Source organism: Chenopodium quinoa, unplaced genomic scaffold (assembly GCF_001683475.1).
Source record: "Chenopodium quinoa cultivar QQ74 unplaced genomic scaffold, ASM168347v1, whole genome shotgun sequence".
NCBI classification, from domain to species: Eukaryota; Viridiplantae; Streptophyta; class Magnoliopsida; order Caryophyllales; family Amaranthaceae; genus Chenopodium; species Chenopodium quinoa.
The window spans coordinates 3265027-3337115 of NW_018743122.1; positions in this window are offsets into that span (position 1 = coordinate 3265027).

Genomic DNA, 72089 nt, shown 5'->3' on the forward strand with positions numbered 1-72089 from the left:
AGCGGCCCTACCAAATGCTAAGGCAGCATTCGCAGTCGTTTGATTTAATCGAAAATGAAATCTAAAAGGCCAGAGTTTTCTAACTGTTCTAGCGCAGTCGGAAAAGGGTCATTGTTTCATAAGTAGAGGCTATTGAGGCATTAAGCCGGATGCGCCTATTTTTGCTCGGGGCAAGAAAGGCGGAAATTTTTTGCTAATCTATAACTTACGAGGCCTTTGGCCAGATACGCCTGTTTCTGCTCGAACGCAGGACAGGCGGATTATTACTTACGAAAAAAAAATGAGCTAAAATACTTAGCTGATTAAAAAAAGAGACCTGTGGGTTGGATGTGCCTTTTCTTTGCTCTTGGGGCAAGACATGCGGATTATTCTTCTTAAGTAAAATTAAGACTAAGTTAAAACTTAGCATCTTATCTCGACGAGGCCTATGGCCAGATGCGCCTGCTTTTAGCTATTGGGGCAAAACAGGCGAAGGTTTTCTTTTTAGCAAATTTGCTAAGTTAAGAATTTTGTATTTCGTTTGTGCTAATGGCCGAATGAAAACAATTATTCATTAGCTCCGGATGACCGTCTGTCGCGTGGTTTGGGGCAATCACCATAGTGATTGATTGACTTAGAAACCATGCATACTCTTCCAAGTATCAATAATTTCTAAGTCAATCAATCCAATCAACCGAAACCACTCGACAATCGTCCAGGGGTAAGAACATTCGCATGGTATACATGTTATAATACTTAGCCAAAAAACATGCAATGAAAAAAATTTAAAGAGCAACAATATGAATAACTTCAGCCAAACGGCCGAATGATTTCAAATTAAAAAGTCCAATCGCCACCAGACGACTGGGTAAGATTGTTTGCTGGCAAAGCCAGAGAAATTGTTAATTTACCCGACCCCTCGGTCGGTAAAGATACACATATACTCGGCACGCAGGCCGGAAAGATAAATATATGGCCATTCGGCCGCAGAAAGACAGGTAAAGCTTAAAGATCAGGGGAACTTCTCAGCATCGGCATCCGCGTTTTCCTCCGGCGCATGCTCTCTATTTTCCTCACCCTCCTCCTTATCATCCTCCTCCTCGTCCCCAGACGAGCCGCCAGACGAGCTAGACTCCCTCGAGGCACTCTTGGCAGCCACATCCTTCTCGGCCGCCTCTTGAGCCTCTCTAAGGAGACGGGCATTGAACTCGTCATTAGCCTTATCAAACTGGACCTTCCAGGTTTGATAATCGGCAGACGGCATAGCAGCCGCCCAGGCCGCACGCATGATGACTTCGTTGTCGTCCATCATTTGTTTGACCAAGGCTTGCTTATCCTCCTCCATCAATGACCTATACTTGGTTCGGAGTTGTTTCTCCTGGTTGCTCAGCCGACCTCTGAGTCTCTTGACCGTCGCCTCTAGGATAGTCGCTTTGGACTCCGCCTCCTTGAGGTTGTCCAGCTGCTTGTTGAGGCCCTTGACCTGGTCCTGGAGCTCCTTCACCCGCTGCTTGGCCGCGTCCAAGTTCTGCTGAACTTGCAGGTTGGAAGACGCCTGGGAATATAACATATCAAGTGTCAGAATCTCATTGTGAGCAATCTCAAACTAAGCTTTGTCCAAAGTAGAGGCGGCACGAGCATTCGCTGCCTTTACCTCCCTAGTCTTCTCACTGAGGGGCCCTTTGAGACCACTAATGCGCAGCATAGCCTGCAAGCGCCCCGATCAAAGAAACATGTCAGTAACCATTCGACAAAATATGTACATTTTAAAAGTTGTAAGGAATTGTACCTCGCCAAGAAGCGCCAGAATGTTGTCCTGATCCAGGGTGCCGACTCCTCTAACGGACGCCTTGTCCTCAGGGTCAAGCGACCTGAGCATCCGCCTGGCCATCTGGAGGACAGTTGGCCTCGCTGGGGCATCTATCAAACAAATACATCTAAGTCAGAAACTGAGCATTGTGCCCTTTATAAAGTGTATTGTCGAATGGTCGGATGGCTTACCTCCCTCTCCCTCGGCAGCTTCGCTGCCGCCTGCTGTGCCGCCAGCAGTGGTGAGTGGCGTTTTGCCACTCTTCAACACTCGTTGAAGAGCGTTCGGCTTTGATGGTGTTTTGGTGGGGGAAGAGGCGCCTGTCCCCTTCTTGGCAGGTTTGCTGGTGACGTGTTTCCTCTGGCTCTGGGAGACGTCACCAGCCGCCTGCTTTCGTAGCTTGGGGTCCAGCTGAGAGGAGGGGGGGCTTTGATGATGCACTCTGAAAGAAAGTCCAAGTATGAGTTTCATAAACAAAGTATGAGAATAAAATTCACTAAGGGAAGCCTTTGCAGACTCAATACCTTAGGAGTGCCGCCTGGCGGCTGCTCATCCGTCTGCTTTATGTTTGCGCGGTAGAAGGCGGCGGAGAGGGCTGGTTTCTTGTGGGCCGGAAGCTTTGCCATTTCTTTATCTGCAACAAGAAACCAAGTGTTAGCAAAGAAACAAATAATCAAAAGTAAGCAAAGGTAATAAAATCATGCGGCCAGCTACCTCTCGGCATTTCAGTACTAAGCCCACAGGCGGCTAAGTACGTCCCGTCCAGGAGCCACTCGAATCGGGGAATATAACTCTGGGGGGTGACCTCCTTAACCCCTGTTTCTTTGTTTGTCCAGACGGCCATAGAAAAGAGGCCTCGGTCAAAGATCTCCTCTTGGGCCCGCCTGGGAGCAGGCGGATTAGCCTTTTTCCCAGCCAAGAGGAGAGGATATTGAGTCTAGCGGTTGTACCGCCTGTTCCTTTGAGCCTCTGGGGAAGAGACTATATAAAACTTGGTCCTCCAGTCCTTCCATTTGTTTTCTTTCCTTAGCGTCATCATGTATTTGGTATGGCTGGTCAGCGTAAACCAGCCGATACCACTTGGATTGGGCGTTTGGCTCAGATAGTGCATATGAGCGAACGCCTCAAAGCTGGGATCCACCTCCAGCATCTCGCAGGCGGCAACGTAGCCCAAGATATTTACCCAAGAGTTGGGGGCTAGTTGCTAGATACCCAGCTGGTATCCGTCCAAGATCCTCTCCACGACCGGATGGAGAGGAAAGCGATGTCCTGCTTGGATGGCCGCCTCGTAGCAGCCGAAACACTGGTCACCGTAAACAGCCATCTCAGGCCAGGTGACCGTGTCTTCATCATCCGACACAAACAGAAGAAACCCATGTCCCATGACATGAGTAGAAAGAAATTTGGGAAGATCATCCGCCATGATCTTCCGCTGCCTTCCGGGACGTGCAGATAATAAGGCGCACGTTCATGCCGCCTGGAAGCAGACGACTCTGCCCAACCCTCTCCCTTCTCAATGGAGAGGGACTCTCTGGCAGCCTTTAACTTGGACTGCGCCTCCTCCGAGTCAAGGGGGACGCAGTTGGAAGACGATGACACCGAGTCATCAGAACTCTCATCGGAGCTGGGGGACTGCCGCCTGTTGCCAGCAGTGTCCTCCCCCAACTCATCATCTGGCACCAATCCACTCGGCCAGGGTTCTCGAATTCCTCGTCGCACTCCTCCAAAAACAATTCATTTGGAGTGTTGACGGTGCCAGGCGGGTCTCTGCTAACCTCAGAGACAGGCACCCTAATGGAGCCATCTGAATTGACAGTCTCACTGTCCGAATGGTAAAAGCTACCATCCTCTCTATATCTCTTGGTCGTCTGCTTTGTTCTTGCCATCGTGTCCTGCAAATGCACAGACACTGTCGGATTTGGAGATGTACTTAAAGGAAAGTTCTCGAACGAGCATTCGACACTTTTAGTTCTAGATTCAGCCGTCCCCGGTGACCGGCTGATCGCTAACCTAGGCCGTGCCGTGTGCGTTTGGGAAACCATTACGATAAAAGAAAAATACAAAAAATAAGTGAAAAAGGGATCAGGCGGTTACCTTAGAAGAAGGTAACGAGAGACGTCGGTCTTGGGCACTTGATGAAGCAGGCGAACTAAAGGGGCCGGCTGTCGGATGTTCTTGAAAGTCAAAGTCTTTGAAAGTCAAAAGATTCAAGATTCCTTGAAGATTCACACAAATGTGAATCCAAAAGGAAGTCAAACCCTTCTATTTATAGAAAGGGTAAACCCTAATTTTTCCCCCCAAAATAGAATTTGAAAATCCGGCCAATTGGATGATGACACCTGTCACAGGTGTCATGTGCAATGCACGTGAACCCTGTGAGGGGCAAATGATTTGGGTATTTTTATACCCGCCAAGTGGCCCAATCAGAAGCCGCCACGTGTCATAGGTAAAGGTGCCACCTGGACCATTGAGATGACGACACGTGGTAGGCAGCCATCTCACCATTCTGGGGTAATTGATGATCCAGCATGGACCATTAAGAGGGTGACACGTGTTGCCCTAAGCAATGCCCAAATACCCTTTGGGCTCAGTGACACATGTCACTCAGGCATTATTTCTGGAATGGCGGCCTTCAAGGGCCCAAACCTTGAGGCGCCGCTTTTCGGCGTGACCTAATCCCTAGGTCACCAGATCCTAGGGAGGGCACACTTTTCCATGAGACCCTATAAATAGAGACAATTCTCTCATTTATGACAAGGAAGACACGCAATACGAGATAACACGTCACTTTCACATTTATTACAGATATGTCGTTTTCAAAGAACAGACAACACTTTACCTAAGCTTCGAATCCGAGCAGATAACTTTATTTCCGCACGTTTTACTCCGAATACTTACTAACTTAATCTTCGGAGGCGGACCACCGACCATCCAGCGGTCTGTTTGCTTTGCAGGTACAGGCGTCCTTTGCTAAATCCAGTCTCAGTGTTGTAACTCTCCCAAGGCACAAAAACCCCTGAAACAAAACACATTCAAACAGAGCTTTTTAAATTAAATGAAATTCAAATTCATTCAACAAAGCTAATTGTATCATATGAAAGTCAAACACATTCAAACAAATCTGTTTTAGGTGGCCAGCAGCCGCGACTGGGTGGCGCAGCTGCAGCGGCTGCCGACCAGGTGGCAGTCCAAGAGGGAGGGGAAGGGGAAGGCGGCGGTCTTGGTGGCTGAGGCAGCAGCTGTGCAAGCGTTGCACGCTGCTGCCGTGGCTGCTGCAAAGCAGCCAGCCACCGTGGCTAGCTCCGGCTAGCCAACCACGGTGGCCAGCAACCGTGCAGTCACGATTCTTTCAAAATTTTTTTTTTTATCTTATTTTAAAATTATTGCAAGATAATTGTGAATTATTTTGGGATAAAATCAGTTTTATTTTGGATAAGTTAAAATATTTTGAAAATATGATCTTTTAATTTAAAAGATAAAGTTGTTTTTATTTGGATAAAATCTTTTATTTTAGGATAAAATCAAATATTCAAAAGTTGTTATATTTGATATTATCCATATTTAAAGTTGTTAAATTGGTAATTATCCTAATTAAAGTGGTTAATTTTGGATAAGATTAACTAGGATATTCTGAGCATATTCCAAAAGGATAATAATTGATTTAAATAATGTGATTATCCCATAATTAGATTAGGATATGATTGATTTTAAAATTATTTGATTGGCTAGTAATTAGGATAGAATCTCCTAAATTTGTTAGGATAATCATGGAAGATTAAATATGATTTATCTTTCTAGATTAAAATATGATTTGATTCTATCTCATGACTAAATTAAATATATGATATTTTATAAACGGTCATGAATAATATATGATATTATCTAATTATGATTAAAATATAAGATATTTTAGGAAATGCGTTGACTTTATTATGAACATTCGATGTTGTAGTTTAGACAAGCATGTTGAGTGATTTATTATATGTCACTTTTATAATATATGATATAATGTTGCTATATATAGACTAGTATGGCCCGTAGATTCTTAAATACGATCTGCACATCGTGATGTATTTTTGTAATCTAAATACGGTATGCGTACCGTTAAGTATTTTTGTAACTTTTATTTAAAGTAAATAGAATAGTTATTTAAATAGTGTTAGTCCAAAGAAGCCCATGAAGTGAAGGCCCAAAGGAGCAAGGTGGATGGAGATCCATGACGATTCAAGTGGGAACTTTTTCATTTCTAGTTTTCTTAGGACTAAGGGGCCATACTATGTCATGATTTATTGCATTAGTAGACTATGCATGTTAGATTTTATTTATGTTGATGGATGATGCGATAGAGTTCACTAAATAATCACAACATAATAAATCTAGGTCCCAGTAATATTGAGATAGCTTTTCCAGTTAAAAACCCGATGAAACCTTTGATATTTTATGATGGGTCATGCCTCAGCTGGGTGTCATATTATATCTTAGGGGAGTAGGGGTAAATCACGTTTTACACTTTTAATTGGTTGTACTCAACAAGGTTACCTAAAGAGTTTAGAACCTTGAAGCTAAGGGTAATAATTAAGCATGTGATGATTAATTATTTAACCAAGAGTTACAAGAGTTGTAATCAGTAAAGAGTTTACTCACCTTGAAAATGTAATGGTTGATGGTAGGGCCTCAACCCGGTCAATTATTGCACAAATAAAGGATCTTGGAATCACTTAAAATTCAATTGGGATAAATTAATTATTGAATAAAGTGTTTTAAAGTTACCAAATGAATGCGTTTATGGTACTTTAATTTTAAATTAAACATAATTATTAAACTTTGCCTTATTTTGACATAGATGGGAAGCCGTAATCACAATGACAACAATGTTTACAACCTTTGACCATTCCTTGAGAAGGATAGGTTGACAGGGGAGGACTTTTCCACTTGGGAAAGAATGCTAAGACTTGTTCTGAAATCTGAGGGTAAAGAGGATATCATTGATACCCCATTACCAGGACCTCTGCCAGAAAATCCAACTGCGGTAGAGATCAAGAAGCACAAGGAAGCTCATGACAGAGCTATACCTATCACTTGCTTAATGATTGCTACTATGGAGCCTAGTCTTCAAAAGCGTTTTGAGGACCAGGATGCCTATTCAATCATGCAAGAACTCAAAGCTTTGTTTAAGAAACAAGCTAGAGTTGAAAGGTATGAGCTCCACCGTGAGATTCTGGATTGTAGGATGGAGAAGGGAGCCACAATTCATGATCATGTTTTCAAAATGATCGGGCTAATTCAAAGTATGGAGAAACTGGGGCACCCATATAGTGATGATTTGGCAACATACATCATTATCCATTCACTACCAGAAAGTTTCAACCAGTTTATCATGAATTTTAACATGACTGCCACTGCAAAGACTATGAATCAATTGCATGCAATGCTGGTTAGTGCTGAGAAACAAATCCCTAAGGAACCTAAGAAGGAAGTTCTTATGATTCAAAAGGGAAAGGGGTTCAAGAAGAAGGGGCAAAAGGCTAGTGCCAAGAGCAAGGGCATGCAAGTTGCCAAGGCTCCTGAGAAGCCTAAGACGACTCCAAAGCCCAAGGCTGCAAGTGAAAGTGAATGCTTTTACTGCAAGAAGAAGGGGCATTGGAAGCGAAATTGCCAGAAATACCATGACTTCCTCAAGAAGAATGGAGCATCAACCTCAGGTATAATGTTATAAACATTTTAAACATTCACTTAGGTATGAGATACCAAGTTGCAGTGCTTAACATAGTGATGTTGCGCAGGAACTGCAAACAAGTGAAGCTAGCTTGGAAATGGAGCTTGAAGGTGCATTAGAAGTATTTGAGTGGCCAGAGATAGCTTCATAGTTTTAAATTTTGATTAGTTTATCATGATTTTAGAACAATTTCCAGTTTTGATGAGACAATATTTCGGTTTTCTTGTTTTGAATACTGAATTTGGTTTACTTGGCTTGGACAAGTTTTGATCCATGACCAAGGTGATAAATTGTTTTCATTTTGCTAGATATGAGTTAATTTTGTTTTATGAAATTGATATAAGTAGATCACAAAATAAGATTTAGATGATTTAAAATACACTTACTTATAATAAGTAAGGATAGGTCACATTAACCATTTGCACATCTAAAGTTATGGATGGACTCTTATTCTTATATGATTATGAATCATTTGAGGATTAGAAGTCATGCTTGATAAGTTAAGATGACCAAGTTGCCTTTTAGCAGAAAGGGTAGAAGAAGCTAAAATGACCTTTTGGTACTCATACATATGATGTATGTGAATCAATAAGTTCAAAACTAGCAAAGGGATTTAAATATTTCATTGCTTTTACTAACGATTTAAGTAAATATATCGATAATTACTTAATGAAGTAAAGCTTGGAAACATTGAAATGTTCAATGTTCCAAAATGAAATGTAAAATCAGTTTGAGATAAACAATTTAACACCACAATATGATTGTTGTGATAAATATTTAGCTCAAAAAGGAATGATCATCTAAAGGGAATTGTTGAATTAATTCACAATCCAGAAACATTACAATTAAATTGTATGTTTATGAAGAAGGAATCAAACTTTGCTTGCCATTGTTCGATCCAAGATTTAATGATTTACCAATATCGTTTTGTGGATATGCATTAGAATAACAACAATTGCGAATATTATAAACAGGAAACTTAACCAAAGCAGTAGAAAAGATGTCATAAAAGTTATGATTTGGAAATGTTCCAAAAGTTATCTTTTCTAAACAGGATTAAGGGTTATGAAATCAATGTAAAATGTTTACAAAGATGACATAATACACCCTAAATCGGAAAAGTAGTTCTTCATGGGTTTTCTCATGGAAACTAAGAGGTATTATTCCTACAATCGCGTAGAAACAAAGTGTTTGTTGCTCGCGGTAGTGTCTTTATAGAAAGAATATCTTCCTACAAAGCCAAGTGGGAGTAAAGTTGATGAGATTCGAGACGAGCAACAAATGGATGTGGATAACACTACATCAGAGATGAAAGCATATGAAATCAACTAATTTGATAAACCATGTGTCGAAGCAAGCTAATTCCACTAGCGAGGCTTCTATCGTCCCACTAGAATGAAAGACTTCAAAGAGTTGAAGAGAATAATTCTATTGTCGCTCATACCTATCATAGGTGACTTGGGATAAAAACAAACAGTTTGTTGAAATTCAAAGAAAAGGTGGATTCTAAAATTTTCCTATTGGAATGGAGGGAACCCATGCCTACAAGAAAGCTTTGGATAGATGCCAACTCAGGAAATGGCTTAAAGCCATGAAATCTAGTATGGACTCCATGTTTGTAAAGATGTGTTAGTCCATAATACTCTTACAAATAGGGTCAAACCTATTAGTTGGGTAAGCCTATTCGGATTATTCTAGTAATGGATATCAAAATCACTTTCATGAAATGTTCTTTATGGCGAGAATGTATATGATACATCCTAAGAGTTTTGAAATCCAGAAATTCCTAGAAAGTTTTGCAAACTTCAGAAATTCATTTTATGGATTGAAGTAAGCATCAGGGAGTTGGAACATTCGTTTTGATTAGGCAATCAAACAGTTTGATTTCCTTAGTAGAACGAAAGAATTCTTGTAGAGACAAGAAATTTAGTGGGAGCAATTGGCCTTTTAGTCTAGTATGTAGTTGACATACAATTCATATGAAATGATATATCAATGCTTGAATAAGTCAAGCAGTGGTTAGAAAGATTGTTTCAATATGATAGACTTAGGAGATGTTGAATACATATTGGGAATTAAGATCCATGAAGTGAATCTTGAAGAATGATTAGAATGAATCGAGATACTTATGTTGATAAGGATCTTGATAAGTTCATGAAGCAAGACTCTAAGATAGGATATCTTCCCATGTTTCATGGTAATACACTCAGTAAGACTCAATGCCTTCAAAAGCTAGTAGAGTTGAGTTGTATGGATAGTGTACCTTATGCTTTTGCAAAAGGTTCATTATATGTGCCATGAAATGTACAAAGCAAGATGTTGCATATGAATTGTACATATGTAGCAGGTTTCAAGCAAATTCAGAATAAGCATACAGAGAATTACCAGGAACAAATCCTTGAGTACTTGAGAAGCACTAAAAAGGATTTTTCTAGCCATTGTATTTAAGCAGGTTGTCAAAAGGTTACACGAACGCAAGTTTCCAAACAGGCAAGATGATTCTAGATGGTGATCTAAATGCATGTTTGTGTCTGGATGGAAAAGGACATTGAGCTTGAAGAGTTCAAAGCAGAGCACTGTTGCATACTCAATGTCAGAATATGTGTATTAAACTATAGTCAGATAGTTACAGAGGAAGTTCGGATTAAAATGTCATGTGACTAACAGGTTACCTTTACCCAAAACAAAGGAGCCAGAGTCACATCACAAATCCAAACTTATAGATATGAGATATCACCTCAATTATGAGATCATTGACCAGCGGAAGGTCGTGTTCTGCAAAGTTTTATTATGAGTGAGAAATCACTAAACCCCTTCCATGGACTAAGGTATTAGAGTCATATTAAAGTCCTAGGATTGAAGCAAGTTGTGTAATTTAAGTTGTATATGTTTTGAGAAAACATATTACATGAGAAATGCATTAATTTCCAGAATTATGTTTAAAATAGAAATTATTATTTCTCTTATTTAATTATGGTTTTGGAAATTAAATAAAATGTCTAAAATAATTATGAATTGATGGGCTCATCAGGTTGATGACCTGGTGAATTGAAACCCCACAAGTGAACAAAATTCATATATTATTTAAAGTTCCTAGTTCGAGATCATTAAAGTGGACATAAATGATTTCAATAAATGAACTAGCATGTAAGATTGATTGGATAGCGCAGTTTCATGGGCTATAGGGGCATAGTGATGCTCGGTCAATCACTTGGATATGCATGAATGATGAATGATCGAACTATTGACCTACTTTGAAGTTCAATTATAGAGCTTCCGTATATATTAGTGGATTCCTTTGACATGAGTGGAACATTGATTTCATTCAATGGATGTTGTGACTGTGGTACACTCAAACGTCTAGCCGTAACTAGAGATTATAAAGGGTGTTTCCCGGTTATTTCAGAAGTTGAGTGGGAGTCATGTTACCACAAGATTGGATAGAGTCTACCTATTAAATTAGGAAATGTGTCATGGCCGCTTGAAGAGGGAGAATTCAGAAAATACGTGGCCGCGTTCAAATGTATTACACAGTAATCATTTGGTTTTGTAATTCTAACTCAGATTTCAAGAAACTATTTGTAGATTAATATGATCTCGACATGTGATGCAATCATATTATCAAATCGACACATATATTGACTTAAGGAATTTGAATATTGCACCCTTGTCTTAGACAAGTGGGAGATTGAAGGAGTTATGTCTTCGCCGTGTGCAATTACTAGTTATATAAATGGATCAAATTATGGAGATAATTAAGTTCGTACTTTTAGGTCGTCGTTTTGCCATAGCTAGAGGTACTAACGATCTGTGGACTAGTAAAATAGGCCAAAGCCCAATTAGATGGATCCTATAAGGTCACACAAAGGGGCTAGATCGATCATTAGAGGACGAGGCCCATCATGGGCCTCATCACTCTAGGTGGCCGGCCATATGGAGTGGACAAGGGAGTTTTGGGCTTCGTGCCCTAGTCTAATTATAATGAGATTATAAATAGACTAGGTGCCTAGGTTTGCAGCAGTAAAAGCAATTAACTGATCAGTGTGATCAAACCCTAATTAGCAAACATGAAACCCAACCCCTCTCAAAATCCTCTCTCACACGGCTCTCCTCCTCCTTATTGGCGCCGGTGGTGTGTCGTGGTGGTGGTGGTTCGTGCGGTGGTCGGTTGTCCGTAAAGGTGGTGATCGCGATTCTCCTCAATCACTCGACCAATCTAGTATTGGTGGACGGCTCGTTCGAATCTCGTGGATTAAGTAGAGGGGCAACGCTTGGGGCTCTATTCTCTCCTTGATTTTCCTGTCGAATAGCTTCGTGGAATTCACGCGTCAAAGGTATGATTATGTGTCTTGTGTGTTATGCATGTGATTCTTGGGATTGGTACTAGATTGAATATGATTCATGTTTATTTCTGTTGCGTAGTACCTATAAACTCCTACAGAGATGGAGGAGGACACTGCTGGCACCAGCCAGCAGGCCCCCAGCTCAGAGGAGAACTCTGATGATTTCTCTAAGTCATCATCTTTTGACATCGCCTCCGTTGATTCGAAGGAGGCATGGTCCAAACTTGCAAATGCCCAAGAATCCCTCTCAGTAGAAATAGGGGAGGGCTGGGCGGAGCTGTCTGCTTCGTGGCGACAGGAACGTGGCCCTTATTTTTTGCACGTCGCCAAGAGTAGGAGGAAAATAACGACAGCCGACCTCAGCAAATTTCTTTCAACCCATGTCATGGGACATGGTTATCTGCTGTCCGTGCCAGATGGTGAGGACACGATCACCTGGTCAGTGAAAGCCAGCTATGGTGATTAGTGGTTTGGATGCTACGAGGCGTCCATTCAGGCTGGCCTACGCTTTCCTCTCCATCCGGCCGTAGAGAGAATTTTGGACGGATACCAATTGGGTATCTGGCAACTAGCCCCCAATTCTTGGGTTAACATCTTGGGCTACGTTGTCGCCTGTGAGATGTTGGAGGTAGAGCCCAACTTCGAGGCATTCGCTCACATGCACTACTTGAGCAAGACTCCACATGCAAGCGGGGTCGGCTAGTTTACTTTGACCAACCAGAAAGGCTACATGATGACGTTGGGGAAGGAGAACAAATGGAAATATTGGAGGTCTAATTTTTATATTGTATCCTCCCCTGACTTCCAAAGAAACAGGCGGTACAACCAATGGAACAAGGAGCCGCCCCTTCTTGCTGGAAAGAAAACCTTGCCACTAATCCCAAGGAGAGCGCAGGAGGAGATTTTGGATCGGGGCCTGTTTTCGGTGACCGTCCGAACCAACAAGGATATGGGGGTTAAGGAGGTAACCCCCTAGAGCTACATTCCCTGATTTGAGTGGCTCTTGGACGGGACATATTTGGCCGCTTATGGCCTTAGCTTTGAGAAGCCGAGAGGTAGTAGGCCGCATGCATTTACATTGCTTAGCTGCTCATAATGATTATTATTTTTGTTTGAGTTTCTAACTTTTTTGCTTTATTGTGCAGACATAGCAATGTCGAAGGTTCCTTCTCACAAGAAGCCGACTGTTAACTTTGCAGCCTTTTACCATTCGAACGTCCTAGGCAAGCGGACGAATGAGGAGCAGCAGCCAAGAGGCACTCCCCAGGTGAATAATGTTTCTTTCATTTTAACTTGTCAAAATTTTGTTAAAGTCGCAACTAACATGTGAACTTTTTGCAGGGTGGCTCGGCCAAGCCTTCTCCCTCTTAACAGCCGGACCCTAAGTTGCGAAAGCAGTCGGGTGGAGACATCGGCAAAAACCGAAAGCATGTCGCCTTTAAGACAAAGAAGGGGACCGACGACTCCACCCCTATCAAGACTCCAACAAAGCTGGATACTCATCAAAGAGTGGCAAGCCACTCACTATTGCTATCGGCTCAGCAGCAGGCGGTAGTGATGCCGCAGGGGAGGAGGAAGGTAATATATTCGGCCATACTCCACTTATTTAATTAGATAACACTAATCACAAACACAACTGTCTTTTCAAATTTTTTACTTATCTTATTTTATTTGTTTTGACAAAGGTTCTAGTGAGGTCGATTGTCCTACAGATGGCCAAGCAGATTCTCAAGACGCTTGATCCTGATGACAAGGCGTCTATTAAAGGAGTTGGGACCCTCAATCGAGATGCTATAGTGGCGCTTCTTTGCGAGGTAAGACTTGCGTCTTTTGACTTGATTAATGATTTGGCCGAATGTTTTCTTCTTTCATCTTTTGTTTTGGCCGAATGCTAGCTACGCTGCGTGTGAGTGGTCTTAAAAAGCCACTCAACGACAAGACCAAAGAGGTAAAGGCTGCAAATGTTTGGGCCGCCTCTTCCTTAGACAAAGCTCAGTTTAAGATTGCCTAAAATGAGATTTTGACGCTTGATATGATGTATTCCTAGGCGTCGGCCAATCTGTAGGTCCAACAGAATTTGGATGCGGCGAAAAGGCAGATTAATGAGCTCCAAAATCAGGTTAAGGGCCTCAAGGAGAAGCTGGAGCCCCTTAAGGAAGCGCAAGACAAGGCTGACCACCTGGAGGGTTAGGTCAAAAAACTCAAGGGTCGGCAGCAAAACCAGAAAACTCTGCTCAAGGCCAAGTATAGGTCCTTGGTTGAGGAGGAGAAAACGGCCTTGGTTAAACAAATGATGGAGGATAATGAATCCATCATGCGTGCGGCCTAGGCAGCATTGTAGCCGTCCGCGGGCTATCAGATTTGGAAAGCCAAGTTTGATACGACGAATGATGAGTTTAATGCCCGACTTATGCGAGAATTAGAGGAGGCGACTGCCAATGTCGGCAATGAGAGGTCCAACTCCTCGGATGATTCATCCTCTGGGGACGAGGGGGATCATGAGGAGGAGGAAGAGAAAAATGAAGAGCAGTCGCCAAAGGACAAAGCGACTACTAATGATGAGAACCCCCAGATCTTTTAAGCTTTTAGGTATCACTTCTGCGGCCGAATGGCTAAGTATTTGCTTTTTCGGCCTGCGTGCTGAGTATTAATAACTTGAATGGCCGATTGAATTAGAAATTATTGATACTTTAAAGAGTATGTATGGTTTCTAAGTCAATCAATCACTATGGTGATTGCCCCAAACCAAGCGATAGACGTCCATGTAGAACAAACGGTTTTAATAACTTGAATGCATCTGGCCAAAGGCCTCATGAGATATAGTAAAGCCGCTAAGTTTTTTGACTTAGCTAATTTTTTGAGAAAATAATTGTCCGCCTGCCTTGCTCCAAAGCAAGAACAGGTAGTGGAATAGCCTCTAAAATGAAATAGTAGCCGCTCTCCGCTTGTACTAGAAAAGTCTGAAAAACTCAATGCTTTTTAGATTTTAAGTTAGATTAGATTAAACGACTGTGAGCGTTGCCTTAACGCATTCGGTAGGGCCGCTTGTTTTTTTTCATAGAGCAATGTGCCACCCAAATGGGAGATGCTTCTCTTCGATGAATTCGCCGGAATGGACGTCGCCGGTTGTCTGACTCATGTCGGAGCAAACAGTCATACTCATGTTGGAGAAGACGGTTGTTTAAATAGAGTATATCCGGCCATTGACTTCTTTTGAAAAATAGATAGCTACTAAGCCTTTATGACTTGTAATAATTGAATAATGTTAGGGACGACTACTTTAGTGCGGTCGACACTTTTGACCAGGTTTGGGAAATCTGTTGTTGGGGAAGACAATCCCTTTATAAGACACTTTAAACAAAGTATGAAGAAAGTAAAGTCGTCTCCATATTGTGTAGGCAGTGTTGTAATAAAATTTGAGCAGGGGTCCGTCTGCACATTGTGCAGGTGGCACCCTAATAAAATTTTGAGCTTGGCCCGTCTGCACATTGTACAGGCGGTGCTCTAATAAAATTTTGAGCTTGGTCCGTTTGCACATTGTGCAGGCAGCGCTCTAACAAAATATTTAAAAGACAAGTCTGGAAATGAAGGCAGATTTTCATTAATAAGCAAAAAAAATTACAAAATTTCTAAAGTAGTACTTTTTTAAGTTATCTACATTCCAAGTTCTAGGTAGTTGCCTGCCTTCTAGTGTTTCCAAGTGATAGGTTCCGCCTCTTACTTCTTCATAGCTTCAGTAGGGACCTTCCCAATTTGGGGCTAGCTTCCCTTGTTCATTCGCCCAACTAACTGCCTCCATTTTCCGTAGCACAAATTCCCCAACTTTCAAAGGGCGCTTGTGTACTCTTTTGTTGTAGGCTCGAGTCATTCTCAGGAAGTAGATCTCATGGCGCAAGGCGACATTGCCCCTACGCTTTAGGAGTGAGTCCAATGCCAGTTGCATGGCCTCCCAGTTTGCACCTTTGTCATACAACATGATTCGAAGAGTCGACTCATAATGTTCAATGGGCAAGACAACCTCTACCCAATACACCATGAGAAATGGGGTTTCTCCAGTTGCCCCTTTTGTAGTTGTTCAGATGGCCCATAGGACGTGTGGTAATTCATCTGCCCATAGACCACCAGCTCTTTCAATTTTCTTTTTATGCCATCTGAGATTAACTTGTTGAAGGCTTCGACCTGGCCGTTTACTTGGGGTCGGCCGATTGATGCAAAGTAGCTTGAGATCCCTTGATCTCCCAACCAAGACTTAAGTTGAGGCATCTAAAACTGAGGACCATTGTCGAAAACCATAGACATAGGCACCCTAAACCGGGTGATGATATTCTTCCAGATGAAGGAGATAACGTCCTTTGTCTTGATGTTTTTTATCGCCTCTACCTATACCCATTTAGTAAAATAAACCACATCCACTAGAATGTAGCACTTGCCGTATGGAGCAGCCGTATATGTTCCTAGAATGTGCGGTATTGGATTGTGAATTGTCGTTAAGTCAGTGACCGGATGATGGATTATCTTGTCAAAATTTTTACACTTGTCACAGTTCCATCTCCATAGTGTATGACTCAAGGGTTAGCCAGAAGTAGTTTCGCCTGGCTCTGACGACCAAGGATCTGCCTCCTATATAAGAGGCGCAGTATCCCGCATGTAGTTCTTTAACAACTTCTTTCCCCTTATCTGGGGTAACACACTTCAATAGAGGCTTCAAGAAAACTACTTTGAAGAGCTCTCCTTATCTCATCTCGAAGCTTGCAGCTCGCTTTTTCAGCAGGACCGCCTCCTAGGGTGAATTAGGGAGTGTGCCATCTATAAGGTATGCCCGGATACTATCCATCCCGGTAGAGCTTCGGTCAAGTACTCCAATGGGTTCTTCATTAGATATACTCCTTTTTCCATAACTTCCTAGAAGACTGACCGTGGCGTATCACAGGAGGCGAAGGATGCTTATTTTGTCAAAGCATCCGCGTGGTTGTTTTTAGATCTGGGAACTTTACTTAGATAAAAGTCTTCAAGTGTTCCAGCTTCATCTTTAACCGCCTACAAGTATTTGATCATGGACGAATGGGTGGCTTCATAGTCACCATGGTATTGGTTTACGACCAATTGGGAGTCAAAGCAGGCGTCAATCTTAGTTGCCCCTACCGCCTTGCACATGCAGATGCCGGCTAGCAGGGCTTCATACTCGGTCTCATTATTTGAGGCCTGGAGCTTGAATCGTAGCGCATATTCATATTTGTCCCCCTTAGGGGACTAACAAATTACGTCTGCACCAAAGGCGTTCATAGTGGAGATCCCGTCCACATACACTTTCCAAACTTGATTAATATTATCCGGCTCATCCGGCCGTGTCATTTCAACAATAAAGTTGACGAATGCCTGCCCTTTATTGCCTTCCTTGGTTCGAAAGTGATTTCCAGTCTCTGCAACTCAATATCCCATTTGAGCATTCGGATATAGGATTCTAGAGTCGTCATTGGCTGCTTGATCGGTTGGTCAGTGTAGACCACAATCGGATGTGCAAAGAAGTAAGGCTTTAACTTCTTGACAGCCATGTAAAGAGCGAGGCCAATTTTTTCGACTATGGGGTACCGAAGTTCTGCGTTTCTAAGAACATGGCTAATGAAGTATACCGGGAACTGGATGCCGTCTCTTTTAACTAAGAGAACAACACGAGGGCATGATCTGAGACAACCAGATATATATAGAGCGTCTCTTTGGGCAAAGGACTAACCAGCCTTGGTAAAGAGTGCAGATGTGCTTTTAGCTTTTGGAAGGCTACCTCAGCATCATCCCCCCATTCAACCTAGTCTTCTTCCTAATCGCCTGGAAGAAGTAGAGGCACTTGTCGCCTGACCGACTGAGGAATCTCCTAGAGCTGCTAGGTAATCTGTTAGCTTTTGAACTTCCTTGACATTGTGAGGCGACTGCATGTCGATTACCGCTTGTATTTTTTCAGGGTTGGCCTCTATCCCCCTTTGGTCAATCAGGAATCCAAGAAACTTCCCAAACACAACACCAAAGACACACTTTTTGGGATTAAGCATGACCTTGTGCCGCTTGAGTGTGGCGAATGTTTCTTAGAGATCAGCAAGGTGATCCGCCTGCTGCATGGATTTGACTATCATGTCATCAATATACGCCTCTACATTCCTCCCAATCTGATTAATGAAGACTGTATTAATCATTCGTTGGAAAGTAGCATGCGCATTCTTCAAGCCAAATGGCATCACGGTATAACAGAATAACTGTGACAAATGTTGTCTTTTCTTGATCTTTTTTCCACAGGGGAATCTTATGGAAGCCAGAATAAGAATCTATGAAGCTCATCAGGGCATGTCTGGCTGTAGAGTCGACCAGACTATCAATCTTCGGAAGTGGATAACTATCCTTTGGACATGCTTTGTTTAAGTGAGTGTAATCAACACACATGCTCTAGGTACCATTCGGCTTCTTTACCAGCACAACGTTTGCAACCAAGTCAGGGAAGTTACAAGGCCGAATGAACCCCAGTGTTTAACAACGTTTTTACTTCGGTGGCTGCCGCTTGACTTCTCTCTTTGCCTTGGTTTCTTTTATTTTTCCGAATGGGCTTCTGTTTAGGATCCATGACGAGTTTGTGGACAGCAAGATTCGGGTTGATGCCTGACATCTTTTCCAATTTAAAGGCAAAAATGTCTTTGAATTCTTTCAGCAGTTGGTGCAAGCTTGTACCCAGCTTAGCAAAAGCAGCCGTCCCCACCTTAACAGTTCGTTCTGGTCGACTATCGTCCAGAGGAATATCAATGTCCTCTTCAACCGGCTGGGGACGGAGGTCATCTGATCGCTCCCCGGTCAGTGATTGTTATTGCTTTTCTTTTTTTACCACCACCAGCTGATCAATTTTTCTTTTCATGACGGCTGGTGGGGACGGATGGTTATCCTTGATTGCATCAAGGTCTATTGGCTCTTTGCCCTAACCAGCTGTAGTTGTCGCAGGCTTGACATCCGAGAGATAGCACACTCGAGCCGTCTTCTAGTCCCCGTTCAAGGAGCTAACAGTTCCATCATCCTTCTTATACTTGGGGATTGTGTTGATTAATTGTTGAGATTAAAGTGATTAATGGAAAGCTGCATGTGTGTAATTCGATTAGGCCTTGAGAATTATGCTAGATCGCATTGTAGTTTCTAATGATACGGACCATTGATTTAGGAATTGCAATTTTCTATTGAGATTTATTAGTGATGCTCCTAGATAGAGTCCCTCGTAGTTGGCGCTAGTTTGACCTCTAGGAGATAGCTTGTTGACTCTTTTGATTGAGCTTGCCATTAGTCTTCACAACCATTGACTTGCATGTATTTCCGAGTTGCTACAATTGTCATGATTACTTGTTGATTCCGGTTCCTAGTGCTTTATTTGTTTGGTTTCTTTATTTTGGTAGTTGGTTAGTGTTCTCTCTTTATCTTTGTCTTTGACCTAGCATAGGCGCATAATTGAGAGCGCTTGAACATTATCGTTCTTTTGGGTTCAACCCTTGACTTTCCTCTATACTTGTATATAGGTGTGTTAAGTGTTTATAAATTTAGTTTGATCGAGGGAGGATTAGTTTCAACGACCTAGTTCCACCCCTTGTCAAAATGGCGTCGTTGCCGAGGAACGGTGTCTATTTTTGAGTGTTTTTTATTGCTTGAGTCTAGGTCTTTGTATATACTTTTCTTTTATTTGATTTTTTTTTGTTTTGTGAAAAAAATGGCATGTCTATCTTTTCCTCAATATAACAATGAGCCTTTTTGTGAATATTTATATAGACTAGCGGGATTTCTTGACTATCATTGTTGTAATCTTTGGGAGGCTTGTGAGATTTTTTATTTTGGTTTGAATGAACAAACTAGGAATGAAGTTGAATGCAAGCATAATGGTAGATTTAGTGCATTGTCAATTGATAATGCTTGGGATTTCTATGTTTGTTTTTCTAGTGATGTTTATATTAGGGGTAATCGTACTTCTAATTTTGATGTGCAATGTGTTAATTCTCTTAATGCTAGCATGATTTGCCATGATGTATCACATAATCCCATTAGTGAACCTAGAACAAATGCTTCCAATTCTATTTCCTCTTTTGTTCATAATAATGAGGTGCATGCTCAAGTTGACAAATCTCATATGTTTGATTATGCCCCCACTTCCCAATGTGATGTATATGCTCATGATTTCAATTTTGATTCTTCCAATCTTGGTTGTACTTCTTCTTCTCTTGTTGAGCCTCAATCTTCTACACCTTGTGAATCTCTTATTGCTACTTTGGAAACTCAAATTAGGCATATTGAGCTTAGTGATGATCTTGGGCCTAAAAAGGAGTGGATTCTTAATTCTTTGAAAAGTCAATTGGAGGTCATGAAAAAGAGTGTGGAGCATATTGAGGAGGGAAGAAAGAGAGGTAAAGAGCTAGAAAGCCAATTGTCATCCTTAATGCTTGTTCGTTAAAAATCTCTATCCAATGTGTGTGTTGAGGGTGATGATGATAATTTTGAGCAACCAAAAGAGTGTGGGGATCCCATTGGTGAGCATATGAGTGATGGTGAAGGAGTTAAGAATGAAGAGAGAGTTGAATTTGAAAATCCTAACCCTATTTCCCATCTTGATGAGCCTCAAGTGTATGTTTGTGAGCCTTCAATCTATGAATACATAGACTCTTTTGAGGTAATATCCCATTTGTTTTGTGAGAGTCATATGAAGATTTATAGATTCTTGGATGAGTTCATCGAGAAAGCTTATTGGGATTTAGATGAGTTTACGATGACTCTACCTCCACTCATGCACGGTTTTAAGGACTTAGGTTTTGAGATAGTTAAAGGAAAGGTTGTTTATTGTGGTGCAAAGGAGGATGAAGTTGATTCCCTTGGAGTTTTTGAGCTTGAGGGAGATGTAGATTGTGAGAGATCTTCATTTGAGAACTCTATGATTTATTTTCATTCTCTCATTGGAGATGTGAGACCTTGTGTTGAGGGAGTAGCTACCCCTTTGCCTATTTCTCATACCCCTTTTTCTCAAAGGTTTGACAACATCCTTTCTTGCCCTATTTTTCTCCCTTCCTATCTCAAAGAGCCTATTGAGGACCCCCTTGTCTACGATGATCATAATGCCCCTCATTCGTCTATTGTTGAGGAAAAGGGTGATATTGCCACCCAAAAATATTTTAGTGAGGAGGATTTGCCTTTTTCTTTTTCTTTTTCTTTCCATTCTTTTATTCCCCCTTCTTCTTCTTATTTTCTTGTTTTTTCCTTTTGATCCCTCTTCTTCTTTATTTTGACATCTCCTTCTCACTTGCGTGCAACAATCTTGTTGCACGTCCTTTTCCCGTCATTTGCCTACCTTCTCTCTTACAAAATGTGTAGTAGTGATTTGACAAGCTCTTGCGTGCGTTGAATTATTATTTTCTAGAGCGATCAAGATTGGACCTTAAGCAAGCCTTTCTCGGGAAGTAACCCGTGTTTTATTGCTTTCATTTTCTTTTCTTTTTAGAATAGATTTTCTCTCATGAAAATGTGTGTGTGCCTTTTGATAGGTACATGACTTGATATACTTCGGTGCTTCAATTAGGATCAAGAATCAACAAAGTTTGACTCCTATCTTTGCTAGCATATGGAAGGCAAGGTTCAATTCTTAAGGAAATTAGCTTTGAAAGGTTTAATTGGGTCATTTGCGGGTATTTACACCCACCTAATATCCGGTAATATCCATCCTTGCTCTTTCCCAAGTGGATGATGACTTGTTGGATAGATGTTGGTTTGTTGGATTGATCTCCTTGTTTTCCCCTCCCATGGTTTCTATGATTTATGTTTGAGTGTATTGTCTCATTCAAGCTTGGGGGAGGGTAATCTATCATGTTTGATGGGATTTTGATTCATGTATCTGTAGGCGTCGTTCGAAGTGCGCCTACGTTAAAAGCATGTGTGAATATGCTTGGCACTCTTAGGAAGTAGGAATTGACATATACGATTAGGGACAAGGAAAGTAGGGAGCCGCCAACAAGTTTTTAAGGAACTTGTAAACCGTTCACGGATCATTTAAGGAAACCACGAATAAGGGACAACGAAGGCAACAACGATTGACCCGTGAAGGTTACACCCCATTCATAATCCATGAGATTACTAACTCCATATGGTTCGGAATCACGAAAGGAGGATCGGGGATGATGGTACGAAGTGAGTCATGGAGTCACATTCGCCCGTATTGGCCTCTACTCGATTCTTATAGTGAAAAGTGATTCTTGCAATCTCAAAGGCATGCAAATAAAATATTCAATTTGCTCCAAACTATTATTATGCTAAATTGGTTGAATATTAATGCAACATATAATTCTAAAATATTGTGACCACTTGATTTAACAACAAGATTAAAAAGGAAACTAAGACGGTTGTCCAAATTATCTTATTAGGCATGATTTTCAATTACATATTCCCCTTAAACATGTAATAAAGTGATCAATAAAAAATAATAAAATAAACCTTAATATTGGAAGCAATTCAACAATAATAGCTTTAGTCAAATCAAATATAAATAAATCTAATCATGATACTAGCAGTATAAAAATAAAATAAGAGTAATTAAATTAATTAATTACTCACATTCCGCGCTTTCCTTTAAATTGCTACATCATGAATAAACTGTTAGTAACTTCAATAAAAATATAAAGAAAATGAAAATTAAATTAAATTAAATAAAAAGTAGAGTTTATTTGGTCCAAACCCTCAGTTATTTGTACCTTTCACACCTTGGTTTAAGTATAGAACTTTGGGTGTTGTATGGACTCCTTGGAGTGCTTAGGGGAAGTATTATGAGAGAATAGGGTGGCTAGTGTTTAGGCTAAAGAGAGAGAAGAGAATTATTTGATGATCAATCTTGTTGATGATTGAAAAAGGGGAGATATGACCTCTATTTATAGGGAAAAAAGAAGGGTCGAAAAATTAAGATAAGATCCGAATTAAATCGGAATAAAACTCGATAGACAGCAGTTTTTGCGATTTTTGTTTTTATCATATCTTTTGATCCAGAAATTGGAATAAGATGAATAAGATATTTTTGGAAAGCTGTTGAAGTCTACTTTATAACCCAATCAGAATCAGATTAAAATATTTTGTGCAACAAAAGATATGGCCGAAATAGTGAGACAGTGTCAGTTTTTGATAGAGTTTGACATTTTATTCATATCTTTTCCGTTATAGCTCGGAATTGATATTATAATATATCATTGGAAAGATAATTTCAAGGGATATACAACCATATAAAATTTGGATAAAAATTGTGAGGCACGAAAATATTATCTGTCTATCTTTGAATGTCTTTCAATTCGGATAGAATTAGGACTTTCAAAAAAAGGAGTTTTATTCAATTTCAAACTCTGTAATCTTAGCTTTTCAAAAAGGATAATTAGGATCTTTTAGAAACTTATAGAAGCTTCTAATTAATCCTAATTGGTTTAGGAATGGGATTAAATAATTTGGACCCTCCACATGATCATTGGGTCGTAGGTAAGGTGGGCTTAGGTTCGGTTTGGGCTCAGTTTAATATTTTGGCCATAACTTATTCGTTATAACTCGGATTTGGGGGTTTATAATATATCGTTGGAAAGATCTTATAAATCCCCATCCAAATATTCAATCAATGGACCCAGATTATGGACCAAAATAAACTGGAATAAACGTTTTTATATAAAGGACACGAAATGAATGATTTTAAAGGACACGAAATGAATTATTTTGGTTTTAAAGGCACGAAAAGAGGAAAATAAGTTATGGTTTGGGGAAATGGGATAGAAGTTGGGTTGGTTTATGAAATGGAAATATGGATTTAAGCACTCTAAGATTAAATACTCAACCCGACCAATAATGGTGGTGAAAGGTTGTTCATCATCGGGTTTGGTTTTGGGAAGACATTTTTAGGTGTTTATAGAAGCCCCCACTTTGACTGAGTTTGTAGAAACGTCAGTTTCGAAAACGATAGTCAAAGTAGTCGAAAGGGACGAAGAATGATTTAAGACGTTCTGCGATCCTAAATCACTCTGTATACGCCGATACTTGAAAAAATGTTAATTCCACAGATAAAAGAGTAAAGGGATAGAATGCTTATCTGACATCAGTGTATCGGTGACAAATGAGTTTGGTATTTTCCTATGCTTGAAGGAATCCACCGGATGTTGAAATGCTTTCCATGCTTGAGGAAAGCCGACAGATGAGTTTGGTAGCTTTCTAAGCCTGAAGAAACCTACCGGATGACACTTTACATGCTTGAAGAAAGTCGACATATGATTTTGCCGTTTTTCTATGCTTGAAGAAATCCACCGATAATGCTTTCCATGCTTGAGAAAGCCGACAAAGGAATTTGGCGGTTTTCTATTTTCTATGCTTGAAGAAATCAACCGGATAATACTTTCCATGCTTGAGGAAAGTCGACAGATGATGAGATTGCAAGTCTCTGTGTATCGAGAACCTTGTGTCATGAAATGATGGTGGTTCGATTGTCCCCGAACGTGGGTTGTAGATGGTCTGCTTGTCCCCGGACGTGGGCTATAGTTGGTTCGCTTGTCCCCGAACGTGGGTTGTAAATGGTTTGCTTGTCCCCGAACGTGGGCTGTAGATGGTCCGCTTGTCCCCGGACGTGGGCTGTAGATGGTCCGCTTGTCCCCGAACGTGGGCTGTAGATAAGACCTGCAAAATAAAATTTTCCAAGGGACTCGTATATACTGTGATTGACTTGACCAACTGACTTGACCAAGTTTGACTTAACATGACGCGACATGTGTATAACTTGTGATTGTGTGTGTCTTGAGTGAGTGTGTGCACTAACACAAGCAATTAAAAATGCAAAAGCAAAAGACTTGACCAATTTTGACTTGACATGACATGACATGTGTATGACTTGTGATTGTGTGTGTCTTGAGTGAGTGTGTGCACTGCACAAGCAATTAAAAATGCAAAAGCAAAAATTTTCCGTCATTTTTGTCATGAGTGGAGGGTACCGACTTTCTCCCGAGAAAGAAAGACGTGGAAAATGAAGTTTTGTTTTTGAACTTCCCCAAAATAAAAGTCATGATAAGAAAAGGGAAGAAGTTTTGAACTTCTTTGTTGAGCAAGACGAAATGAATCACATGGATTTTCTTCTTGTCATATTGAACTGCCCGTCTTGAGCATAATGTATGCATGATGTATGTTCTTAGGCTAGGAGGCTAAGGAAAATTACGTCATGTGACACGATAGATGAATGAACTTAGGTCATGGAGCTAAGCATCACATATGGTGTAAAGAAACGATCTTGAACGTTAATTAGGTTTGGAAGCTAAGCACGTATATAGATGAAGTGATTATGAACGTTTCTTAGGTCAAGGAGCTAAGAACGATATGCTTTGTATTATTACAAATCATTGATATAGAAATGTTACTCAGCACATAATGCGATGCATGAAACAATGAACATTGCTCAGGTCAAGAAGCTAAGCAAGTATACAACGTTTCTTCTAATGAATGTTATCTTGAAAGATGAAGAAGCATGCACGGTAGGGAAACAAGATTTCATGATAAAGGGCTCTTAAAGGGAAGGATGATTGATATGGATATGGATGTGTGAGTGAAGTGTGTGAATGTGATACTAAGGCTGGCTGTAAGGGTTATGGCGATGGAAATAGATGTGAGAAGAGTCAAAGATGATGACTCTTTAGGTTAGGTAGGCTAAATGATGTGGGCTCAAGCCCCCAAGTCTAGCTCTAAATGGGTAAGGGTAAGCATTGGATATTCTTTGACTCGATCATGCATGGATATGAATATGAATGTGGCCGCACCTCAATATGAGGTTGCCTATGTATCTGTTAGAAATCAGGCCGAACGTAGCTCTAACCGAACTTTGCACAAGTGTGTGTACACCTAAAAGAGGTCTTTCAAGGGTTATAATGTGGTTAAGCTGAAGGTTTAAAGAAGAAAGGGGTAAAAGGCCCAAGACCCGAGAGAAGCCCCCAAGATATGCAATTATGAATTAGACTTTTCAAGCTTTATTTTTCATAAATTTTTTTTGTTTTGAATTTCTTTTTTTTCTTTTTTTTTTCCATTCTTGTGAATCAATGTAGGAAATCTCAGATCATGCGGTCCATCACTCACTTAGCATTCATGTTTCTCAGGCACGGTACCAAGCACTCGATGAGAGACGCAATTCGAGACGTGTTCGTATCAAAGACATTGGAACACTTGCCCTTAGACATTGTTTTATTTTTGTTTTGCTGCTTTTTTTTTACTTGCTTTTTGAATGTTACACAAATTGCACATCTTCCAATTCCAGGGTTGAGTGAATGTGGGTTGAAAAAATGAAGGCCAAACGTTAGACGAGGCTCAAAGTGGTTGATGAAGAAATGGAATATATGCTTGAATGGTTAATGGGAAATGACAGGGTTGGAAAGGTGCCTCAAATCATTGGTGTACCTTGTGTTTAGTTCGGTAATTGATTTTTTTTTTTTTTTTTTTTTTTTTTTTTTTTTTTTTTTTGCGAATGACATGATCGAATGAAAAGGAAAGAAATGCTCATTGATGAAAAAGGTAAGAAATGTGACACATAGACACATGGATAAGGAGAACCTATGCTAGACTTTTTAGGGGGAAGGGTTTGAAACAAAAGAAGAATAAAAAATGAAATATTGGTGAGAAGCTTGCATCGTGCATTGTCTTCATGGCTATTTATGAGTTACTTCTAGCTGCCTGTTGAGGAAAATAGTTTCATGTTGTTGATGTTTTAATTGGAAGGAAAGAAGGAAGGAGTGACGCTCCCCTTATTCTTCCAACTATTGCCTAGTGATTTTAGACTCAAGTACTGTGTAAGGATAAACTCACTTAATGTATTCCTTCAATACTCGGATTGGAAAGGAAGAGTGTATGAAACTGATGGGAAATACTCAACTCATTCCTATTACGACGGAAAATGGTGCATGCATGGTCCTAATATACAATCATAAACAATATAGTGCATTACTCGAAGACAAAGTGTGTGCAATGACTCAATATGTGTGATTAGGTGAGTTTATTAAGACTCGTGGTATGATCGCATGGCTAGACATGAGGACGTTGTGAAAAACAAAGGACCCAATGACCAAATAGCACGGAAGACTAAAAGACAAACTAACTTGATTAATTTTGTCCAATTTTAATGTTTATGCTATTTACTAGGTGAAAACGGTCCATTGGCAATCATTAGTCATAAGTAAGATCAACCATAATCAAAGACAAAGAACACATGTTAAGGTTAGCACAAAAATTGATCACAAGAAACTAGGAAGAGGACTAGAATTCTAGAAGAGTTATGACTCATGGGTATAAAAAAAATAAATAAAAACAAAAATCTATAATCCTATGTTATAGAGTTGACACGGATTAAAGGAATTGGCTAAGACTAGCTTGACACGGTTTTTTTTTAAAAAAAATAAAAATAAAAAAAGGTAACGCTAAAAAGACACCTAAATTGGACAGGTTGTATTATATCGGTTATAACTTTTGATCTGTGACTCTGATTAGAACGAAACTAGATCCAAATGAAAGATAAAACTCGGGGCTACAGATCCAGAGTTTACACGACACGTAACTCTGTCTAGAACTCCAATTATGACCAAAACAAGTTGACTCTTGTGCAGTATACGAGAATAAAAATCCGGGTGACTAAAAAATTAAAAAAAAAAATCTATGGCTCGAATCTAATAATAATAATAATAAAAAAAAGGATTTGATAAGAGAAAAAAAAATAATTAAAAAAAGGTCAACAAAAAAAAGCATATCGTCACGCATGATGCAATAAAGTTCGCAACCTAGTCTTCAAAAAAAAAAAAAAAGTTCGCAACCTAAAGTCAAGTTCTATGTTCGACTATGGTCAAGCTTATTTGGGTGTCAAAGGGTACCATGGTTAAGAGTTTGGACGCGTTAGCAAGGCAGCCTCCCTTGAGGGTGTATGCCAACGGGCGGCTCCGCGAGTTCGTGATGAAATCGAACTCGACTCCATGATTTGGGTGGATTTAAAAACTCGGATGAACCCTTATTGCCATGAGCGTTTTTGGGTTGATAGAGCTTAAATCCCCCGGGCTAGCCACATACGTACAACACGTACTATTGTGGAAAAAAAAAGGTAACCTAAAAAGCATATGCATATGTGACAATGCCAATTAAATCGCAGGAATACAATTCAAGAATCTTTCAAGTCTCATCCACTCATCTCAATTAATTACCGATCATTCAAATCGATAAATAACCAAGAATCCTCCCCAGTGGAGTCGCCAAATATTAGGCGTCGTTTGAAGTGCGCCTACGTTAAAAGCATGTGTGAATATGCTTGGCTCTCTTAGGAAGTAGGAATTGACATATACGATTAGGGACAAGGAAAGTAGGGAGCCGCCAACAAGTTTTTAAGGAACTTGTAAACCGTTCACGGATCATTTAAGGCAACCACGAATAAGGGACAACAAAGGCAACAACGATTGACCCGTGAAGGTTACACCCCTTTCATAATCCATGAGATTACTAACTCCATATGGTTCGGAACCACGAAAGGAGGATCGGGGATGATGGTACGAAGTGAGTCATGGAGTCACATTCGCCCGTATTGGCCTCTACTCGATTCTTATAGTGAAAAGTGATTCCTGCAATCTCAAAGGCATGCAAATAAAATATTCAATTTGCTCCAAACTATTATTATTCTAAATTGGTTGAATATTAATGCAACATATAATTCTAAAATATTGTGACCACTTGATTTAACAACAAGATTAAAAAGGAAACTAAGACGATTGTCCAAATTATCTTATTAGGCATGATTTTCAATTACATATTCCCCTTAAACATGCAATATAGTGATCAATAAAAAATAATAAAATAAACATTAATATTGGAAGCAATTCAACAATAATAGCGTTAGTCAAATCAAATATAAATAAATCTAATCATGATACTAGCAGTATAAAAATAAAATAAGAGTAATTAAATTAATTAATTACTCACATTCCGCGCTTTCCTTTAAATTGCTACATCATGAATAAACTGTTAGTAACTTCAATAAAAATATAAAGCAAATGAAAATTAAATTAAATTAAATAAAAAGTAGAGTTTATTTGGTCCAAACTCTCAGTTATTTGTACCTTTCACACCTTGGTTTAAGTATAGAATTTGGGTGTTGTATGGACTCCTTGGAGTGCTTAGGGGAAGTATTATGAGAGAATAGGGTGGCTAGTGCTTAGGCTAAAGAGAGAGAAGAGAATTATTTGATGATCAATCTTGTTGATGATTGAAAAGGGGGAGATATGACCTCTATTTATAGAGAAAAAAGAAGGGTCGAAAAATTAAGATAAGATTCGAATTAAATTGGAATAAAACTCGATAGACAGCATTTTTTGCGATTTTTGTTTCTATCATATCTTTTGATCCAGAAATTGGAATAAGATAAATAAGATATTGTTGGAAAGCTATTGAAGTCTACCTTCTAACACATTTAGAATCAGATTAAAATATTTTGTACAAAAAAAGATATGGCCGAAATAGTGAGACAGTGTCAGTTTTGGATAGAGTTTGACATTTTATTCATATCTTTTCCGTTATAGCTCGGAATTGATAATATAATATATCATTGGAAAGATAATTTCAAGGGATATCCAACCATATAAAATTTGGATAAAAACTGTGAGGCACGAAAATATTATCTGTCTATCTTTGAATGTCTTTCAAATCGGATAGAATTAGGACTTTCAAAAAAAGGAGTTTTATTCAATTTCAAACTCTGTAATCTTATATTTTCAAAAAGGATAATTAGGATCTTTTAGAAACTTATAGAATCTTCTAATTAATCCTAATTGGTTTAGGAATAGGATTAAATAATTTGGACCCTCCACATGATCATTGGGTCGTAGGTAAGGTGGGCTTAGGTTCGGTTTGGGCTCAGTTTAATATTTTGGCCATAACTTATTCGTTATAACTCGGATTTGGGGGTTTATAATATATCGTTGGAAAGATCTTATAAATCCCCATCCAAATATTCAATCAATGGACCCAGATTATGGACCAAAATAAACTGGAATAAACGTTTTTATATAAAGGACACGAAATGAATGATTTTAAAGGACACGAAATGAATTATTTTGGTTTTAAAGGCACGAAAAGAGGAAAATAAGTTATGGTTTGGGGAAATGGGCTAGAAGTTGGGTTGGTTTATGAAATAGAAATATGGATTTAAGCACTCCAAGATTAAATACTCAACCCAACCAATAATGGCGGTGAAAGGTTGTTTATCATCGGGTTTGGTTTTGGGGAGACATTTTTAGGTGTTTACAGTATGCTATGTACCTTTGTATATGCTTTTCCATGTTCTATATCTTGAAAAACTCCAAAAAAAATTTTGTTTCTATCACGGCAAATTTGCAATGTGTCTTTGTTTTGTTCTTGCATTGGACATAATACTTTTGGACTTGTGTAGTTGAATGCTTTTCTTCTTAAATGGTAACGGTGTGCACGGTTTGAGAGTATTTTTGGTTGATTCTAGGATAGAGTATGCTAAGGTAGTCGTTTAGAACTTTTGTGACCTTGAAGCCGGATTCTATTTGTTTTTGAAAATTTACAATTGCTCCATTTTGGTGAATTTGAAGCTAATGGGGAGTTTTTGCTAATACCTTGTGAGGTTTCATGATTTTCAAGCCTTCTACATATCTTGCATGAGCGGCATGGATCCTTGACTATTGTGGACCTAATCTTGAATCTTGATTCATAATTCTCAAATACGAGACAAAACCATCTAGGGAGGACAAATGCATCTTTTCGGGGTGGTAAATATTTTTTTCTTTCTAGGTTTAATCTTCTTTATTGGCGTAGATCCGGATGATTTATGGAATAAACACCAAACATATCCCAAACTTCTCGCTCCCACCGGCCGGCTGATGGAAATAGACTGACTACCGGAGATATTCGTGTTACTTCGTCTGCACTGGTTTGTACGCGAATGCGCGAATTATACCGAGTACTCAGTAAGTTATAGACCACTTCAAATCTTTGTTTTCGAGAAGGATAATAAACTCCGCAAATATCTATCAAAACTTGAAACCTTGTATAGTTATGATGCTAAAATTTGGATTCCTCGCTTGAGCTGGAATCTTGTGAAGAAGGTCCCCTTCAAGCGCTATGACAACACAATCGATCATCGCATCACTTCCGTTAGTTCATTGGGTTTACATTTTCCTTCTTGCTAACCATTTGAGCCTTTTCCCTTCTTTTCAAGCCACATCTTTAGAACTTTGAGCCTTTTGTTTCTTTTTGTTCCATTTTTGGTTTTTGTGAAGCAAATGATCATGTTTTTGGAGTTTGTGGTATATAAGGCTGGATATTGGTTCTATTTGTTAGCAAGATTGTGTTTTGTGTATATTTTATGAATAATGGCAAATGTATGATAGAAAAAGCCGTCCAAAGAAAAAAAAAGACAAGGACATAATAAATGCAAAGTTGTAAAAGCCGTCCAAAGTTAAAAGAGGCGAGGACAATTGCTTTGAATATATATACTTTAAAAAAAAAGTGAAAAATGATAAAATTCAAAAATATTTTGATGTGATTCTTTTCCCCTTTTCAAGCATTGAGGACAATGCTTCCTTTAAGCTTGGGGGAGAAGCGTTTACGCTTTTTGTATATATGTTTCTTAGTATAGCTTTGAATATGCTTGGGGGTGTTAGTTTGTTTTTGTTTGGTGACTACTTGATTGTGATTCTAAGAAAGGGCCCGTTCTTTGCTTCACTATTAGGGATACCACCAAATTTTTAAATTTTAGCCTACCCTCAACCTTTGGCCTTTACTTTACAACCATTGGGAAAGTTCTGTTAATTTGGCACTCATTTACACACTTATTTTTCATAATCGCATACCAGATCCATCCAAACACACACAATGCCTCAAATATCACGAAACAAAAAAAAAAAATCACAAAACACAATTTTGATAATCAAATTAACAGACATTACTCAAAATGTAAATCCGGGAAAAAAAAACAAAAAAAATAATTCAAATGAAATATTAGAAGTTAGACAAAACATTGGACTGGAAATATTAGAAAGATCATATTATACAAAAAAAAAATCAAAATGAAAATTCTGGCAAAAAAACAAAAATTAAAACGAAAATTAAACCACAAAAAATAGAAAATGTAAATTAAAATCAAAATTCAATCAAATAAACCCTAGATCTAAACAAATAAAGTATTCAATTCAAAAAATCAAAGAAAATAACGATAATTGACATACAAGAGAAAACGAGAGCAGCGGCGGCACCAAGAAAGCCAAAGAAAGGAGCAGTTTTATTGCCATTGAAGACAACAATAAACATGGTTGATTGATTGAATTAATAGAGGAAGGTAATCGGATCTTAGAAATGGCTAGAAAACGATTAATAGGGTAAAAGGGTTTAAATGGTAACGATAGCTTGAGGAGAGAGAAAAGGAAAGGGGAGAGAGAATTTGTGGACAGCGGTGGTTGTAGATGTTGTTGCGGCTGCAGTGGTGGTTGCCTTCATCTTCAAGAGAGATGAGGCAAAAAGAGGAGAGTAAGAGAGAGAGAGAGAGAGAGAGTGAGTGAGTGTGTGTGTGTGTGAAAGAGAGGAGAGAGAACGAATAATTGAGAGGAGCAGAAAAATGAGAGAGAATAAAATAATAACAACAAAATAAAAAGAAGAGTAAAGGGCACCGATTCAATAAAAACTGGTGCCTTTTAAGAGGAAAGGGCACTGGGTTTTTTTTTTTTTTTTTTTTAAACCGATGTCCTTTTAAGCCCATTTTTTATTTTTTGGGTCTAGGCATGCATTTTAGGCACCATTTTTTGAAAATTGGTGCCTTTTTGTTTGTTCCCATTTGTGGTTTTCTATTAGTGTCTACATTGTTGCCACTACTATGGGGTTCTTTATGCCGTGTTACAACAAGTTTCGTAGCCCCCCTATGGCTAGTAGTCAAGTCCCGTGGGTATCCTACCCCAGCTGCACTACCACTTGCGACTGCTGCAGACCATGGGCACTGCTAACCAAGCAGATTGATCAGTCCCGCCACATCTATACTTGTGGGCGCTGCTACCCCATCGAGCTGATCAGTCCTGCTCACATCTGACCTCTCTTTCGCGCTCATATCCTCCACAATACCCATATCCACAATCTCACGCACCCGCTCATGCCCAAGATCAGGTTTACCCTTATGCCACATTTGAAATTCATCATTACTCCTGTCAAGATCAATTCTCACTTTGGAATAATTGAACCCCACACCTGAAGTTTCCAAAAATAGGTATAGTTGCTCACTAAATTTCACATCACGGGACACAAAATACTCCTGTGTTTCTAAGTCATATAGTTGCCATCCTTTCTTCCCAAATTGATAGCCAAATTAAACACATGTTTGACTTCGAGACTCAAATTTATCATCCTAACTTCGTTGATTATGAGCATAACAGAAACACCCAAAAACATGAATAGACTCATGAGACGGAGGTTTACCAAATAACATCTCATACGGGGTTTTATATTGAAGAAGAGGACTCAATGTTCAATTAATCAAATAACAAGCTATCAAAGCACACTCATCCCAAAATTTGATCGGTAATTTCCCTTGAAATGTCAATGCCCTTGCAACATTCAAAATGTGTTGATGTTTTCTTTCGACTCTTCCATTTTTTCGGGGGTTCTAACACATAATGACTAAAAAATAATTCCATTTTTCACATAATATTTTTAAGATGGTTAACTCGGTGCCATTATCACTTCAAACACCTTTATATCTTTATCAAATTGACGTTTAGTAAAGCAAAAAATTGAGAAAAGACAATTCAACTTCAGTTTTATTGCTAATCAAATAAATCCTAACACCTGTAGAATAATCATCTACTATTGTCAAAAAAAAATTCGCACCACGAGACAGGGCTACCTTGTAAGGACCCTACAAATTAATGTAAACCAATCAAACAAATTACTAGCTTTATTCTCACTAACTGGAAAACTATGTCTAGATTGTTTTGCACGAGGGCATACATCACACACATTATTATCTTCCTAATAGAGTTACTGATGAGTGACATTTATGTCACTCTTAGGGGTAGCATTTAGGTCTTTTTCCTCTTATTTTTCTTACTTTTTTCCACCTCATTTATCCTCTTATGGCTTCTTTATGTATTGATGAAAAGTAATGCTTATTTGCGCTTATTTTGATAATCTTTATGCATTATTTTATCATCCCCATGCTCTCGTGAACTTTGGTATCTTCTGCAGGTTCCATGACGGTCCTATGCACGGTGGGAGGCCCCTTGGCCAAGTATGGAAGCCATGGACAAAGGCAAGAGGAGCAAAAGGGAAGGAGAGGAAGCAAGAAAAGGAAGTGCAAGAGGAGGTGTGGCCGAACCTCTGAAAGGTCCGGTCGAACCTAGGTGTGGTCAAACTTTTGAAAAGTTTGACCGAACCTCCTGGGTGCAGTGAAGGCAGTGTCAAACCAGTTTTCAGCAATTTTGCAGGAGAGGTCGAACCTCAAAAGTTCGACCAAACAAGGATCAGGGAGGTTCGACCGAACCTACACAGAGTTCGACCGAACCTACCCTGAGTCCGACCGAACCTACCCAGAGTTCGGTCGGACCTTTTCCCGATCTCAGCCAATTTTGTACGGACTATTTAAGGTCCTTTTGAGATCGTTTTTCGGGGGGAGAGAAGAAAAACAGTAGAATAGTTTTCAGCAAAAAAGATACTCTCTCTTAGTTAGCAACTTCATTAAATTAGTTGATTTAGTTTTAGAAACTCTCAAATCTAATCATTGTAGAAGCAAATTTCAAGATTTATCTCAAGAATTTCAGCAATTATCCAACATTTTTGAAGCTTCAATAGTAACTTCTTTCATTTGTCCTTCATTATTTTCTGATTTTATTTTTTGTTTTGTAAGCCACTTGATTTTCTCTCAATCTTGATATATTGTTGTTGCATGTTAGCTTTGTCCATAGATAATCACTTGTTTTTCCAAATCTTAGAATCGCTTATAATCCAAACTTTGAATTTGCATGTACTCACAATGAATTGTGAGTAGTCCTCTTGGCTAGGGGTTGGGTGAAACTCAACCTATTGGTGATTATGTGAGTTTGGGAGTGATTTTGATGATGGATTGCGACTAAACTTGATTATATGGGATTGCTTGTTAGTTCTTCATGATAGGAGTAATTAACCTAGATTATTGAACTTGATGGCATGAAATGTTTGGTTCGACATGGAAATGTGAGTTGAATGTTTCATTACCTATTGCAATATGATTATGTATCTTTTGTTGCTAAGTTAATGAGGGATCTAAGCTTAGTAATCTGAGTTGTTTTCATATCGTTTGATGTTGATCTTACATGTGGTCTTTGCTATTCCATTACCCTCATTCCTCCCTATTTGCCTAATTGCTATTGGTTGAGTGAATCCCATTCCCCTAGTGTTTTAATCCCTTGAATTCAACCTTTAGTTGTAGTTTGTTAGTTAATCACCACTTATACCTTGATTTCGATTTAGCTTGAGCATTAAGATTATTTAGCATTTGATTCCCGTTCTCCGTGGACCGAACCTTTGCTTGCCATTGAACTTGTTTGAGTGAGGTGTTTGTTATAAATGTGTTTGAATGAGCCTAAATTGTGCGACCGATTTAGCGCTCGTCAGTTACTCACAAGCGGAAGTAACTTGAGAACTTTCTTTGACGGGTAACCCATATGTTGATGCCAAAAATTCTACCACACAATCCACTGCTAGCACCTTCACCTTCGGTACACCTCGGAAAAAAATAAAGTCCATCTTGTCGTTCACTCACGCCAATCACCGTCCTCGTTAACTGGTCTTGAATAACATAAATTTTGTTAGTAAATTGTATAGTACATCTCAATTCATTACTAAGTTGAGCGACGAAAATCAAATTGCAATTTAAATGCGAAACAAACAAAACATTATAAAGCACTAAGCCACCCTCAAGAGTGACCGAACCCAATTGATTCCCATTCACCGTTTGCCCATCTTGTAATCCTACTGGACAATTTTGTATTGTCTTGATATTTCTCATAATCGATATATTATTTGTAACATGATTAGCGGCTCTTGTATCCACAATCCATAATACACTTGCATTACCTTCTAACCGTGTCTTTGATTTATTGGTAAGCAAAACGATAATTGTTGTTCTTGATCCGATGTGACACCTGCAAGGCCTTAGGTGGAGGGTGTTTGAGTGGAAGAATCGCTATTGCCAATTGCATTCTGTCCTCCCCCTTAAAGTGCATTTGCTCGGTGAATGGTACTGGAACCGTTGGCTCGTCCTCCACTAGTGCCCTGACCACTCCTCCCCCCACGGCCACCTTTTCCTCCTCTGCCGGAACCCCTTCCTCCTCGCCTAGTTTCATCCCACTAGTCCGGAAAACTAATCAACTGGAAACACTTCTCCTTGTCATGACCCTCACAATTGCAGTGAGTACAAAACAGTTTCCCTCCATCATTCGTGTCTGTCTTCACTCGAGAATCCACCTTAACATTCTCCTTCATCTTTCTATCTCGAGACCGAAGTCTTTCAGTGTTAATCACTGTTCGATAAACACTATCCATAAGAGACAAGGGAGTTTGTGCTAACAACTGAGCTCAAATGGCTTCATATGGATCATCTAAACCAATCAAGAAATATTGTAAATAATCCTCATCCCGAATTTCCCCCACTTGCTTTGCTATATTGCACATACAAACCCCCACAAGAGCACTTTGAGACTCTACAATACTGAATTAACTCCTTCCAAATTTTGGACATTCGTCCAAAATATTCCATCACCGACTCCTGACAACGCTTGCTTACAATCATTCACAATGCCCGTTACAAATAGAAAAGTCAATTCGTCCAATTGTTTGTATCCAATAAAGAATTGAACGTTACGAATAAGCGTTCAAATTAAACCCTAACTTCCCCTTTCTCGCTCACTCTCTCTCCAGGATTTTCGAACTTATGAGTCACCATCAATAATTAATCACTTGTTTCAATCCAAAAATTATATTAAAAAAAGTTATATTTTACCAAAATAATTTCAATCCAAAAATAAGATATAAAAAATACATACTGGTACTATAAAACTATTAAATTAAACTAACTTAATGATTTTTTTACTTAATTAGTTTTGTGGGAAAATATTAAATTAGTTGCACAAATATAGTATAAATAAAAACAAGAATTATTAAAAAAAAAGTGGAATAACTTAAGAGACCAGTTATTTAATATAACAGGACTCTTTAATGAAATATGAAAGTAGCGCAAAACATTATTCATTATCAATGCCTGATTGTAGCAGCAACAAAGAGATCGCCTATTTTATATTTTAATAGGCGGTCTCTTAGATATTTATAACACAGACAGTGGTCTAAACTCAAATAGAAGCAACAAAGAGACCGCCTATCTGTAATAGGCGGTCTCTTTAATTTTTTTTTTTTTTTTTGTGTGCTGGTGAGTCACGTGACTCACTGTACACCTTAATAGACCCGCCCCTGATTACATAAGTGAATCCCTAGGTTGCCTTGGTAGCCCTATACTTGCCGCAAGTCGCAACTCAAAAATTTTTACAAGCACAAGTTACTCAGAATGTGGTTCAGTTGCATGACATCTTATGAGAGCCTTTATTAGTTTATTTATAATAGTAGCTTGAAAGAATGATTGTGTTTGACATTGATTGAGGACCACCTCTTGGAATTGCTTCATATAATTAGATGTGTGATATTTCTATTAGCACTTTTCACAGGAAAAGTAGGCTTATGGTCAAAAGCTTCCTAATCAAGGTTTAGGAAGTGAACTAGAAGTGTGTAACTTGTGTTTAAAAAATGCAGTGTCCAGTTGGCAATAGCCAACAGCCGATTCTGGGTAGAGCAGTAGCTGGAAAACTTTGATTAAGTAAGTTCGGAAGTAGTTATTTGGAAGGATTAGTACTTGAAAGTCATGGTACAACAAACTAGGATCAGATTTTGATACTTCAACTCGCTGTCTAGTTAAGGCATTGACCTCTGAACGTTGCGGAGCTTAAAAAATAATAATAATAAGATGACTCGTTGTGATTTTCTGTTGCAATTTTACAGGACATGCATGATGATATGCAGAGCATAACTGATTTTTTTTTTTTTTTCCAAAGTCTGAAGACAATACTAGCTTCATTGAAAATAGATAAACTTGCTCTGACAAACTTTCATTTGTCAGCTAGATGATATTTCCCATTTGGAAAACTGTTTTTAATGTAGATGATATTTCCCATTTGGAAAACTGTTATGTAGCAAATTAAATCAAAATAATAAACCCTTTTTCTTCAAATTTTGTAACACTAGCGTTGATAGCATTTAGTTTTATCTCTAGTAAGCTATCATGAGTTATCAGTTCAACTTGCACTGAAAAAACAGTTAATAATACTTGTCTTGTGTTTTTCTATCTGCTTCAGGGAAGGAGAACAACTCTGCTCGATTGAGTTCTCTTCCATTGAACTTGTCATCTAGATCACTACAAGTGGCAATCTGGCAAAGGATGATCTGGAGCCTAGCACCCCTACTGAAGTAACTGAACCTTGCAAGCCTGGAGCGCACTTCATCACGCTTGAGAAAGTTTATGCTGAATAGCAGACACTCTACGCGGCATAAGAGTAAAATCTAAACATATTACATACATAAATTTTAGTAATCATAGGTGACTGACTGGATGATTCGACTAATACTTGATGTTTTTGGGACACTTGAAGTGTGGGATAAATTTAAAAAAGTGACCAAAATCATCAATTTGCAAAGATCAAATAATTTCTAAAGGCAAAAGGGAGGACACCCAAACTGTCTGTGTTCAGGTTGTGTTAAACTCGGGGTAACAAAAACTAATAATACCATGTATGATTTAGCTTTCAAGATAAAAGAGTATAAAATTTATTTGATTTTTCTGTTAGTATTGTACATTTATATAATCTATTCTAGCGTATTGTGACTGAGAATTTGATCTGTTAGTCTTAGAGGAAGAAACTAAAACCAAGACTCTTCAACCTCCAGCACCACAGAGTCCACGACAAGCAGTGTAATGAGTGAAAAGCTTAAAAACCGGTCTCTTTATTGGATTTTGGCCCGTCAAACTCGTCAAGCAGATGGATCGTGAGCTATAGACCCGAAGAATGCCGAAACCTAGCAAATAGCCAATGCTATTGTAAGTGTTGTTCAAGGAACCAAGCATATTTTATTTTCAGTTACTTGTTTATACTTTTGCTGGCTGCTGCTGTTACTTTTGCTCCACCTTGATTGACTTTTTTTTTCCTTGCATAGACCCTTAAGGGTGGTTGGACCCCTTGACTTTGGACCCCTTGAGATTAGCCTATAAGTCATAAGATGAAATAGACAGTTGTTAGCCTTTAACATCTATTGATTTCACCACTTTTATTGAATTATGATTGTTTTTTGTATAAAATTGGTTAACATAGATTATATAATATTATAATTTTCCTGCAATATGTCATATTATTAAAGCAGTTAGGCAAAAAAATATGATCTGGTATACTTTGAGAAGCTAGGAAGCGAAAATGATAGAACTGATGTAATCATACTTAATGCTGCTTTAAGACAAACAAATCAGAAACTTTCTTCAATCACTTTTTCTAGTGTTTTGGATTTCATTCTTCCTGTATCCTGCTGATGGATAGTACTAAAAATGACGTTATCGCCTCACCTGATCAAGCTAGTGAGTTGGGTAGCTTGGTTCCTCCATTGGTTTATGAGATTTGTTGAAACACATTTTGAGGGTAGGCAAAAAGAGAGATATAATGTAGTGCATTTCTATTAGGGAAAGCATTAGCAAATAAGTAATTCATGAATTAATAGGATTGTGATGAGTAGGTAATAAGCTTGCATAAAACAAGAAATAAGTAAAAGAAATAGAACTGATTGGATTCATCAGTTTTGTTGGTCTTTTTGCAAAATTATAGGGCAACTTTCTAGACTTCAGTTTTAACAGAATGCAAGAGTAGCAAACAAGTCTTAGATGAAACCGTCTCAAAAGGAACTCCTAGTTTATCTCAAGGTTAATATAGATATATAAAATAGTTGCCATCCACTTCCATATCAGGAGGAGAAGGTCTTATATTTTGAGCCTCAACCTCTTCTCTGAGAAAATACCTTTCATCTTCTGATTTGAGTGTCCAATACTCTACCAAAAATCTGCTCATTCTTGTTGAGCTAATAATAACTGCAGAATACCAGGATCCTTCATAGCCTGGTTCATCGCTTTTAACCTCAACCATTGTACCTCTGCCAAAACTTCTATGAGCTTCGCTTTGAGCGTGTTTTTTTTAGTTGATGAATTTCTCAACTTTAATTCATATGACAAATGCTGCAAAGCAAGAGCTCAGGATTCAGCATACATAAAAAATTGGTATATGCAGACTTAAAACATCTAATACCTGTTCTGATCAGTTCTGATTCAGTGTTCTGATCAGTTCTGATTAGTGTCCTAATCAGTTCTGATCAGTGTTTGATCAATTCAGGTCTTGGACAATGGTAATTTCTTAGCATCAGCTTCAAATCCCTTATCAACCATAACATCCCGATAGTATAATATTAAAGGGAAAGAGAACTCTGAAAGTGAATAATTGAGTTACAAAAAAATTGAAAATAGAAACTATCAAAGTCACATTCTTAACCTAGTATTTATGCCTCTCACGGTATGAACTTAACCTAGTATGTCAAGTGAGTGTCCTTTCTTCTATATATGTTCGTTTACCAAAGTATCAAGTCTATATATCTTTATTTACCAAAGCTTTTTGTCTCTTTTTTTTTTAGTGGTACCCTTTATGGGATGTCTGGAAGTTAAATGGCCAATCATGGATATATTGCTCAATCATGTTATATATCTATTGTCCACTATTGTTTCTCTTTCATTTATCTGACAATGTGCATGTAATATAGTTGTAATTCTTTAATATGAAACATGGGAAAGAAAACTTATATTCTAATGATTGTTTTTATTTTGTAACCTCATTTATTTGTTTTTTTTTTTGAAGGATTTTTGTCCAAGAGAAGCCCCTTGTGATGTTGGCAAGTTGAATGAGGTTCGAGAACAATGGGCGCAATACTTTAGATCTAAATATTTATTGAATGCATAACTATTAGGTAGAACAATGTAATATATTATTAGTGTTGTATGTGTTGGATAAAATTAAGCAAGTTTTTATTTGTAATGTATTATTTATATCTTTATATTATTATGTCAATAATTTCCACGAATGTTTGTTCAGAATAATTGTTTATTTACAAGTATATATGTTCAGGACAAGTTTATTATCACAGGAGAATTATTATTTATTAATAATAAATATAAATAAATGTTGTCGAAATTTATAAAAAAAAAATAATATTTTAAACACTATTTGTAACTGGCGGAAGAATTGCCCGTTTATTTGTAACAGACATATTTGTTGACCGTTACAAATAAGTACATACATATATATAACAAGCCATCATTTGTAACAGGCCAAAAAATGGCCATTACGAATTATTCGTAACGGGCACTTGAAAATTCAGTTACGTTATTCGTAACGGGAACCTAAAATGACCGTTACAAATAATATGTTATTTGTAACGGACTTTTTAGGTGCCCGTTACGAATAATAGGTTATTCGTAACGGACTTTTCATGTGCCCGTTACGAATAACCCATTATTCGTAACAGACGGTGCCTGTTACAAATAATAAAGGCCATCCGTAACGGCCGCATACGTAAAGGTCGTTGGTCGTTACAGATGGGCACTTTTTGCCCGTTACGGATGACCTTTTTTCCCCTAGTGTTGGATCCTCCAAACCTTACCCTTTAACTAGAATTTTGCTAAGAATTTCCACGCCCAGCCTTGTAAATTGTCCTCTTTAAGCGTAGGCGATCAGATTTATCGACTCTAATGACTTTATCAATTATTGCACCTACTTTCTTCAAGAAAATCTTGTCAAAGTACTCAACAGCTAGATTAGGAATCCTAACCCAGACAGTTGAAACATTAATCTCCTCCAGGACGAAGTTTGGAGTCCACTTTCTTATAGTAAGGTACTTATCATCAATAAGCCATGGTCCCTGTGTAAGGACATAATTATAGTCATCAACATTATTAAAGAGAGCGATGAAGTATTTGCATCCAATATCCGTTAGGACTAATTCTCCCTTTAATTGCCATTTGCGTTTGAGACGCTTCATTAACCCCATGTAACCAAGGCTTCCATCAAACATCCGAATTATCATAGTGTGCCTCCAAGGTTTGCGCATTGCTATCTTCTCTACCTTGGTGAGTCGAATGATAGGGGGCTCATCATCATCCGATACATCCTCATCTTCAATAGTGATGTGATTCTCCATCTCAGGATGGGATGCCAATTGGGTATCCCTGATGTCTCTGAAAGACTTGGTTGTAACACCATGGATTTGGCGGGTCGTGGTATGTTTCCCCTCTGGGTTCAGGGATGGAATTTGCCCAATTTGACCATTAGGCAACCTCACATTTTCCATCACCGTTGTAGGAATATTGGGGTTCGATTTAGGATTTTCCTCTCTATTAAAGATTAGATGATTAATTTTCCTTTTAGGTTCCTTGTTCGACCTAGCTAATTGATCAATCATTTTAGGGGGGTTTGGGTGCTGGGGATTATCACTCATTCTACAGAGAAAAAACATAATTTTTTATTTTTATTATTTTATTGGGGTTTTCTAAACTATACCCCTAAGGTATTCGAGTTTCTAAGGTGTACCCATGCTTTTTCAAGTTTCTAAGTTGTGCCCCTCAACTCACTACCATTAATGAATGGTACCCTGCTTGGGACTTCCACGTCACCTAAAGTTAACTATAAATTTAATAGAAAGATGATTAAAGGTAAGGAAATGGTAGGAGAAAGAAATCTTAGCCACCGTAACCCTAATAATAAAAACTGAAGCCACGAAATCACACTCTCAAATAACTTTTAAACAACTAATAAGGGTACATTTTAGTATTGATAAGGAGTTGAAGGACACAACTTGGAAACTTGAAAAAGCATGGGTACACCTTAGAAACTCGAATACCTTAGGAGTATAGCTAAGAAAAACCCTTTTTTATTTTATATATACTAGGGTGGTTGCGAGCTCGTAGCGCACGTTGCTAGTTTGAATTTTAGTGTCTCATTCTTGCTAGTTTGAATTTTAGTGTCTCATTCTTGCTATTTTGAATTTCAAGTAGGTAATGAATTTGAAAAGAAATATATATTGGGTAACTGTAACATTAAATGATAATAATGTTTTTGGTAAGGTAAAAAAATGAAGTGTATTCTATTAAAAATGAAAACAAACACTCAATACAACTTAACTAATTATCAGAAGACAATTAGAAACACAAGTATGTAACTACTGATACATAAATAACAGCAACATAAGATCCTAATACTTAGAAAACAAAAATAGGTAAATACTAATACTTAGACCACAAGTGGCTGATAAACACGGGACCTTGCAGTTTCTAAACTCCATGTTTGTGGGTTCAACACTAGAAATCATGCCCCCACGGCTTGAATGCACAGCTTAAGAACTTTAGGAACTTGCACTTCTCCATGCTTGAGCTTCAAATGGAGAACATTAGACATCTTAATCAATGCCAAACTTGGGAAGAGGCCTCGAGAAACTTGGATAACAACCTTAACCTGTAAATTAAAGGAAAACAAGCGAATAAAAGAGAAAATAACGAAATAAACCAAGAAATGCATAAAGAAAGAAATCCAACTAAGAAAATGCAAACTAAAAGAAATAAAGAGTAAAATTAAGGAAAAGCTAAGTAAAAGAGCTATAGAATAACATGAAATTCATCCTAAAAAGAATCAAATGAGTGCCACAAATGACATTCATGAAATTCCCCCAAGTTAAACTTTTGCTCGTCCTCGAGCAAGACATATCAAGAAAGAATAAGGATGAAAGACTTATTCAAAAAGAAAAATAAAGACATAAGATAGGAATATACACTAAGACTCACTAACGTAGGAATCACGGTTGTTTTTAGCTACAACAAGCCCTTTAAACTCCAAAGTCGCCTATGAGGCAAACCACAAAAAGGAAAATAAAAGAAAGAAAAACAAAATTGAAACTTTTACGAATTGGACTTTACAAAATGACCACATTTCAAATGAATAAACATCTTTCTTAAGCAATAGGGGTATGCACGTTTCAAGATATCCGAGGTTGATTGAAACATAGAGTATGCTAAGCATATAGAACTAGTTATCACAATTCACCTTCATCCCATTCGATCTTACCGCGTTCTCCTTATAGTCTCAAATCTCTCTCTAATGAGCATCTCAATAGCTCCTCGAAGTAGCCGGAAAAGAACACATTTTTGGGATACACGATGTCTTGACTATGCATCCCTTCTCTTTAGGCTTTAACTCATAACGCCCTCCCTCTAAATTTGACTCAACCTCTAGGTAGAAAGGTCTTTCCCAATGGTTGTAACATAAGGGCAAGAAGGGTTAGGGGTAGGCTAAAATTTTAAAATTTAGCGGTATTCCTAATTAGTGAAGCAAAGGGTGATCAAACCTTCTCCTCATAACCAAGAAATCGCCAAACAAAAACAAACTAACACCCCCAAGTTTATTCAAAGCCATAACCATAATCATATATACAAAAAGCGTAAACGCTTCTCCCCTAAGCTTAAAGGAAGCATTGTCCTCAATGCTTGAAAAGGGGAAAAGAATCACATCAAAATATTTTTTATTTTTCTTATTTTCAATTCTTTTTTGTTATTTTTTATTTTTATTCTTTCAAAGCAAATGTCCATGCCTCTTTAACTTAGGACAGCTTTTACAATTTTGCATTTATTAAGTCCTTGCCTTTTTTACACTTAGGACGGCTTTTTCCATCAATCATTTGCCATTATTCACGAAATATTCATAAAACACAAGCTTGCTAACAAAATCAACCAATATCCATACTTATATACTACAAACTCCATAAACAAGGCCATTTGCTTCATAAAAACCAAAAATGGAACAAAAAGAAACAAAAGGCTCAAAGTTCTAAAGATGTGGCTTGAAAAGAAGGGAAAAGACTCAAATGGTTAGCAAAAAGGCAAATGTAAACCCAATGAACTAAAATAAAGAAGATTAAACCTAGAAAAAGAAAAATTACCACCCTGAAAAGATGCCTTTGTCATCCCTAGATGGTTCGGTCTCGTGTTTAAGAATCAAGATTCAAGATTCAAGATTAGGTCCGCAATAGTCAAGGATCCATGCCGCTCATGCAAAATATGTAGAATGCTTGAAAAATGATGAACCTCACATGGATGTAGCAAAAACTCACTATAGGTGTCAAATCGACCATAGGAAGCAACTACTAACATGCCACAAACAAGTAGAATCCGGTTTCATGATCCTCCTAGTTCTGAAACATGCTACCTTAACATACACCTATCCTAGAGCCAACAAAGCATATTCTCAAACCGTGCATACCCATACCATTTAGGAAGATATTCATTCAAAAGTAAAAATCGAGTGTACATAGTCTAATTCAAAGGAAAAACAAAAAGTGACAAATAAAGCCTCAAAACATACCAAAAACCAAAAACAAGAATAAAGAAAAATAAAAGATAAGAAAGGAGAAAAAGAAAAACATAGATAAAGGAAAAGAAGGAAAATAAAGAATGGAACGAATATGCAAGTTAAACATGTAATTCCCAATCAACAAACAAGTGATCAAATGACAACATCGCCAATGATCCCAAACACTCTAGGTGTTAAAAGCATCCATCCTCAAACCATTCAACTTTTCCTAAAACTAATCCTAAACTGTGCATCCAAGAAAATATAAGAGAATAAAGAAAAATAAGAAAGATCTCACCGGCTTCCGAGCAATGCTAAAATAATAAGGTGAAGAATCAACCACCTCATGAAGCTCCAAGAAACAAAGCATCATCATCAAAGCCATTAGAGAACAAAAATGGAAAAGAGAACTATAGACAAAGAAAACGATTAGTAACTTCAAAACAAAAGAAAAGAAAAGAAAACAAAAAGGAAAGAAACTAAAAAGCAAAAATAAGCGAAACTAAACTATTAAGAAAGCAAATATAAGAAAATAAGAACTAAAGAACCAACTAAACATCTAACTAATCAACAAAGTACTAAATTACAAAATTTGGATTCAAGGGTTTGGATTCATGGGATTTGGATTTTAAGGGTTTGGATTCTAGGGAGCAACTCACGCATCATCATCACAACAACAAGAAGATCAAGAATGAACAAACACCATCAAAGAGGAATCAAGAAAGAGATCATAGTACAAAGAGGCAAAAGAAACAAGGTGAGTTTCAACAACAAATTGGCCACCAAGACAAACCCTAAGAAAAGGAAAAGTTCCCCCAAGCTAATCTTAGATTCATCTCAACATCCCAACAATACAAAGCAAGCACACATAAGACAAGGGATGAAGGCACATGACACAAAAATGAGAAGACTAGCTACCACTACCACTCGGCCCGGGACCATCATTGTTATCCCATCATAGGAAAACCCGGATGGGGGACCATAAGGATCCCATCCCCCGGTGTAACCGGGTGGCCAACCATAATGCCCCTAAAGTTATATTGTTGCCAAGGGGCAAGGGGAGTGAATTGCTCGGGAAAGGCGAGCGGTAGTGGGTGCTCGGGGTGTACATAGGGGTAGTTAGGATCACCCCTAAAGTTGTTCCCATCGGGAACACGGTAATCATAGTTACCGTGCTTATCGGGGAATGAGCGAGTCTCGGTGTTGGACCCCGGGGGTCCTTGCCAATATGGGTACGTAGGTACCCTATCACCAACAAAAAATGGTATAGGACCATATTGGGGTGGAAAGTAAGGGTAGTTAACTGCTGGACTTATGTCTCCCCGGTTAACACCCGCATCATACAAATGTTGTTGTTGGAGAAACATACCTTGTTGCATCTCCGAAATCCCTCTCATATGAGAATAGAGGGCCTCAAAGTACTGATCATACATGCCCTCCAACCAGATTTGCATTCCCTTCATTTGAGCACTAAGGGCATCCAAGTCAGAGTTAGAAAATTGGTGATGTTGCTCTTGATGTTGTTGTTGTTGTTGATGATGTTGTTGCGGCTCTTCTTCCTCTTCTTCACCCATCTCCTCATCATCATCATCGTAGGGAGGGCGGTGACTTTTGGAGACATCCCAAATGTTTTCCACATTCTCGCGGTGGAGAGAAGTCAAGGAGGGGTTAGGGAGATAGCACCAATGTACGTTATCCCTTAGCCAATCAAACACCTCGTTGTCATCATTATTTGCTAAGAACTGGATTTGCTTCAATTACCGGACGTCGAGGTAGAGAGAATCAACATCCCCCACCGGAGTGCAAACGGAAAATAGTGCCCGAGCTCAAGGTTAGTCACTAGCCTTGTGACCATTCTCCCACAAGGGATCTCGCCGGAATCCCTATCTTGCAATCCTTAGCAATACTTGACAAAAGTGTACCCCAAATTTAGGCGACCTCGGTACTCCGCACGAGTAGCCACACAAAGAATCCAAAGCTCCAACTGACTCATCTTTCCCAATTCTTGCTTCGAAAACACTGAATACCCCAAAAGTCAATGGAGAACCCGGAGACATGGCCGGTTCACCTTACTAATCTTGGCATACCGGGTCACAAAGTCACCACACCAGAAATGTCATCCCACCATGAATTTTGATCATATTCATCATTGAAAAAGAGCTCGGGATAAAAAATATCTGAGTTTGGATCGAAGTCTAGAGTCGCATTGAACTGTTCAAGGGATTGATCAAATTGAATGTTGAAGAGCTGAAACCGAACACGGTAGTAACCACCCTCGGCCACCACAAGATCAACTGTGGCCAAGAACTCCAAATTCGATTAAACATAGGTACGGAAGCTCCGGCTCACGAAAGATCCCATACGAAGGTTGTTAAGCAATTCTCTTAAATCTTCATCAATTCCCAACTTAATCATGTTCGCTTGGAAGTAGTGTCGAGAAGGTTTAAGGGAACGGTTTTCTTTAAGTTTTGTTTATCAAGATTTTTAAATGGGGTCGGTAATTCGTAGTTTGAGAATAGGGGTAGGTTGACGAGGTTGTGAGGTAGAGGGGGAAGGAGCGGGTTCTTCAATAGTTACATTGGTTTTTCGTTTCTTGAGGAGGTTTTTGATGTGTTTAGACATGATGAATTCTCAAAGATAGTGACTCAACAATCCAATCACAATATACCACAATCACCACAAGAAAATCCAACCAACAATTTAGAATGCCTCAATCAAACTCCTTTACCAATACCTTCAAGCAACAATTCACTACCAAAATCGAGCAATCCCAAATTTACACAATCACCACCAATTCAAGTCAACAAATGCATTCCAACCTGTAGGGAATATTTCAAGCATTACCCCAAACTTGAACCCCACTATGATCATACACTTAAGTACGATGGCGTCCAAAGGGAAGGAAGCTAGAGCAAAAGAGTCGCCAACAAGTTTTAGGAACTTGTAAACCGTTCACAGGGTGAAGTTTACACCGCTTAACGATCCAGGAGATCGTTAACTCCAATAGGTCTGGAACCAAGATTTGAAGTTCAGGGATGTAGGTATAAATCCAACCTAAAAGATATTGAACCTGCCCTAATAATAGGCCTCTACTTTATCCTGATCGTATTCATGTGCGCTTTCTGACTAACATGCAATCATTAGGTTTAACCTAAACCTGTTTATATATGTTGGTTGAATATTAATGCACAAATAAAACTATTATTGACGATCACTTGAATTATAATCATATTAATCCTAAACAAGATTATTAATTATCTTATATAAGCGTGATTACAAGTACAAATTCCCTTTAATCATGCATAAAAGGTGTGATCAAGCAATAAAAATAAATATCAAGCAACATAATAACAATCATCATAATAATTATAATCATAATTGAAATAACAATCATAATAATTAAAATAATCATGTTAATGCATAATAATAGCAAGATCCTAGACATGATACTAACAAGATTAATAACAAAGCCTAGCATGTCACTAAACAATAAAAATCAAACCTTTAGCCCTAACATGATACTAACATGAATATTAGGAAAGAGTATAAAAGGCATCATAGATATCACAATTGTCATATTTGATATTAAAAATTTTAGTTGTTACCCTAAACATGATACTAGGAAGATCAAAACACCTAACATGACACTAGGAATCATAATAACAATCAAAACATGATTTCTATATCATAATAACAATGCAAACAATTAAAGCACTTACTTGGATGCATCGTATCTCTTTCTAATAACAAAATACATGCGTTAGTAACTTCAAGGAAAATAATAAAAACAATTAAATTAAATAATTGAAATAGAGATTTGAGACCAAACCCTCAGAAGATAAAACCTTTCAAGTCTAGGGCGAAGGCAACTTCGAACTTGGTTAGGTGTGTTTAGATCTTGTGAATGCGATATGGTGTATGAGAAAAAGCTAGTTTAGAATAAGAGAGAGAAAATATTAAGAATTTCTTGATGAGAGTTGGTGAGCAAAGAATTAGAGAGAATTATTCCTAAGAATTGATGATTCAAAACGGAGGTTTTAAGAGGCTATTTATAGAGAAAATCAGTCGGATATGATAAAAAACAAATCAGAGTTTCAAAAAGAATTAAACACGACTGCTGCATGACAGGAAAAAGTCGTATCCCCTAATCAAAAGTAATAACCTAAGTCCTCTAACTAAAGTAGATAGGGAAGCAGGGTCGAATCCACAGAGAAACAAGTCTTTCTACTTCTAATTAATTATTATAATCTAAATTATCGAGGTAACCAATATTGTTGTAAATAAAGTCTATACTACGAAGAATAAGGTCGGAGGAAATAAAATAGGGAGAAATTAATTATTAAAAGACCTAGGGCATAGGTTCACTAATAAACAATAATCCAGGGCAAATCATAATAAGCAATCATCAAGCATTGATTAATCAGATTATAAAGGGCTTTCGCTACGTATTATAATCACAGAGTTAATTTACCGGTATTAAATCTCATCTGTTGAATCTCGACTTAACCATTTATAAATTAGTCCGCCTATTGAAACTAAGCCTAAATCAATTCTCATCTGTCGAATCTCGAATTAATATTGCTAAACTCATACAATTAAATCTGGCCAAACCTAATTGCATAGCATTAAAAAAATCAATAGGAAATTAACCAAGCATTGATAATTAACAATCACAAATTTACCCCTTCATAATATTTATTAGATCCCCATAAACCCTAGAAATAAAACTACTCAAGCATCATCATAACTAAACTAATCAAATAAATAAAGCAAGACATAATCAAAGAAATAAATAAAATAACTGAAATTAAAAGAGAAGAAATTGTTACCAAAAGAAATCTGGATTAATGAAAGTAATTAAGAACAAAGTTGAGAGAGAATTTAAGAGAGAGAAAATATCCTCAGAAGAGAGAGAAAATCTAAAAGAAAAGGTCATCAGAATTTACGTACATAATTCGTACTTAAACATTCCTCAAAACAAAAATTAAAAGAAAACTAATCATCTACTAAGAAAAACACGCGCCCGATCGGGCGAGGGGCCGCTCGATCGGGCCCGCCTTTTTACTTTGCCCACTTCTGGTGTGCTGCGCCCGATCGAGCTTACGCTCACCCGATCGGGCGCGCCTCTTCTTTGAGAGTGCTTATGCGCGCATCCGCCCGATCGGGCGTATGCCTGCCCGAATCGGGCCCGACTTCTTCTTCGAGGCTTGGATTTCGATTGGGCTCGATTCCTCGGCCTAATCCGAATTTCCTCATCGGGTCTTGATTAATTGATCCAATATCCCCGGTATCACATACCGAGCCCTTAATCACCGACTCTCACTGATCCTGGGCTTCAAGAGTGGTCGTGTCCTTCTAGCTTCCGTAGTTGATCCATGAAAACCCGGGAAAATGCTCCAGAAGTGCAATTTCCTGTAAAACTCAACTAAAACTACGAAAACACTAGAAAACACAAATTAGTAATAAAAGTGGCCCTAAAGAGCCAAAAACACTACTAATTATGACCATGGGACGGGGGTAAAACACTATATAAATTGGACATATCAAACTCGCCCAAGCCAAACCTTTGCTTGTCCCTAAGCAAAGAGCTCATCAATGAACATATAAAACATGCCTCATCCCAATAAACAAAATCAAGCGCAAACGATTCAAGATAAATCTAATGAACATGCTTCAATGTCAATCAATCTCATTCATCTAATTATCCTTCATCCCCAACAATTTTCAAGTAAAGCAAATCACATGAGCATATAGAATTCAAGACTAGTGCTCAAACACTCAACTCTCATTTATGTGGCAAGTAAAAGATGTACTCGATCGCTCTCCAACCAACCCCTTTATTTGTGAACAATGCCCTCCCATCTCACACTCTCGTGTGTTTAAAACAATGAACGCTCAACCTACTAGTCGACTCAAAATATGTCAAGTCATAACTTGCATTGATAAACAACATTTTCACATCCATACAACTCTATGCACAAAGGTCGGAAGGTCTTTAAAGCTTGTAATGTAAGGCTAGGGTAAAGAGTAGGATAAATTTAGAAAAATGTGAGAGTAAAGCCATGCTTAAGGGAGTCATATCCTAATAAAACCCAAGGTCACAACAAGTGATGACCAAAACATCTCCAATCACAACTCAACTCCACAAAAGTTCACCAAACAATCATATATACAACACAATCCCAACACTTACATATTCACTCTCAAAATATGATAATATGGAATAGAGTGATTCAAAACAAACTTTGAACCACTTATTCTTTTTCTTTCTTTTTTTTTCAAACTTGAACTCTTTTTTTTTTCTTTTGAATTTTTTTTTTCTTCTTGAACAACCTTCAAATAGAACATTTAAACATATGAAACGACTTTTTTTTTTTCTTTGCTCTTCTTTTTTTCTTTTTACCTCATATTGGAAATTTTCAACTTTGTAACACAAAACATCAATATTTTCCAATTATAATATCAAAGAACAATCACTCTTCTATTATTCCCACATTATGCAAGTGATATGCACACCACAACTCCCTCACCTCACCAACTAATAGCTCCCCCAAGCCAAGCTTGGGACTAGTAACCAATGAGGCTCATATAGGCTTGTAATGTGGCTAAATAAACAATAAAAGGGCACAAGCAACAACATGGGTAACAAGAAGGGAACAAATGTATCTAATATCGTCTGAAGGCTTCCTAAGAGAACAAATGCCTTCGTCCTCCTCAATGTGCATAATATTGAGCTATATAAACATTACTAATAGTTGCAAACCAATACTCAAATTCATTGACATACCAGGAACTAACACACATTCCTAACCAAATCAACTAGTCAAGCACTATATTCACAAATAGTTGGCAAAATTGACGCATGTTTAGGAATCCAAACAATTAAACTTCAAATCATGATAAACAAATTCATAAAGCTCATTATCATATACCAAGAATCAAAACAATATTTTCTAAGTATGGGACACAGGGAAGCATGATTTACAATTCATTGGAACGTATTTTTGAATTTTTTTTTGTTTTTCAAATTTTTTTGTATTTTTTCATAAAGGAAAGCAATAAAAACTACACTAGGAAAGCAATAAATAGAGAAGAGAGAAAGAGAGTTACTATATATACAAGAAATCTCCCCTCAAGCCAAATCAAGCAATGCCCTCATTGACTTGGGAAGGTATCTAGGAGAAGCTACTCCTCATCATCATCCAACCTCTCGTACCCTCATCCATAGCTCGAGCCGGCACCACCCTGGCTCGTTCCAGCACCACCATAACCCGAACCACCTGCAAAGTAGTTAGGGTTCACATTTCCCCCCATACCCCCAAAAGGTGCATCACCCCCATATCCATGGACCGAAGAGTAGTCCACATAAGTACCAAATGCTCCGGGGGTGGAATACCCTCCTTGGGAGTATTGAAACCAGTCGGGAACTAATGCCTCGGGGGGAATAGCCCCTCGGCGTGCATAATCATCGTACATGGGGTATAGACCCCTCCCAAGGTTCCTCTCTATGTGACCTACCCGACTATCCAAGGTGCTTAACCTAGAATCTAGGTTTTGCACCATGCCCTCTACTCTCCCTTGACCCATCTCTATACGATCCAATTGGCTCCTAAAAGCCAAAAAGTCATAAGGGGCATTGGGGTCGACGTTATAATCGACCGAGGAAGTGGGTATGCCATAGGTGAAGGGTGGAGGTGGTGGGCAGTGTGGTGAATGCTGTTGGGGGGAATGGTCTTGGGGAGATTGGTGGGGTTGTGGTGAAGGGTGAGGTGCTTGAACCTCTCCTTGACCGTTAATCTCAAATGTGTAAGAAGGCTTCCCCTTCTCAAATTTGGTCAAGGCGGGGTTGGGTAAGGTAAAGACTTGGTCTCTCCTACCCAATTGTCGGTGGACTATCCACCAAGTGTCACCTCCCACGGGTTGCACCCAGTTTAGGCTCCCTAAATAGGCTAGGTCCATGAGGTTTGTTCCCGCTACTTTCCTATGCCCATCCGGGTTCCAACCTAGGTGTTTGATGGCAATATGGGTCACTAACCCCCCAAAATAGATAGGTGCCCTAGACCTACCCGCTTCGGCCGCATTGGCCGCCCTTTGAAGTGAATGGCAATCCTATGGGGTATGTTTAATTTTTCAGCATTAGGGATTACATAGGACGCCAACATTTCTAACTCATCCTTCCTCACATTTGCCGGTTCATGCCTCCCAAAAATAGTGAGGCCGGCAAACCTTTGCCAAAACTTTGGGACGGGATGTTGAATCCACGTCCCTTTGACGTGTTGGAGGTTAGCCAAACCCTCCCCAGTGAGTCTCTTGTAGACCACGACAATGTGGTCTTGGGAGGGTTCGATAGGTTTATCTGATTTCAATTCAAACAACTTCCTAAATTCTTTAAGAGTTAATCGCACATCGTTGTTCAATAATAAATTGCACATGAGTGATTATAGCATTCATTTTAATAACATTAAAACTAGAGATAAATTCTAATGTTAAATAATCATATGTATCATGGCACATTTGAAAGAAACCACTCATTCCTATACCCTTAAACAATTTTTCTACATATTTATCAAGACCTAATCTAGATAATGTAGGATGATGAACAAAGCGGGTTGAGATTACCTGTCTTTCGATGAGATTTAGCATCCTTGCCCGTTGTTCCTTTGAGGTGTGGCAACTAGTAAGCACACCGTGGACTTCCCATTCGGGAACACACCTACGAAACAATCCATCTGCACACTCACGAAACAAAAAAGGATCATCCCAAAAATAATGTTTAACATCAGAAAGGAATTTCTTTTTTTTTGTTGGTAGGATAAGTCAGGAGGTAGAGTACCACCCACTAAATAATTAGCAAAATCCGTATACCATGGGTGTTACTCTACAACTGCATAAAGGTTGTCATTAGGGAAAGAATCATCTATAGGTAGAGAATCCTTACCCTCATCATACCTGATACGTGACAAGTGGTCTGCCACTATGTTTTCTGCTCCCTTTTTATCTTTTATTTCAATGTTGAAATCTTGGAGCTAGAGAACCCATCAGAGTAGCCTTAGCTATGATTCTGCCTTAGCTATCAAGTACTTCAATGTTGCATGGTCAGTAAAAACAATGACTTTAGAACCAACAAGATATGATCTAAATTTTTCTAAAGCATAAATAACTGGAAAAAACTCCTTCTCCGTAGTGGCATAGTTGACTTAGGCTTCATCCAAAGTTTTGCTTGCATAATAAATAGCATACAAAACCTTGTTCTTTCTTTGTCCGAGCACGACTCCTAGCGCGAAGTCACTTGCATCACACATGATCTCGAACGGAAGATTCCAATCGGGAGCACATATGATGGGTGCCGATATCAAAGCCTGCTTAATCCCGTTGAAAGCCTCAAGACACTCGTCAGTAAAAATAAAAGGAGCATCCTTGAGCAAAAGCTGAGTCAGTGGTTTAGCAATTTTAGAAAAATCTTTGATAAAGCGGCTATAAAACCCCGCATGACCCAAGAAACTTCTAACTCCCTTAACATTAACTAGGGGAGGTAGTTGCTCAATCATTGAAATCTTAGCTTTGTCTACTTGTATGCCCTTATCAGATACAATGTGACCTAGAACTACTCCCTCTGTCACCATAAAGTGACATTTCTCCCAATTTAGAACTAAATTGCATTCTTCACATCGTTTCAAAATTTTAGCGAGATTAATTAGACATGAATCAAATGAAGAACCATACACACTAAAATCATCCATAAAGACTTCCATAATAGACTCTATGAAATCATAAAAGATGCTCATCATACAACGTTGAAAGGTAGCGGGTGCATTACATAAACCAAAAGACATTCTACGATATGCAAAAGTGCCATAAGGGCATGTAAAAGTTGTCTTTTCCTGATCTTCAGGGTGAATCGGAATTTGGAAAAATCCCGAATACCCATCCAAATAGCAAAATAATTTATGGTTAGTTAACCTCTCAAGCATTTGATCTATAAAGGGAAGAGGGAAGTGGTCCTTTTTAGTGGCGATATTTAATCTACAATAATCAATGCACATACGCCACCCTGTTACAGTTCTAATGGGAATTAATTCATTTTTTTCATTAGTTATCACAGTCATCCCACCTTTTTTAGGCACTACCTGCACAAGACTTACCCATTTGGAGTCAGAAATAGGATAGATAATACCTGCATCAAGTAGTTTCATAACCTCCTTCTTGACTACTTCCTGCATGTTGGGATTTAATTTTCGTTGGGGTTGAATGCAAGGCTTATAGTTGTCCTCTAGATGTATCCTGTGCATACAAAAATCAGGGCTAATACCCTTGAGATCATCAATACTGTATCTAATAGCTTTCTTATGGGTTTGAAAAACCCCTAGAAGTTGGGAAGTTTGTAGGTCATTAAGTGCAGTACTGATGATCACGGGGTATAGTTCCTGCTCATCTAGAAAAATATATTTTAAATGAGAAGGGAGAGGTTTTATTTCAGGTTTCTTGACCTCTGCAGGTTTCGATTCCTGAACTAAATTTACTACCTTCATTGTTTCCTTGGGGCTTAACTCTTTTAAGGAAAGAGCTTTTTCAATATCTTGTACCTCATTACCCCAAACGCTTGCATTGTCTTTAGATAAATTCCCGCAGATAACTTCCTCTAGGGGATCCCTCGCAAGAACCTGTGGCAAGCTATCATCACAAATATCATCCATTATATCAATTACATCAATATAACAACAATTTTATTTCCTCTAGCATAGGCCCTTTCAAAACTTTCCCTAGATTAAAAGTAACATTATCTTCACCAACAAAAAGGGTTAGTTTGCCATTTTTAACATCAATAATTGCTCCCGCAGTATGGAGAAAAGGCCTACCTAATATAATGGGAATTTGCGTATCCTCTGCCATGTTTAACACAACAAAATCAACAGGAATAAAAAATTTACCAACGCTGACAGGGACGTCCTCTAAAATACCTAAGGGGTATTTTACCGAACGATCTGCCATTTGCAAAGTTATATTAGTAACTTTTAATTCTCCCATATTAAGTTTAGCACAGACAGACGATGGCATGACACTGACACTAGCACCCAAATCACACAAAGCTTTATCAATAAAAACATTCCCTATATGACAAGGGATAGAAAAACTACCGGGATCCTTTAATTTAGGAGGAGATTTGTTTTGCAATAAAGCGCTACACTCCTCTATGAAAGCTACAGTTTCTACTTCATTAAAGGCCCTTTTCCTAGTCAGAATGTCTTTCATAAATTTAGCATAAGCAGGAACTTGAGTGATTAAATCAGTGAAAGGAATTGTTACCTGCAGGTTTTTCACAACCTCTAAGAACTTACCAAATTGTTTATCAAACTTACTCTTCAGTTGTCTATTAGGGAATGGAAGTTTGATAACCGGGCTCTGCACATCTCCTCCCTTATCCTGAGATTTACCCTGCACAGAAACATTAGTAGAGTTAGTATCTATTTGTAGCCCTGCAGGGTTAGCAAGATTGGCGTTTGGTATAGAGGAATCTAGATCAGGAACTAGTCTATCTTCCTTGGGCATAGGAGGTCCATCATAATGTGAACCACTCCTTAGAGTGATTGCATTGGCATGATCTGTAGGATGGATAGGTTGTGATGGTAGAGCTGCCTGCTGGCGGGATTGTAGGGTAGATGAAAGTTGTGCAATTTGATTATCCATGATTTTATTATGGGCTAAAATAGAATCAATTTGTGCATCCCTACTCTCCATATGCTTTTGCATATTGGCAAGCATTGCTCTAATTTTTGTCATGGCAGGGTCGGAAGATGATGAGGGTGATGCTTGGCTTTTCTGGCCGAAATTAGGGTGGTAATATTTTTGCTGTGGTGGGGTTTGCTGTTTTGGTTGTTGTGGAGGTGGAGGGTTTTGTACATTGGTGCTCCGGTATGAAAGATATGGGTGGTTCCGATAATCGGCATTGTAAGAATTGGAATATGGGTTATTCTGCCTATAGGTTTGAAAGGCATTAACTTGTTCCATAGAGCTCCTACAATCTTGCTCCCAATGGCCTACAGTTCCACAATTTTCACAAAAAGCTTCATTGTTAGCAACAGCAGAAACATTAGCTACAGAGTTAGGAGTAATAGTAAGATTATCTAATTTTTGACAAATAGACGTTAATTGAGCTTGCAAAAAGGATACAAAATCGACATTATGTTTTCCTTTATTTGCAAACCCTCTCGGATTCCCGTATTGGGAATTGTGTATTGCCATGTCTTCGATAACCTGTCCTGCATCGTCCACATTTAAATTCATGAACCTCCCACTAGTTGCAGAATCTAGAACTGATCTAGAAGAATTTCCAAGTCCATTGTAGAATGCTTGGATCAATTGCCATTGTGCTAGATTGTGGTGGGGGCATTCTCTCTGTAGATCCTTGAACCTCTCCCAAGCCTCATATAGCGTTTCGTCGGATTCTTGAGCGAAGTTCAGAATAGCACTCCTTAGTACCGCTGTTCTCTCTGCAGGATAGTATTTATTATAGAAATTCAAAGCAAGAGTTTCCCAGTCAGTAATACCAAGTGCAGTTCTATTCAAACCATTAAACTATAATTTAGCTTTGCCACATAATGAAAAAGGAAAAAGAATCTCCCTGATTTGAACCTGCATGACCTCGAGTTGTCTAATGGTGTTACAATACTGGCAGAAATCTGCGATGTGAAGATTAGGATCTTCACCCTTAGCTCCAATAAATTGCTTCCTCTCTATCATAGTGATAAATTGGGGCTTGATTTCAAACTGAACTCCATCTAGTGTCGGAGTGGGAGTAAGGTGCGGGAAATCTGTGAGCTTCGGCTGTGAGTAGTCACTGAGTTTCTTCTGGGCTGTCATCTCTGATTCTGAATCTGAAGGAATTTCTGTGTCACTAGAATCAGAGGGAGGATCTCTTCGACTGCTGTCCTCCTCGGAACCCGCCAGAATTTGTCTATAGATTTTCCTTTGCCTATGAAAAGAGCGCTCAATCTCAGGATCGAATGGGATGTAACCTGATCTGGAGCACCTGGGCATAAACAAGGAACTAAAAGACAAATATGAGAATTTCCTCAAAGAACTAACGTTCTATGAGACAAAAGGGGATAATCTAGACTACAAAAAATAATCATTAAATAAAAATAAAACCATTTCCCCGGCAACGACGCCAAATTTTGACAGGGTAAAGTCGTATCCCCTAATAAAAAATATTACCTAAGTCCTCTAACTAAAGTAGATAGGGAAGTAGGGTCGAACTCCACAGGGAAACGAGTCTTTCTATTCCTAATTAATTATTATAGTCTAAATTATCTAAGTAACCAATATTTTTGTGAATAAAATCTAAACTACGGAGAATAAGGTTGAAAGAAATAAAGTAGGGGGAAAATCAAATATTAAAAGTCCTAGGGCATAGGTTCATTAATAAACAATAATCCAGGGCAAATCATAATAAGCAATCATCAAGCATTAATTAATCAGATTATAAAGGGCTTTCGCTACGTATTATAATCACAGAGTTAATTTACCGTTATTAAATCTCAACTGTCGAATCTCGACTTAACCATTTATAAATTAGTCCGCCTATTAAAACTAAGCCTAAACATCGATTTTCATCTGTCGAATCTCGAATTAATATTGCTAAACTCATACAATTAAATCTGGCCAAACCTAATTGCATAGCATTAAATCAATCAATAGGAAATTAACCAAGCATTGATAATTAACAATCACAAATTTACCCCTTCATAATATTTATTAGATCCCCATAAACCCTAGAAATAAAACTAATCAAGCATCATCATAACTAAACTAATCAAATAAATAAAGCAAGACATAATCAAAGAAATAAATAAAATAACTGAAATTAAAAGAGAAGAAATTGTTACCAAAAGAAATCTGGATTAATGAAAGTAATTAAGAACAAAGTTGAGAGAGAATTTAAGAGAGAGGAAATATCCTTAGTAGAGAGAGAAAACCTAAAAGAGAAGGTCATTAGTATTTACGTACATAATTCGTACTCAAACATTCCTTAAAACAAAAATTAAAAGAAAACTAATCATCTACTAAGAAAAACACGCGCCCGATCAGGAGAGGGGCCGCCCAATCGGGCTCGCCTTTTTGCTCTGCCCACTGCTGGTGTGCCGCGCCTGATCGAGCTTACGCTCACCCAATCGGGCGCGCTTTTTCCTTGAGGGTGCTTATGCGCGCATCCGCCAGATCGGGCGTATGCTTGCCTGATCGGGCCCGACTTCTTCTTCGAGGCTTGGATTTCGATTGGGCTCGATTCCTCGGCCCAATCCGGATTTTCTCATCGGGTCTTGATTAATTGATCCAATAGCTCCGGTATCACATACCAAGCCCTTAATCACCGGCTCTCACTAATCCTGGGCTTCAAGAGTGGTCGTGTCCTTCTAGCTTCCGTAGTTGATCCATGAAAACCTGGGAAAATGCTCCAAAAGTGCAATTTCCTGTAAAACTCAACTTAAAATACGAAAACACTAGAAAACACAAATTAGTAATAAAAGTGGCCCTAAAGAGCCAAAAACACTACAAATTTTGACCATGGGACGGGGGTAAAACACTATATAAATTGGACATATCACAGCGCCAAACACGCGCCTGTCGCCAGACGACAAATCTGTCGCCAGACGCTGCGCGTGTTGCTAGACGCCAGGTCTGTCACCAAGCGACAGAGTTGTCGTATGGCGCTGCAATTAATTTTCCACGCGTTTTCTTATTTTGATAAAATTTAAGCGTACGAGAGGGTAAAATTGTATTTTCCTTAAAAACACTTCTTTTATTCTGATTAAAACTCCTAAAAGTAAACTAAAGTAAATTTATCAATGCTAATTAAATTAGGATTCAAAAGAACCTTCTAGAAGATTCTAGAAGACTATAATCAATCCTAATCACCTTAGGAATGATAAATCAATAATAGGTCTTCCTTTAGATCATTGGGCCGCATATAAGGATCAAACCGGGCCCAGTTTAGTAATTTAGCCATAACTTCCTCATTATTCATCGGAATTGGGCTTATAATATATCGTTGGAAAGCTCTTTTCAAACCCGACCCAACTATACCATTATTGGATCCTTGCCATGGACCAAAACAAATTGGATTGGCTGTTTTCTTTAAATAATTTTTAAAAACAGAGAGAAAGAAAAGAAATAAAAACTAACCGCAACACTATAATTTCCACACTTTCACTTCATTCGATTATGATTCGACGCGAAAGGTACTCATTACTGGGTTTGGTTTTGGGGAGACACAAATGGGTGTCTACACAACCATACACCAAGCACAAAGGAACCAAGAACCAATGCTCAACAATATCAATATAGCAGTACCAAAAATCCGACCTCAACAATTCTCAACAATTACGATCAATTTAGCTACACAAACATCAAACAACACAATGCGAGGCAATAACAATCAACAACAACACATATAATCAACCAAAAGTCAACATCAATCATCAAAATTACCAAAATTCATACTACTACTATTCACAATTATTGACAATCAAATACTTGCAATTATATGATATAATTATGCATTTAAGAGTAAAAGAGGATGTTTATACCATACAAGATGCAAGATTGAACAAGCTTTGGCAACCAATTCCCTCACAAACGAAAAAGCCTAAATTTCTTCAACAATGGATGAGAGATATTGAAGCTTGCAATAGATGAAAATAGTGTAGTTTTTGTTGGAAAGGATGAAAATGCGGAAAGAATTGATGATTTTTGATTGAAAATTTGTTGATTTTTGATGAAATTTGATGAATGGGGTTAGGGTTTGAGCGGTTTTAAGAGCAATATGAGAGGAGTGTGCGTTTGAATGAGATAGGGAAGAAGTAGAAATGAGGAAAAGAAGGAAAAATAAGGCTTGACCTGCAGGGGTGCGTGCTTGAGCCCATGTCGCGCGCGGCCGCGCACTCCCCTGGAGCGCCCACGCCATTAGCTAGCTTGGCCTTTTTCTTCTTTGGTGCGTTCATCTGTGGGCTTATCGTTCAATATCATCTCGCAATTTTTGAACCCATTGTAACAATTAGTTTCTAAACATGAAGAATGTGGGTTCAACACCCCTAAAATAATGGTAGCACTACAATGAACTCACCAAATTTAAATTTTCTTCAAAATTTAGCACAATTTCCCTATCTTACCTCACTAATATTTCTTACCCTTGTTACCTCAAAAATTAGATAAAATCGAACATACGTCACCACGAAAACCGCAAAAACTCCTATCCAATCTCGTGCTCTAAAAGAAAATAATCCATCTCCATGAATTACCCTATAATTCAAAAAGAAAAACAAGTGAAAGAAAAGAAAATAAAAGAAAGAAAATTAAGAAAATAGAACAAAAGGGAAGGTTAGAAATCTCCGGGTTGCCTCCCGGGAAGCGCTTGCTTAAGGTCCTAAGATCGACCCTTCCTCCAAATCATGGAGGGTCAAAGAACACCACCTTTTACAAGGTAGCAGATAGAGCGAATAGAACAACTTCAACTTCATTTTTGAGCAACCTCTCATTGTTGCTTGACAAGACTTCTTTTGCTTGAATTTCAAAAACGACCTTCTCATTTTTCAACTTCAATCTCTTTCTCTTCTTCTTTGAAGCTCTTGCTTTCTTCTTGGCCTTGTTTATTTTTGTAGATGGTTTCACACCATCCACATTCTTAGGATCATCGTCCTCCTCTTGAGGGTAGAGCTCAAACAAATGAGGAATGTCAATCTCCTCCCCATCTATTAGATTGGGAAACTCCTTTTTCTCTTCACTAACCTTCTTGCAATCAAAACTCAAAAGCACATCATCACAATTCTCAAGAATATAGTTAGTTGAAGAATCAATCATATAAACATTGTCAATGGAGCAAGGGGAATTAACACACATGATTCCTTTCACAAAAGACAAAGACTCATGCATCAGTTTTAGCTCGAAACTTTCCTCATTATTACCAACTCTCAAAGTAATACGACCTCCCTTAAAATCAATCAAAGATCCCGAGGTGGCTTAGAAAGGTCTCCCTAAGATGATAAGAATGTGGTCATCTTCTGCAATTTCTAGCACAATGAAATCGACGAGAATTGTGAATTCTTCTATCTTAAGGGGAACATCCTCAACTCTTCCCTTTGGGAACTTAATAGATTTATCGGCTAATTGAAGGGTCGTGTTGGATGGAAGGAGCTCGCCTATCTTTAGTCTCTTGAAGAGGGAATAAGGCATGATATTCACACTAGCACCGAGATCACAAAGGGCATTTTGGAACAATTTTCCTTTGATTTTGCAAGGAATGGAGAAATTCCCGGGGTATTTCAACTTTTGGGGTAAGTTATTATGGATAAAGGCGCTACAACACTCCCCCAAATTCACCGTTTCCACCATATTGCAATCTCTTTTACCTCTCAAAATTTCCTTAAGAAACTTAGCATTGTTTGGCATTTGTTCCAAGACTTCGGTGAAAAGAATAGAAAGATGAATTTTCTTAAGAATATCAATGAATTATCCAAATTTCTCATCCAATTTGTGTCTATTGAACTTTTGGGGGTATGGAAGTTTGGGCTTGTAAACCTCATCGTTCTCTCGCTTTCTCTCAACACTCTTCTTTTTCTCATGGCTTTCCTCTTTGCTCACATCTTTTGACACATCTTCCTTTTTTTCTCACTTGAAACACTCTTCTTCTTATCCTCCTCACAATCCCTAGAAACTCTCTCTTCAAGGATTCTTCCACTCCTTGTGGTGATGGAATAAACGAGTTTCTTAGGATCAACTCCTTGAGAAGGTAATGCAGAAGGACTAACACAATCTTTCAAAGTGTTTGCTAGTTGTGTGATTTATGACTCAAGCATTTTGTTATGTGTCATGATCTCATTAAATTTCTTATCTCTCACCGCCATATAGGTATTCAAGATTTTTCGTTTGATTTTCAATTATCTCCTCCAAATTGGACTTGGACGATTGAGAAGAGGAATTTTCACCAACACCTTGAGGTTTTGGACCAAATTTGGGTGAGGGTCCCCTTTGGTTGTTTTGAAAATTCCCCCTATTTTGATTGTTCCAATTGACTCGATTTTGATTGTTGCCAAAATTTGGTTTTGGCCACCAAAGCCTTGAGATTGGCTTTGATTTCCCTACCCTTGGCCTTGGTTTTGATTACCATAACCTTGGTTATTATAGTTGCCTCAGAAACCTTGGTTCCTATAATTACCATTGTTATAGTTATCAAATCCACCTTGTTGGTGAGAATTTCTATTTTCAAAGTTTCTTGGTCCGTCAAACCTTTGACCATTATAATTGTTTAAGACAAAATTCACATGTTCACATTCACTACTCTCACCATCATCATCATTTTCAAACCCATTTGAACAAGTAGAAGCATCATGGTCATAAGACACACAAACATCACAAAATAAGCATACATTGGGCATATTTTTAGAAGTAGAAGGAGGAGTAGAGTTAGAAGATGTACCTCTCCCTTTAATGTGGGAGGGATGACCTTGTGCATTGGAAGTTGCACTCTCAAGCTTGGCCTTGATTGTTGTCATCTCCTTTACCAAACTTGCAATTTGAGAGGACAGATTGTTGATGACATTAAGGTGATCAACCGAATAAACCGTTGATCCATTCTTGATCGAAGACTCACTTTCTCCTTCTTGCCAATCCATATAATGGTGCACCACATCTTCTATAATGTCCACAACCTCTTCTTCGGTTTTGTTCATGATTGGCCCTCCGGCTCCCGCATCAAGACACGATTTTCCTTGAGGACTCAACCCTCCATAGAAAATTAGAATGATTTGATAGGTTGGGATTCCATGATGGGGACATTCTCTTTGATACTCCTTATATCTCTCCCAAGCTTCATACAAGCTCTCACTAGGTTTTTGCTTGAAACTTTGGATCAAAGTCCTTGCCTCCGCCGTTTTATTTTGGGGGTAGAACCTAGGCAAGAATTCCTTGGTTACTTCATCCCATGTTCTAAGAAAATTCGGCTTGACCTCTTTGTCCAACCATTCCAAGGGTCGACCTATGAGAGAGAAGGGGAACAACTTGAGTCGGATAAACTCTTGAGAAACACCATTCACTTTAATAGTGTTACAATACTTCTCGAACTCCTTGAGATGGTTTAGCGGACTCTCACTCTTAGCCCCACTAAATTGTCTCCTTTCGATCAAAGTGATCATGGCCGATCTTATTTCAAAGTCGTTCGCCGGTGTTGTTGGCAATTCAAACCCACTTTCAAACCTATATGCACCAGGAATTCCCAATTCCTTCAAGGCTACTCTTGGATTTTCTCCCATGCTTTGTTCTTCTTCTTCTTCTTCTTCTTCACTTGAAGAAATTGTGCTCAAAGACCTACTAGAAATCCTTCTCCTTGAAAGTGTCCTCTCGATTTCCAGATCAAAAGGTACAAGGGAACGTCCTCGTTCTCTATGCATACAAAAATCAATGAAACTATTAGTAACACGGCTACAAGTGTAGCCTAAAGAAGAAAATCTTTTTGTAATTTTGAAAATAACATGAAATAGACTCAACAACAAAAGCAATAATCTACGCCATTCCCCGGTAACGGCACCATTTTTTATCTAGGGCGGAGACTAGGTCGTTGAAAACTAATCTACCCTCGGTCAAAACAAAATTTGTAATCCCTCAACACAACCCTATACCTAGCATAGAGTAAGTCGAGGGTCAAACCACTAGGAATGGGAGGTGAATGCTAATGTCAAAGCTACGCTATTTCGAAGCAATGAAGTGAGGTGTGTATATTCCAAACAATCAAACAATCAAAATGAAATCAAATTTATCAAGCACTAGGGTTAGGATCCGCATATACTCGGAATGGATATAGCTAATTAGGATTGGAGATGACTAAGTCGAGTGTTGCGAGGGAAAATCAATTAAGCAATCAAGAGAGTAAGGTAGGATAATCTCCTAGAGGTCAAGTTAGCGTCAACTACGAGAGACTCTAACTAGGAACCTTGCAAACCTACTCAATCGACAAAAGCAAGCCACAAATCAATTTTCCGTATCAATGCGAGCTTACAATGCATTCCAGTGTAACAATCAAAGTTAGCTACTCTTCAATTAATCACACACATGCGCTTAATCAATCAACCAATTTAATCACAACTTCAACTCCATCAATTTCCCCCAATTAGCATCAATCCATTACTCATATATGCTTCACCATTCCCCTAGAAAGAGAACTACTCACAATCCATTGAAATCAAGATTAAAACTAAGCTAATCAACAATTTCATCATCATCATATCAATAAAACTAATTCAATCACAAATTCAATTCAAACTTGAACAATCAACAGAGCAATTGAAAAGAGAAGCTAAAGATTGCAATAAAGTAAAAGAAATCCTCACAAACTTGCTTCAATTCAATGGAGAAAATGCTAGAATTATCAATCTTCAATCAAGAACTTCTCTCTCTACAATCTAGAGTTTATCTCTCTAAAATTCTAATTCTAATTCTATTCTAATTCCTGAATAATATTCCTCTCTCTAAAAATAAAATGAAACTCTATATATAGTAAAACTAACTAAGAGAAGTTAGTTAGATCGTCCCCAAATAAAACCGTACAGGCGCGACCAACTATAAGGGAGAGCGCGGCCGCACAAATCTGGGTACGGAACATAGACCCATACAGGCGCGCCCGCGCCCGAGAGAGGCGCGCCTGCGCCTGGGAACAGGGCAGCCTTCTTCCCTATCATGCCGATGCTCCACGTGCGTTCAACTTAATGCTCCTGATAAACACGGGACCTTGCAGTTTCTAAACTCCATGTTTGTGGGTTCAACACTAGAAATCATGCCCCCACGGCTTGAATGCGCAGCTTAAGGACTTTATGAACTTGCACTTCTCCATGCTTGAGATTCAAATGGAGAACATTAGAAATCCTAATCAATGCCAAACTTGGGAAGAGGCCTCGGGAAACTTGGATAACGACCTTAACTTGAAAATTAAAGGAAAACTAGCAAATAAAAGAGAAAATAACGAAATAAACCAAGACATGCATAAAGAAAGAAATCCAACTAAGAAAATGCAAACTAAAAGAAATAAAGAGTAAAATTAAGGAAAAGGTAAGTAAAAGAGATATAGAATAACATGAAATTCACCCTAAAAGAACCAAATGAGTGCCATAAATGACACTCATCAGTCATTGGCACCGAGGTAGAATTAAAAAGGGTTCAACATTTAATATTATGTGGTCACTAATTATTCAAAAAATTAAATTGGTATATTTGATTGTTTGAATGATTATTGTTGATTGAATGATTATGGTTTGAGAGTCATCATCAAGTTTAATAATTTGTAAATAACGTAAAGTGAAAGAGATTACGCACCAAAACTTTTGAAACGTATATACCTTGAGTATGAACATATGGGGGGTTTATGGGGTTTTATATTTAACCATAACTTCCAATGGAGTACAGGACGTTGTACATTCCTTTTATTATTATTATGCGCAGGAATTCCGCCACCTATGAGTGGTTATTGATGCTGACACGGTTAGGTCCTGTGTTAGTAACCTCAATTTATTTGGGGAGGTTAGGGGGAACCCGTTCGATGCGTAGTCAACATTAAATAAATTATGTAGTGTCTAGTGAGAACTTTTGTTTATTGTTGTATGCTTGAAAACAGGTGCAACAAGGTAAGTTGTGGGTTGATAAGGAATTATATGTTAGTGTGGTAATTATGCTTATGTATCCAGCTTTGCTGATTGTATGTTTTATGTGTTTGTTGGCCTTATCTTTATCTTGGCCCCATGATGACCCATTTTCAATGGAGAGTAGTGGAAACAAGTAGAGAGAAGCTTTCCAGGTGATTAAGCATATTCATGACTGGGCAGGAGTGAAGAGCGAATCATACTAGTTTCCATAAGTATATGATATGTTTATTGCTTTATTTATTTATGAAATTATTATTATGCATGACTAATGAAATTATTAAGCATATTCATGACTTTGGTTTGACTTTACTTTTGTTGATTGACTTTTCAAGTTGACTTATTTTGAATGGTTTTGAAATTAGTCTTCCGCTGTGTGTCTTTTATATTTGCCTTAACCGTTTTCAACGGTGGCGATAATGTCTTAGATATTTTAAAAGAAAGGAATTTCTAGGGTGTTACAAATCGATATCAGAGCTTAGGTTGAGATTTTATTACCACTAAAGCTAAAAACGTGTTTTAAAGTGTTTTAATTCTAAACTTGGCCAAGTACTTATTCATTGGTAAATTTTTTAGAGAATTATATTTATTCTATTTATTTTATTTTGGGAGGATCAAATATTAATTGATAAAATTTAAAATCGAAATATATATATATTTTTAATAAGGTAAGAATTTTTATAAAAAATAAGCACCGAAATTTTTTTTTATTTTAAAATGGTCCGAAATGTTTTTTTTAAGAGGGAGGTCCGATAATTTTGGTCTTCTTCCTTATTCAATTTCGAAAATTTTAATTAAAAAGGAGTAAAAAAATATTTTTAGTTTGTTCGTTTTGTAGGAAAGCAAGGATTAAGGTAAGTATTATTTGTTTACAGTTTTAAAAAGCATGTTGGTGTGAATGGGTAGGAAAGAAATTGGGCATATAAGTTAGAAATAATCATGTTCTTGTATGCATTAATATTTAGGTTATGAATGTTTAATTATGAATGTATTGCTTGAGGATATGTGTAGACACCCATTTGTGTCTCCCCAAAACCAAACCCAGTGATGAGTGCCTTTCACGTCGAATCATAATCGAATGAAGCGAAAGTGTGGAAAGTCTAGTGTTGCGGATAGTTTTAATTTCTTTTGTCTTCTCTCTGTTTTTGAAAACTTATTTTAAGAAAACAGCCAATACAGTTTGGTTGGTCCATGATATGGGTCCAATAGTAGTGTATTTGGATGGGGCTTGCAAAGAGCTTTCCAACGATATATTATAAACCCAATTCCGATGAATATTGAGGAAGTTATGGCCAATTTACTAAACTAGGCCCGGTTTGAGCTTTATATGCGGCCCAATGATCTAGAGAAGGGCCTAATATGATTTATCATTCCTAATGCAATTAGGAATGGTTTTGGTCTTTTAGATTCTTCTAGAAGGTTCTTTTCATTCCTAATTCAATTAGCATTGATAAATTGACTTTTGTTGACTTTTCAGAGTTTTAATTAAAATTAAATAGCATTTTTGAGGAAAATATACGATTTTATCCTCCAGTACGGCAAACTTATCTGATTTTTGAAAACGCGTCAAAAACAGGCCTAGCGCCTGACTCCATGCATTGGCGCCTGGCGCCTGGCGCTAGTGTTGGTGCCTGACGCCAATTAGCCAGGGTTGACGCCAGCTCTGTTTCGGTTGCGCCAGGACTATATTCTGTTAATTTATCTTTTTGGCTGATTTTCTCTATAAATTACGTATTAAAAACTCCGTTTTCATTCACAAGTTCTCATCAACAATCAGTTTTAATTAATATTCACCTACAATCAGTTTTCATTCACAATCATTAATTCTCTAATCATCTCTTAATCAATTCATTCATATTTCTCTTTTTCTAAACCTTGTTTTTACATACAAAATTCCGCATTCATTAGATTTAGAAACACCTAGCCATATTCGAAGTTGCCTTCGCCCTAGACGTGAAAGGTTTAATTTCTGAGGGTTTTGTCCCAAATCTCTTTTTCAATTATTTAATTTAATTGTTTGCTTGTTTATTATTTTCCTTGAAGTTACTAACGCGTGTATTTGTTATTAGAAAGAGGTACGAGGCATCAAAGTAAGTACTTTAATTGATTTTTTGATGTTATGATGTAGAAATCATGTTTAAATTGTTATTATGATATTCCTCGTATCATGTCTAGGGTAATTTTAATTAATATTAAATATGGTTGTTACGATGCTTCCTATGTTCTTCCTAATATTTATGATTGTTAGTATCATGTGACGGTTAAAGATTTGATTTTTATTGCTTAGTGTCATGCTAGGATTTGTTATTAATCTTGTTAGTATCATGCCTAGTATCTTGCTATTTTTATTATGCTTTAACATGATTTATGATTATTTTTATAATTGTTTTGATTATGATTATAATTTAATTATTATTATTATGATTAATATAATTATTATTATGATGATTATTGTTATGATGATTATAATTATTATTATGATTATTTATTATGTTGCTTGATTTTTATTGTTATTGCTTGATCACACCTTTTATGCATGTTTAAAGGGAATTAGTACTTGTAATCACGCTTAATAAGATAATTAATAATCTTATTTAGGGTTAATTATGATTATAATTTCAAGTGATCGCCAATAATAGATTTATTTGTGCATTAAAATTCAACCAACATAGATTAAACAGGTTTAGGGTTAAGCCTATTGATTGCATGTTAGTCAGAAAGCGCACATGAATACGATAAGAATAAAGTAGAGTCCTATTATTAGGGCAGGTTCAATCTCTTTTAGGTTAGATTTGTACCTTCATCCCCGAACTCTTATTTGGTTCAAGTCCTTATGGAGTTGACGATCTCTTGGATTGTTAAGGGGTGTAACCTTCACCTCGTGAACAGTTTACAAGTTCCTAAAACTTGTTGGCGACTCTTTTGCTCTATCTTCTTCCCTTTTGGACGCCACCGTACTTTAGTGTATGATCACAGTGGGGTTCAAGCTAGAGGTTAATTCTTGAAATTTATTCCCTAAAGTTTTTGGCGACTCCGCTGGGGAGGATTTCTATTTTAATTCCTGAATTTGTTTCGACAATGATTTAGAATGAGTGGATGAGACTCGAAACGTTCTAAGTATTTCATGTGCGTAATTTTGATTAACATTATTGTCATATGCATAAAAAAGATCTCATTGGAAAGACCATCCGTAATGAGTTAAAAACATAGGATTTTACATGTAGGAAATTTGAGAAATATCTTTCACAACTAGGACCAAAATAACGCTGCGCGAAACTGGAAAATTTTATCGAGCACAGAAAGCTGCTGAGGCATGTGGGAAGTAGCGTCAGGGGCCAGAGCATTGGTGCCATCATTTTAACCGTAGCTCTAGATGCTAGTATTGGCGTCAAGCGCTACAGTTAAAAACTGGCTCCAGTCTCTGATTGCTGGCGCCAATTTCCCCCAATACCGAGCCAGAAATATGCGTTCTAATTTCGACCGGTTTTTCGTATTGTTTGCTCGATCCTACTTCCTGATTGAATTTTTTCTCACTTTTCTGAAACCCATATGTGTTCTACATACGGACATAACCCTCTGGGAATTCATGCTCCATCTACTCGATTGAACGTTCCGTGCAACAAAGGGTACATCCGAGATGTTGAATTCACCAAACCATGGAAGCGAGTTTTTTCTAAAACTCACGGTGTCCCATCCACTCGCGCCAACCCTTCACGGTTAGGCTTCCGCGCGGTGCATCAGGACAATTAACCATGGACCCTTTATTGACTAAACCATATCCCGAACTTTAGAGAACTAGAGCCATGGTTAGGTTGCAAACTCATTGCATCATATTGTGCCTACTTGACTAATTGTGCATTATTTGTTGTGCATATATTCTATGTTTCTCTTAACCGTTTGTTTGACTTGTGTTGAGATTAAATAAATTAATGACCTAAAGAACTTTTCCTAATTAATTAATTAATTTGAGTCAATAAAGTCTAATATTTTAATCGGAATTGACCTAGTACGACTTTAGGCATACCCCAATTGACTAATAACACCGAAAACAGTCCCAGATCGAAGCTCCAATATTGGCGCCAAGGTCTAAGCTGTAGCGCCACACTGTGAAGTGTGGCGCCTGGCGACATCTCTGTCGTCTGGCGCCAAGCTCCACAGTGCGACGCCAGTTCTGTCGTTTGGCCGACAGTTCGGATTATTGGTCGAGTCATCACCTAGGGTCTAATTAATCAGTTTGCTAATTAATTCAGTTAAGTTTTGCTGTCAGTAGTACTTGTTTGAATCGTTAATTAATTTTACGCACTAAATCCTATGGTCTTACACAAGAGTCCAAGCATGTCACTTACACTCAACGCACACACCAATAACATACTTTGACCATGTTTAAGAGAGTCTTGTGTGCGCGTTTTTTTTTCCGTCGTTTTTTAGGGGGGTAAGTCGGATATTAATTCTCCAATAAAAAAAAAACTATACTTAGTTCCCTAAAAATATGTACATTATTTTTGCCAAAAATAGGCACGCTTTTTTTATTTTTTCTTTTTTCCTCCTTAAAATAAACCGTAAAGTCAAGTTGATTCGAGTCAAGTAATTAAAACTCAAAATGGTTTAATTTACAGCGCGTGGTCAAGAAAGGAAGGACGGTTAAACAAAGACAACCTTTTCGTACAAGTCCAACTTTTCGACAAACCCATAGCTCGTAAGAGGAAAGCTGAGACTATAATGGCAACACAAGAAGAAGTAAATGATCTTAGGAACCAACTGGTTACCGTGACCGAGACACTGAAGCTTCTCGCACTCAAGATCGATGATCCCGTGAAGCAACAACAGATGGACCTCATGCAAGAGAGTCTAAGCAAGCTGTCTAGCGACTACAAGTTTCAAGAGCTTACATCACAAGGGGTCTCGGTGGACAAAGATATTCTTCCACAGAAGTTCAATGCCAACGACATCCCAAAATTCAGAGCAACTGACAACCCTTACTTTCTATTA